The sequence below is a fragment of the Theropithecus gelada genome, chromosome 2 (assembly GCF_003255815.1).
Source record: "Theropithecus gelada isolate Dixy chromosome 2, Tgel_1.0, whole genome shotgun sequence".
NCBI classification, from domain to species: Eukaryota; Metazoa; Chordata; class Mammalia; order Primates; family Cercopithecidae; genus Theropithecus; species Theropithecus gelada.
Window position 1 is genome coordinate 51,294,564 of NC_037669.1, and position 66,870 is coordinate 51,361,433.

The 66,870-nt window shown below is 50.5% G+C and overlaps 1 protein-coding gene and 1 pseudogene across 3 annotated transcripts; one reads left to right on the forward strand and one right to left on the reverse strand.

Moving 5' to 3' along the window:
• Nucleotides 1-4,138: 4,138 nt before the first annotated feature.
• HDAC11 (histone deacetylase 11) lies at nucleotides 4,139-30,958 on the reverse strand. Of its 3 annotated transcripts, none has more exons than XM_025376736.1 (10): nucleotides 30,773-30,958; nucleotides 29,713-29,861; nucleotides 27,847-27,947; nucleotides 13,771-13,887; nucleotides 12,110-12,152; nucleotides 9,713-9,789; nucleotides 8,585-8,647; nucleotides 7,540-7,636; nucleotides 6,257-6,435; nucleotides 4,139-6,061 (listed from the first exon to the last, which is right to left on the reverse strand). In XM_025376736.1, coding segments are annotated over exons 1-10 (1,044 nt in total). In that variant the 5' UTR covers nucleotides 30,775-30,958; the 3' UTR covers nucleotides 4,139-5,845. The 3 variants fall into 3 exon arrangements, with proteins under 3 accessions (XP_025232521.1, XP_025232522.1, XP_025232523.1); XM_025376737.1 differs by having other exon boundaries at nucleotides 13,771-13,818; nucleotides 30,654-30,778; XM_025376738.1 differs by lacking the exons at nucleotides 9,713-9,789; nucleotides 12,110-12,152; nucleotides 13,771-13,887.
• A 19,396-nt stretch (nucleotides 30,959-50,354) lies between these two features.
• Nucleotides 50,355-50,913, forward strand: LOC112619606 (annotated as a pseudogene).
• Nucleotides 50,914-66,870: the final 15,957 nt, after the last annotated feature.

The following is a 66,870-nucleotide window of genomic DNA, read 5'->3' on the forward strand; positions in this document are numbered from 1 at the left end:
TGGCATGGTGGCAGGTGCCTGTAATTCCAGCTACTCGGGCAGACTGAGGCAGGAGATCACTTGAACCTTGAAGGTGAAGACTGCAGTGAACCGAGATCACGCCACTGTACTGAACTTCATCCTGGATGACAAAAAATAAAGAACGTCACTGTCTCAGGACCAGCAGGGGTGACCTGCAAATTCTGGATGTGAGGGGGACCCAGACTGGTACTTTACCTGCCTAGGCTCCTTGACCCTCAAGCTACCCTAGGGAAGGAAGGGATTATCATCCCCATTTACAGAGGAGGAAACTGAGGCACAAAGCGTGAAGTGATTTGCCCACAGCCACCAAGAGTCTAGATTCAAACACAGATCCAAGTCCAGGCCTGAATTTTCCCTGTATGGGACCACCCTCCCCGGGGGAAGATGGCTGTCTTCCCATAGGTTAGAGGTAGTGACCTGCCCAGCCCCATCCCCAGGGCCGAGGGCGGGGAGGTGCAGCAGGCTTCAGGGAGGCTCCCCAGCATCCCAGGGGCCAGACCTGATGATATGTGTTCCCAGGTCCTTTTAGCTGAACAGACCCTGCGAACTCTCCAGCCAGGTGCCTGGAGCCACGGGAGGGTTTGGGGGCCTCAGGCCCAACCCTAGGCGGGTGCATGCGAGGGCTGAGCAAGCCTTGGCCTGGGGCCCTGCCTAAAAGGGCAGGCCCCACAGCCCACGGGAGGCCCTAAACCAGAAATGGAAACAGGACTTTGCCCTGTTTCTGAGTCAAAGAGGTGATGAGAACAGAAGAGGGTAAAGAAGCCCGTCACATGTCACATGTCACATGTATTATGCACCTGCTGTATGCTAACCTCATTCGCACTATTTACCAGAGTCCTCTATAGAGGAGGCAATGAGGTTCAGGCCGGGGCCACACCGCAGGTATACAGCAGAGGCAGGACTGAAACCCTGGCTGGACAACTACAGAGCTGCGTTCTTTCTCCGGAGACCACTCTCCCCGGAGCTGAGGTCACCCTGAGCCGAGGTCCTGGCTTTTACCTGCCCTGTCCACTGTGCCTCAGCCCTGATAAAATTAGGGAGTTCAGAAGTCAACACCCGGGGTAGTGGTGAAAACTGACCACTCTGCCACTCCACCGTGCGTGGCCATGGGCAAGGGCCTGCAGGCCACTCTGAGCCTCGGTGTACCAGCCCGGACAATGGAGCTCCAGAACCCTGCACAGGGAGGCTGCTGTGAGGATGAACAAGGACCAGGCATGCAGAGAGTGGCATGGGCCTCTGCAATCCTCTCACACACATGGCCTGGAACATGGCACATGCTCACCACAGGCACTCCCCTGCAAGGAGGCTGCCAGGGGAGGAGGGGAGGAGGCCAGGGTTCTGGTTTGCTTGCCAGGGGGTGCCAGGCTCCCTCAAGCCCTCCCTGGGCCTTACCTTCCCCATCCACAAATCGACAACGCCGACAGCCAGCACTGGGCCAGGGTGAGCAGGCCTCCTCAAAGGACACCTCCCTTCTCATCCACCCCTGCACACCTTGTCCAGCTGCAGCGCCGAGGCTGGGCCTCTGCAGGTGGAACAGGCAGGTGGAACAGGTACTCTCCAGGGCCGCAGCCCCAGCTGCATGCGCCAATCCATGATGCATCTCTCAGCTGCCTGCTCTGTTTTATGACTATTTTTAATTCACTTTGTACTTTGAAAGTTCAAGCTGAAAGCCAATGGCCCTTTAGAAAGCCCAGTGTATGTTTTCCAGCTGAACAGCATTTCCAGGGCAGGACGTGGGAGCGCCCGTCTCTGCGGGCCCCAGCCTGAGTAGACAGCCATGTAACCACAGGTGCCACACTTCCCTCCACCAGGCCCTGCCACCACCGCTGAGAGGCCGTGGGACTGCCTTTCCCCTCCGGGCCCCTGTCTCATCTGGACAACAAGGGTGCTGAGGTCTGCCTCTCCCAGGGTTGCTGGTAAGGGTATGAGCTGGGGAAGGGCGTGGAAGTCCAGGCAGCGTGCAAGATGCCATGCTCACCAAGACACTATTTGCCAGAGGGCCTGGCCATAGGAAAAGGGCATCAGTGTTGGAGTCAGACGGATGTGGGTGCATTCCCTGGCTTTGCCATTGCCCGACTGTGCAGTCTTGGGCAAGCCATTTCACCTGAGTTTGTTTCCCATCAGTAACATGGTGGTGGTGATGATGGTGATAATGAGTGCCGACAGCCACAATCAAGCATGCTTGAGTGCTTACTCTTGCTTTAAGCCCTTCACAAACATTCACTCATTTAATTCTCTAACACTTAGGAGGCAGGTGCTATCATCCCCATTTTGCAGATGGTATCATTCCCATTTTGCAGATGAGTAAACTAAGACACAGCTATCGAGGGGAGGAGGCAGGACTCAGAGCCAGGCTGGAGAGACTGGAGCCCACACGTCCGCTCCCTGGGCCTCTCTAGCAATCACGTGACAGCATCACTTCGAGTGGTGCAGAACCTCGCGTGTCGGCCCTGGGCCTGAGCAGGGTGTCCCCAGCCAGTGCTGGCTGAGCTGAATGAAACCAACTCAAGGGCAGGCTGCCCTGGAGGAGTTCCTGGCCCTAAACCCCAAACATTTGGCTCAGCAGCCAGGGAGGCATCATAAAAGTCTTCCTTTAGGTCTGCCTGGGAGTCCCACTAGGCAGGGAGGGGCCCCGTGCCAGCACCCACCTTTGTTTATGCCTGAGGCAGCAGGGTAGGGATGGTCATGCCTGCCTCTGCCCCCGCTGGGGCCCTATTAGCCTAGCCTGGAGGGGTGGGTCCCGGGCAGGGGCCAGGTTACAGCCAGGCACTGCTGCTTCCTGCTGGAACTTCCCTGCATCTACTCCGTAGAGAACAGAGCCCAAGATGAAATCTCCCAAGATGAAATCCCTCTCCCCAGGCCTCAGCCGGCTCACTGGCCAGGCATGGTGCAAGGTCATGCCTCCCAAGGTCTCCCCAGACCATGAGTCTGATGGCCAGTCATCCTCAGCCGGTCCCTGCTCTTACCCAGGGCTGCTGTGCTACCTCTCAGCCACTTCATGAAGCTGACCTGCTCCACTGGGATTGATGTAACTTGTGGTGTAATTTACATACAGCAAAATGCACGGATCCTGCAAACAGGTCCAAACACTTCACCTGGCCTCAATTCTTCCGCCTGACCTACATACAGAATATTCCTCCCCGTCACTCTGACAGTTACTGGGAGCAGCAGAAAGCCACCCAGCATCCTGAGTGCCTTCAAGGTACTGAGGCTCTTATTCCCAGGACAAGCCCTTCCACCAGCATCTTTAAGGAAGAAACAGCTCACAGGTTCTGGAGCTGGGGCCTGGGCTCCAGTCCTCACTCCTCCACTTAGGGGCTGTGGGTGCTCAGCAAGTAACTAACCCCTTTCCTGCCTCCGCTTCTGCATCTGTGAGGTAGGCATGAAAACAGTTCTCACCTCAGAGCACCATAAAGTTCCATATGCAATTCCCAGCCAGAGTCTGGATAGGGCCTGGCCCTTAGTACCACCTGGTCAGCATCAGCTTTTATCAGTCTCCTCACACCCAGCACAGAGCCAGGTGGGACCCCGGCCTGCCACCCCACGTCCTTGTCCCTGGAACCCTGACCCTCAAGGGGCCACCCTGCCCCCCACCCAGGCTGTGCCACTCATACTGGGGATGCTCTGGTCACTCTGCCCAGCCAAGGCTCTGCCTTTCCCCCTGCCTGGATACCCCACCCTCCACCCCAGCCCACCCTCATCTCGGGGCAGCCCATCCCTGTAAGTGCTCCAAAAGCACCCCAGGCCTAGAAGACGCCCCTTCCACCCACTGCCCTGCCAGGGCCCCCTCCTGCTGTGCAGAGCCACCATCACAGCCCAGCTGTGCCTGCCCACCTGTTCCCAGGCTGTCCCAGACCCCGTGACCTTATCCCCCAGGGACCCTAGACCCGTCTCTGTCCAGAGAGTAACTCCCCCCCACCCCACCCCACTGCCAAGTGTGAGGCAGCTGAGAACTTTTACTTTGGAATCTGGCAGAGCTGGATTCAAGCCTGGCTCTACCACTGTTGAGATCTGCTGAGAGGTGTGGCCTGGGGCAAATTTCTCACCCCTGCCAAGCCTCAGTTTCCTCACCTGTGAAATCGGAATCATTACCAACTCCACGGGACTCAGAGGATGGAATAACACACTAGCATTTATTGAGCAGCTACCCACGTCAGGCCTTGCACTACAAGAACTTTCCATTTTCATTTCCTTCCACCCCCAGAAGGTCGGGATTCTTCGCCTCCAGCACACACAGCAGCCTGGGCCAATCAAGCCTCTAGGGTTCTCTAGGAACAGAAGCTCAACAGTGACAAATCATGTCTGTGGCTGAGCCCCAGAATTCGCTGGCCTGAGTTGGGTGTGAACGGATGTTAGGTGCCTCGAGTCAGCGACAGAGACCAACAGCAAGGGTAGGGATCTCAGAGTGCATTGTTAGAGCCTCGGGGTCTGGTCCAGGAGGCCAGCGTTGTTGACAATTTGTGATCTTGGAACCCTTTCCCTGCAGCAGAGGGAGCATGAGGGAGGGCGGGAGACAGTGGGAGCACCCCCTCACTGTGATGAACGTAAGTCCTGTAGGGGGCTGATGGAGCAGGGACATCTCAGCGGACCCACTTTCCCTCCCCAGCCCCTGATTTGGTCAGGGCCACAGCTGCTGGCTAGCAGGGGTGGATGTTCCCCCGCCCACTTCCTGGAGGCCCCTGAATGTCCCCATGAGTAGGGCTGAGGAACAGGCCAGAGACCCAGCCCACCTGGGGGCCCTGGGCACGGACAGGGATCGGGGCCCAGGCACTTTGGTGAGGCCAGTGGAGGCCACAGTCCCACCCAGGGCCCTGCCCCGGCTACCTATGCTCACAACCCCCAGGCCGGATAGAGATCCTCACTGCCCTCTCTCCAGGAAACCCTGCCCCACCTCACCAGTACCTGGGTTCCTCCCTGGGCCTGGGTTCCTACAGGACCTGGCTTGGCCACCAGCCTGCATCTCTGATTTCCACCTGTGAGCCTGGCCTGCTCATGTCTCCCACCCTTCTTCTGCCCCCTCCTCACCTGGGTCAGCAGCCCCCTGGAGACAACAGGGCTGAGGCCTGTCCCTGACCTAAGAATTCCTCCCCTAAAACCTGCCCCTTGCACTGAACAGGCAAGACTACTGCTAAGGCAGTGATCCGGGGCTGCAGGCCTTCCCACCTTCAGCCCCAAAGAAGGGCCTGGGAAGGCAGGTCCAGACCTTGCTTTATTGAGGGAGAACTGCAGATGAGGGAACCCACCTGTACCCCTTCCTGACCGCCCCTCACCTCCAGGCCCAGGGTTTCCACCTGCTGCCTGGGAACCAGGTCCACCTGGAGGCCTAGCTGCAGCACCTCCCGGGCCATCCACACGAGCACCCGTAGCTCTTCAGCTCTGGGGCAAAGAGGGCAGCAAATCCCACGACCAAGGGGAGGGAGGGAGGCCAGTCAGGATGGAGGTGGAAGCTTCCTCACTCTGACCTGGGTCTGCCATTCTCAAAACCAGAACACCCCAAGCCCAGGGCCCTTGCTGTGCCTGGGACCTAGCCTGTCCTCTCCGATTCTCAGTGAACTGCCTGCCTCCCTCGACCCATGGACCCGTGACTCCGTGTGGGTCCCCCTGGGACACAGGCTCTGCCTTCTGCCCCCACCCATAGAGGCCTCGAGCCCCTCTGGCTTCCAGCAGGGAAAAGTGGAGGAAGGGCCAGCTCTAGGCCTCAGCCAGGGATGGCCCTGCCCCTCCATGCTCACTGAAGGCTGCCTCCACCACCCCATGAGGTTAGAAAACAAAAAGCACTAAGGGGCGGATAGGCGGGGCCAAGTGACAGGCGGGGCAGCGAGGGTCAGGGCACTGCAGGGGGAAGCAGCGGTGTGTCTGAGTTCTGTGCTGAGATGCTGGGTGACTCAGGCCCAATGAGCCCCAGGCCAAACAGATTAAGGATGGAGTCAGCAATGATGCGGGCTGTGCGCTTCTGGTACCCGCCTGAGGTCACCATAAGGATGGGCACGTGGCGGCCACGGACCATCCGGAACACAAGCTCATCCCGCTTCACAATGCCCTGTTGGGGGAAGAGGAGGGTGACTCAGGCAGGCCAGACCCCCATGGTGTCAGGAAGTCCTGCTGCAGGGCCAGCCCTGCTCCAAACTGCTGTTGTTTCAGCCCATCTCCTCCCTGACATGAGGCCGACCACCTTTCCTGCTGCCGCTGAGTCCACAGAGCAGACCCTCCCACAGTCCCCAGAGTCAGGACGTACCGCTGGGCTGATGGACAGCCCCCCAAGTCGGTCCCCCTCGAGGATGTCGGTGCCTGCATTGTACACCACCACGTCGGGCAGGTGCTCCTGGAGGGACTTCTCAATGTTCCTCTCCACCTTATCCAGGTATTCATCATCCTCTGTGCCCCACTCCAGCTCCACCTTCCGCCTGATGGCCTCTGGGAGAGAGACATGGATGGCCTCAATTTATAGAGAAGGGAAACTGAGGCTCAGGACAAGACTGTGGACACTAGACAAGACTGGAAACTGGTCTGTTGGATTCAGCACTGCTCGGTCTCATTCCACCCAAAACTAAGCTGAAAAGAGAACCAAGAGCTGCAAAAAGGGGGACTCAAAGGAGAGAAGGGGCATTGAAGCTGAGACACTGCCCTGGGGGTGTGGAGATCTGTGTAGGCAATGTAAGATTTCACTGCCTCCTCCAGGCCTTCGCTACACATGTGGACGCCCTGCCCTGCCCTTAAGCCCAGGCTCAGCACATGTGAGCTTCTGTTCAGAAACTGGTTCCTTGGGCCATACTAGCTGCTGACTTATCCACACCAGACTCACCGCAGCTGGTGCAAAAATGTCCCCTACCTGTGGAGGTGGCAGCCCTGTCTTCAAATCTCATCTGAGAGTCTCTGCCTTTTCATTGATGAGTTTAATGCATTTTCATTTTAACAGTTATATGTGAATTTCTTTCTTTTCTTTTTGAGATGGAGTTTCGCTCTTGTTGCCCAGGCTGGAGTGCAATGGCGCGACTTGGCTCACCACAACCTCCACCTCCCAGGTTCAAGCGATTCTCCTGTCTCAGCCTCCTGAGTAGCTGGAATTACAGGCATGTGCCACCATGCCCGGCTAATTTTGTATTTTTAGTAGAGATGGGGTTTCTCCGTGTTGGTCAGGTTGGTCCTGACCTCAGGTAATCTGCCCGTCTCAGCCTCCCAAAGCGCTGGGATTACAGGCATGAGCCACCACGCCTGGCCTATGTGAATTTATTTCTTATTTCATATTTTCAAAAAATCCTATTCTTTTTTTTCTTTCATCCTTTCTGGTTTCTTTGCCAGGCAGATGCATGTTTATTGGACAGGGTTATGTGATCTTGGGTGGGTCGAGTGACTTCTCCAGGTCTCAGTTTCCTCATCTGTAAAATGGAAAGGATCACCTCATAGGCATGCTATGAACCACCGCAGTGGCTTCTGCAGGGCCTAGCAGGCAGGAGACACTCAGGAGAGAGCCTCACCCACAAGGACACCCTCAAGACGAGGGTAGGGGCAGCAGCTTACGCTTGGCAAAGCGGTCCCCGGGGTAGATGTGGCGGTTGTAGACATCCATGATGTACACACGCTTGTCGTCCATGAAGTCTCGCTCATGCCCATTGCCCTGTGGGGAGGTCACAGTAGCCGCTCTCAGGCAGGTGCCCTAGGCAAGGCTGGGGCTCCGCCACCCCGCCGCCACGCCTCAGGAAACTCATTTGCCAGGGCAGCACAGCCTGCTCTCGGGGACAGCAGGTCTCATGGCTGTTAAGGAGCAGAGCTGGGATTCAACCTTAAAACCAGGCCCCGGCACCTTCTAGCATGGGCTTGAGCAAGCCCAGGCCTCTTAGGTTCCCTAACAGAGGAAGAAATTCGGCTCTGCTGCCCTCTCAAGTCTGTGGTGGGACTGGTTGGAATCAGGGATGTGAAAAGCAAACTATAAAGGACTGTCTACATGTAACCTGACTTAGGAGTTCAGGGTCACAAGAACCCAAGGCAGCTCCCCAACTAGCACAAAGCCACAGCAGTAGCAGTGCGGGGGGTGCCTTCCGGAGCCCACCGGGTACCCTTCCTGTCTGACCAGAGGCACTGGCCTCATTAGCGGTCCTGAAGAGGGGGTAACCCTCTGTTTTGATGCTTTACTCCCTAGGCGCCGAGTTCTTAAATGGCGACCCCAGGTGCCCGAGCCAAGCCATGTGTGTGGGTATCCACCCGAGGGGCAGGTCGCCAGTGCTCAGCAGCTCTGGGCAGGGGGCAGTGCCCCAAATTATTCATAAGCAATGGGGACCCACAGCAGAGCTCTGCACACGAGAGCAGTCCCATCAGAGTGGGCTTCAGGAAGAGCCTCATGTGGGGGCAGTTGGGAGGAGGGAGGGAGGCCCCTCAGGAGCAATGAGGAGGACCTACTGTCCTGGACAGAGCGACAAAGACAGACCCTGCATTTGTAGCCCAAGAGATAGAAGACAGAAGCCGTGAGAGCCGTGGGGGCATGAGGAGGAGACTCTCCTGGCCCGGGGAGATTCTGGAACTGGGGGTGGCAGGTCCCCCAAGAGTCTAGCCCCTGCAGAGCACTCACCTGATGGGCATCAAGATCAATGATGGTAGCCCTGGAGATGCCCTCCACACGCTCAAACAGAAACTGCCAGGGAGGAGAGGGTAGATGTGAGGACCTTGGGAGGCCAGAGGACCCAGCCCTAGAGCAACTCCCTGACGGCGGGGGTGGGGGCCTAATGCTTGTGGGTATCAGGCCACCCAGCAAAGATGTCACTTGCCAGGGAGAGCTGTGCAGCGCCAGCTGTGGGGCTCCATGTGTGCATGCAGGTGGTGGTCAGGGAAGGCTCCCTGGAGGAGGGAGCATGTCCTGTACCCTGAAGGGTCATAGGTCAGGAGGTAAATGGGTCACTCAGGCCCTGCATTTTCCCAGATTCCCTAGGAAATGTGTAGGGGTTAAGGAGAGAATCCCCACAGCCCTGGGACTTCATTCCCCAACCTCTGCCTCATCCTACAAGGCCAAGTCCTAAATGCCCCCTCTTCCAGGAAGCCTTCATTCCCTCCTCCCCAGGAAGGTCTCCTGTGCTTCCCCCTTCTTCTAATGGCCTGCCTCCCCCATCAGTCTATGTGCCCCGTGAAAGCAGCGACACATAGGAACAGGTCAGCCTGTTCCTGATGCCCAGCACGAGGCCAGGCACAGAGTGGCAGGGGAGTTGTGGGGCCCCACAGATCAGAGGCCAGCACCAGTTCTGCCCCTGCTAGCTGCATGTCCTCACCTCTGTGGGCCCCGTCTGCCTGCGAGGATTTAGGGAGTAAGTCCTGGAGCACAGCGCGGGTTGGAGCATGCAGAAGTGCCAGCTGCTATCAGCACCATCATTCTTTCCACTCCCTACTCCCTTTGCCAGCCATGCCCTTCTTCCTACAACTTAATATGTGGCTATACAGCAGATCCTGGCCCTGTGTCGTCCCCTGGCTGTGGGAGGCTGGAATAACTCCCTTCCACCACAGGCAACCCTTCTAAGCAACATGGAAGAAGAGCAAGTGTCAGATCTGGATTCGGTTCCAGCCTGGCTGAGCAATCCAGACAAGCCCCCTCCCTGCTCCAGCATAGGCTCCTTGTCTATAATTCAGGGTGAGCACAGTTCATTTGGAGCTGTGGGGAGGATTCCAGGAGGGCTCTTGGAGGTGAGACCCCACATGCTCATAGACACACCTTGATGGCGAGTGTGATGTCCGCATAGGCACAGAAGCCCCCGCCACGGTCGCTGGAGCAGTGGTGGAAGCCACCCCCTGCAGAAGGGCAGAGAGCGGTGCTGCTCAGAGCCAGGCTCCCAGGCTCAGTCCAGGAGCTCCTCCATCCCTTCACCTCCCCCAGCATCCTCCCTGCTCAGCTCTCAGGGACCGGCACCTCGGACTCTGGGTCGGCAAACCGAGCTGAGTGCCGGGGCATGTCACCATCCCCAGGCCAGAAGGCAGCCACGTCTTCAGGGTGTCCCCAGCAAGTCCCCAGTGCCACTCACACCCCCAAGCAACAGAGAGCTCATCATTCCTGAGGCAGAAAGCTGCTTCTTGTCCCCACCAAGCTGGGCCTGCCTCCATATGGCTCCCCAAACCAGGAAGGAGTGGTGGCATGGGGGCCACGCGGATACTGCCAGCGCCCAAAGCGGATGGTCAGAAAGGGCACCCTCTGCTGGTCATGACTGCCTACAACCACGAGGAGGGCCCTAGAGCCCGGGATCCATCACCCCTCAACCCTGAGACATAGCCTCAGAGTCCCAGGGCCCACAGAGACCCCTTCCCCTGCAGCCCCTGGGATAGCCTGAATTGCAGGGGCCCTCTGCAGTTGAGCCCAACAACTGCTCCATCAGACAGTGTGCAGCTGGCCCCATGGATACCAGGAATTTGCCTCTCCCACCGCCCAGGAGGCTATTGTTGGCTCATAATGATGAGACGACAGCCACAGTGAACACCTGACTGAGCACTGAGCTTGCTGAAGATTCCCTCCAGCCCTACAAGGGGCATTAGTATCACCATTCCCCATTTTACAGATGAGGAGAGTGAGCCACAGAGGAGCTCAGCAACTTGCCCAGGGTCACACAGCCAGGTAATGACAGAACCAGGATCAAACCCAGGGTGGAACGGGATCCAGGCTCTTAACCTCTACCAGGCAGTAACACCTACCATGGGGAGGGCCATCCGGGCCCTCCTGGGAACCCTGCTGTAGACACGCAGGGCACAAATCACTCCCATATCTGACGTGGGATCCTTGTCTAAGGAGGTCCTCGGCTGGCTCCCCAGCCCCGCCTTTGCACACTTCCAGTGACAGGGAGCTTCCTCCCTTCCAGAGAGCCTGTGCCATCCCTGGGCAGCTCAGCATGGTCTGAAGCCTGCCTTGTGTCTTCCCTGAAGGACTCCACCTGTGTCCTGGGGCCCAGGACAGCCCACAGAGGCTTGGTCATGTTGGTTTGGGTGCGGCAGAGTACCATAACATCACCACTATGCCAGACCTAATGCTAACCAAGCCCCTAGAGAGTGGGGCTCCCCCTAACTGTGCAGTGGCCCAGGGTGGCCTCTCCCTTGCAGAGTTCACAGCCAAAGGCTGGGGGACCCTGCTTTAGGGCTCTACACAAGCCAGTAGGCATCTCTCCATGTCCATTTCCTCATCAGTGAGACGGGCCTGACAATTATGCCCAGCTCAAATAAGAGTCTGGGTGAAGGCCGGGCATGTTGGCTCATGCCTGTAATCTCAGCACTTTGGAAGGCCAAGGCAGGCGTATCACCCGAGGTCAGGAGTTCAAGACCCAGCCTGACCAACATGGAGAAATCCCATCTCTACTAAAAATACAAAATTAGCCAGGCGTGGTGGTGTATGCCTGTAATCTCAGCTACTCAGGAGGCTGAGGCAGAAGAATTGCTTGAACCTGGGAGGCAGAGGTTGCAGTGAGCTGAGATCATGCCATTGCTCTCCAATCTGGACAACAAGAGCAAAATTCCATCTCAAAAAAAAAAAAAAAAGAGTCTGGTGAAAAAGAGCTTTCCAAACGTCAAGTGCTGTGCCTACAGGAGGGACAATGACAGGGACAAGGGAGACTCGCGTGCAGCCCTCCCATGAGACAATCTTGTGGGAGAGTCAAGGGGGCTAGGGAGCATGGGCCCTCCAGACTCTTGAGAAGGTGGTGGTATTGACCCTGGGTGTGCCCACCCAACCCAACATGACCAAGCCTCTGTGGGCTATCTTGGGCCCCAGGACACAGGTGGAGTCCTTCAGGGAAGACACAAGGCAGGCTTCAGACCATGCTGAGCTGCCCAGGGATGGCACAGGCTCTCTGGAAGGGAGGAAGCTCCCTGCCACTGGAAGTGTGCAAACGCAGGGCTGGGGAGCCACCCGGGGACCTCTTTAGACAAGGATCCCACGTCAGATGGAGGCACTGGTCAGTCTCTCCCAGGTACTAGGAGGCTACATATCAACCTCCAGGCCACTTGACTAGGGGACACCAGAGCTTCTGAATTCACAGCTGCCACCTCCAGGATCCTCCTGCCCTCCTCCAGCCCCCTTTCAGGCCAGTTCTACCAATGGCTGGACATTTCTGAGGACATTCCCAGCACTCACCCACGTTGATGGCCCAGCCTCGCTCCACGGCCAGCTTCCCTGCCTTTGGAGACAAGCAGAGGGTGAGTGGGCACAGGCAGCCCATCTTCCACTCATTCATTCACTGATTCATGCACTCATTCCATAAACACTGCTTCTAGCCAGCTCCGGGGGAAGGATGAGCTGAGCTACAAGGTAGGGGTATAGAAGGAACTCCCTACCCCAAGCAACAGTCTAGGAAGTAAGTGCCAGGTTGGCTGGCATATGAGATGTACAGTGCATAAGCACCTTTGCAATTGTGCAAGGAAACTGGAAAACATAAAAGTACTTATCATCCATCACATATGAGCTGACAATAATTTTGACGTGGCTTTCAAAGGGAAAACAGGCAAAGTTTTGCTCATAGAAATATAGTAGACTGGGCCGGGCACAGTGGCTCACGCCTGTAATCCCAGCACTTTGGCAGGCCGAGGCAGGTGAATCACTTGAGGTCAGGAGTTCAAGACCAGCCTGGCCAACATGGTGAAACCCTGTCTCCACTAAAAATACAAAAATTAGCCAGGCAGGTTGGTGTGTGCCTGTAATCCCAGCTACTTGGGAGGCTGAAGCAGGAGAATCACTTGAACCCGGGAGGCAGAGGTTGCAGTGAGCCAAGATGACACCACTGTACTCCAGCCTGGGGGACAGAGCAGGACTCTGTCTCAAAAAAAACAAACAAGCAAAAGAAGAAATAGAGTGGACTGAATACTGAAATATTCTAGGAAATCATAGTTTTGGGGATGGGCAGTAATATTCTACTAAGCTAAAAAAAGTACAAATTTACAAAGATAACAGAACAGTAGGGGATCAGTAGGTAGTGATCCAGGGCTGGGTTAGATCCTCATACATTTGCATGTGAAACATTCCTCTATCTGCAAATAACTAGGCAGTCTGTGGCACATTTTTTTAAAAAAAACACACACACAATGTGAAACCTAATTTTGCTGCAGGGATTTTTTGTTGCCACACCCACGGTGGGGGAGAGGTGGAGCCTTATTCATCACTGAAGTCATGGAGGATCAGTTCTCCATCTTAATTTTGGGTGCATTAGGGCTGGGCGTGGTGGCTCAAAGCCTGTAATCCCAGTGGATCATTTGAGGTCAGGAGTTCGAGACCAGCCTGGCCAACATGGTGAAACCCTATCTCTACTAAAAATACAAAAATTAGCTGGGCATGGTGGTGCACACCTGTAGTCCCAGCTACTCAGGAGCCTGAGGCAAGAGAATCGCTTGAACCTAGGAGGCAGGGGTTGCAGTGAGCCGAGATCACGCCACTGCACTCCAGCCTGGGCAACAGAGCGAGACTCTACTCAAAAAAAAAAAAAAAAATTGGCAGGGGGAGGGGGGTGTGCATTAGAGCCATAGTGCTAGGGTATCCGCTTTGGTGGATGGAGAGATATATTATATACTAGCAATTACGGTAACCAATAGGAAGTCATAGGAGAAGGAACGATGAGAATGCTAATGTCCCAAGATGTGGAAAAAAGGCTTTTGGAGAAAGGGTCATTGTTGCCGAGCCTTGAGGAATATTTAGGATTCTGTTCAACTACTAAGTGGGAGGAGGGCATTCCAGGGCAAAGGAAGTGAGAAGGACCATGCGGTATGGGAGCCCCCAGCCCGGCCACGCCCCCCCACCCCACCTACCATTATGGTTCCTCCTGTCTGGGTCCGAAGGGGCCTCAGCACCTTCCTCTGCACAAGGAAGTTGGGGAGGAAGATAACAGGGGGGATTTCTGTGATGGTAGCAACAGCAAAGGACCACTGCGGAAAAAGACAGGGGCTGTTGGCCTCCGCTGCCCCACCCCAGGGCAACCCGTGAGAAATCAGATCCCCAGGAAATGCCTTGAGGACAGTTTCCAGGTACCCTTGGATGAACTCCCTGGTCAAGCACACTTCCTTTGGTAGAAATGAGAGCCAGAGCCACAACCCTACCAGGCTCCTGACAAGCTCTGGGCTCAGTAAAGAGCAGTTTGCACAATGCGTTTCTTAAAGCTAGTGGGCCAGGGTTCCTCAGCGTTCTGAGGCCCTTGGCTGCCCTCTTGTGCCCAGAACAGGAGCTGCAGAGGGCTCCAAGTCAGCAGCGCAGGCTGCTGCTTTGGGATAACAAATTGGTCTAGACCATCCACTGTACAGAAGGGGACACTGAGGCCCAGGCAGTGAGAATCTTCCCAAGGCCACACAATGAGTCACTGACAGAGCTGGGACGGGAGCCCTGGCCTCTTGCTCCCTCACACTGCATTGCCTCTTCGTCCATTGGGAATCAGACCTTCCTGGCAAAAGGGATGCACTACCCTCATCTCCAGCTGCTGGGGCTGGGGGGTCTAGGGTACCTGAAAGGTATCAGCACTAAGATCAGGACAGAGTGTGCCCTGTGACCTCCAAGTCCACCAGGTAAACATCCATAGCACTGGCTGCCCAGCTGCACCCAAACCCCAAGCCATCTCCTGGCTGAAAATGCATCCCTGCTCCCCACCCACGCGAGGCAGAGCCACTCACTTTGTAAATATTTACTAAGTGTCTGCTAGGTGCCCCAGGTGGGCACTGGCGGGCCCATTCTCATGCCAGGACACTTGCAGGCACTTATTTGCAGTGTGATGAGTGTGGTGATGAGGAGGAGAACTGGGTGGGGGTCATTAGAGAGGCTTTCTGGAGGCGGTGGCATCTGCAGGAGGTGAAGAGCGAATAGGAGTTATCCAAGTGCGGAGGTCAAGGGAAAAAGGTAACTGGGCAGAGAAGTGAGTCCATGATCCAGAGAAGGTGAGTGCAGCTGGAACAGGGCAGGCTGAGCTTATCACACAGGGCCTGGTCTGCTAGCACAGGCTCACACATTGTCGTCAGAGCAGTAGGGAGCCATAGATGGTGCTGTCTCAAGCTGCTCTAGCTGCAGCAAGGAGAACCAATTAGGGGAACAAGGATAGAGAAGCAGCAGCCCCAGGAAGGAAGTGTGAGATAAGAAGGGTCTAGGGTGGTAACAGGGGCAGGTGTTAGCCGGCAGCATGTGGGGACAAGGGGTGGAGGGCTCAGGTGTCAAGTCTGGGGCCTGTGAGGGTAATGGCACTCAGAGGTGAACCTGAAGCAGGGTAGAGATGGCACTAGGTTCTGCTCTCCATGGGCCAAGTCAGCCCCTGGGGCAGCCAGGTGAGACAGCTGAGGTTTAAGTGAGGCTGGAGCTCAGAACAGGGGTGGGAGAGTGGGAGGTGAAGGGCTGGATTGGGACTGCAGGATTCCCACGCTGAAGGGCAAGGCCCAGACAGAGAACCCCCGGGGACAATCAAGGGCTTCCCTGGGACAGGGTGAGGCGTGGAAAGACCTGAGGCGCAGTGCTCAGGAGGCCAGGTGGAGAGAGGGTGGCTGGGAGGAGCGGGTGGAGGGAGGCACCAAAGCTGCGGAGACATTCCATGAGAGGAAAGTGGGAAGTGTGGCCATTGCGTTCACCAACCAGGAGGAGGAGTTTTAGGATGAGAGAAACATGAGCATGTTCAATGACGGAGAGCAGGCAGCAGGGAGGGAGAGGATGGCTAGGGATGGTGTGATGGCAGAGTGGGGACAAACCTCAGAGGGCCAGGAGGTGCTGTAGCCAGGCTGCTTGGGGCCGGACAAGAGGCAGGACACACCCTAGGTCAGGCCCCAGGAGGGGCCTCATGGCTTAGGCCCTGGCCACCAGGGGAGGCCTCCTGTCATGGTCCTAGGGGTGCCAGGCACCAGGCTGCTGGGGAATGCCCGTGGCCACCGGCCTAGGCCTGTAAGGGCAGCTGAAGGCAGGGGAAGCTGGCATCACTCCCTTACTCTGGTAGAGAAGCCAGTGAGCAGGGTCCCACGCATGGTCGGGAAGGAGAGGTGCCCATGGGGCACCACTTCCACAAGCCCAGGCCCTCTGGCTGTAACATGGAGGCATCGCAGGGCCTGGGAAGGGGTGAGAGTGTAAGAGCTGGGACCAGCACAGCTGGACAGTTGCAGGACACACCCATGAGTGTGTGTATGTGTGTGCATGTGTGTTGTGTATACGTGTGTGCACAGGTATGTCCGTGTGTGTGTGCATGCATGTGTGATGCGGGACAGACCCAGAGAAGGAAGGTCCCTGCCCAAGGTCATCAGCTCCTCTTGTTCACCACACTCATCCCACTGCCCAGCACAGGTCCCACGTGTGGCCGACATGGAATCACGGTTTTCCATGAATGAATGAGCAAACAAACGAGCTGCTGAAGGAGCACATGGAGTCACAGCCTCCCTCCCTCCCTGGGAAGCCAGCAGCGGACAGAGACTGGAAGACAATGCAGCCGAGAGCCCAGCATGGACACCAACCACGAGAAAGGCATTCTCTCATGTGCTCCACAGCCACGGGTCTCGCACAGCACTCCTCGAGAAGGCTTCCACTGGCAAGTCGCTTGGGAAGCACCCACTGGCAAGTCGTTTGGGAAGCACCAGCTTATGCCACCTGCCTCCTGGATATTCGCAGCACACCCTAGCATGCTAAAGGCTCTGAGAAGTTCTGCGGCAAATAATCCATTCTAACTTTGCTCCCCCGAGATGTCAGGAAGTCTGCCTGCCCTCTTTGCTTTTTAAGTCACACACACTAACCTTCTGCAAAACTGCAGTGGTATGGGACACACTTGAGAACCTCAAAGAGGTTCCTTGGTATCCTCCACAGACTGGGCCTGACCTGGTCCAGGGGCCAGGTGCAGCCACCCAGGAGCATGCGTGGGACTTGGCCAGTGGGACCAGCCCCCACAGGAGAAAGCATGTGTGTTTGCTGTGCCAACGTTCCTGGGAGATGAGCCCCTCGGCGGAGCAGCAGGCTTCGGGCAGTGAAGAGGAGGCTGGCACTTGGGCCTTCTCTTGGTGCAGCAGTGGTTTCTGCACAAGGCAGTGATGTGGTTACCAACACCCTAGACCTGAGCACCATCCAATCCACTGGCTGCCAACCACAGGTGGCTACTTACGAATGATTGTAAATTCATCGAAATTTTTAAAATTCAAGTTTTGTTCCTCAGTTACACTCTCCATATTTCAAAAGCCATGTGTGGCCAGTGGCGACTGGACTGCACAGAGCAGGTCTGAGCATTTCTATCATTGCAGAAGGTTCCACAGGGCAGCACTGCTCTAGGAAAAACCACCCATCAGTGGCCAAGGTGAGAAATAAACAGAGCGGATGGGGTGGACTAGTGGCGGGGCCCTGGGTGAGGGGAGGAGAGGGAAGAGGGCCTGGGCTAGAGCAGGCTCTGTATGGTCAGAGGAGGTGGCAGGTAGGAGGAGCTCAGGGCACCACCAGGTGACATCTGGAGATTCACTTTCTGACCAACACTTCCAGGAATAGCCCTGGAGGGAGCTGTGGATGGGGCGGGTGGGGGGGTGCAGCGCTGCTGACAGATACCTTATCTGGGACGTGCAGCAGGCTGTGGTGGGACCGCCCAGATCTGCCAGCAGGTCGGGCTCCCTGATAGTCTCGCCCTGGGCAAGGGCACTGTGGGTGAGGCTAGGACTGGTGTGGACAGGCCCAGAAGTTCCCCACAGTCAAACCAGTCCAAGTCTGGGTTCTGCCACTGGGTATGTGAATTTAGACTTCACTTCTCTGTGCCTCTGTCTCATCTATAAAATAAGGCTTTGGATGAGGACTTAGAGGTAGAAACCAGTCAGAGAGGCCTATCCTCGCCATTTAATCTAAAATGCCCCCACCCAGCCAGGCTTGGTGGCTTACGCCTGTAATCCCAGCACTTTGGGAGGCTGAGGCAGGTGGATCAATTGAGGTCCAGAGTTCGTGACCAGCCTGGCCAACATGGTGAAATCTGGACTCCATTAAAAACACAAAAATTAGCCAGGCATGGTGGTGGTTTCCTGTATTCCCAACTACTCAGGAGGCTCAGGCAGGAGAATCGCTTGAACTGGGGGGCGGAGGTTGCAGTGAGACGAGATCGTGCCACTGCACTCCAGCCTGGGTGACAGAGTGAAACTCTGTCTCCATAACATAACATAACATAACATAACATAACATAACATAACATAACATAACATAACATAACATAACATAACATACCCCCACCCAGGGACCCCTGGAGCCCACACCTTGGCTTCGTCTTCCCAGATAGCACTTTTCTCCCTGAGGCTACAGACTGTCCTGATTAGTATCTATCTCCCTCAAAAGGATGCCAGCTCCAGGAGGACAGCATGCGTCTGCTTACTGCTGTGCAGACAGTGCTGAGGCCATGCCTGGCACACAGTAGGTGCTGGCCATGCATGCCATTGATTCCCTTTTCTGGCTGGTGCACCAGAGCCCTTCTCCTGATGGAGGCCACCTCACTCACCTGCACCATCCCGGGAGAGCCATGACTGCCAAGGGCCTGTAACAGCCAGGCCACATGCTTCTGGGCAGGGCAACCCTGTGGTGACAGTCACACCCCAGAGCTCTCCGTGGAATCAAGCTGAGGCCACATCTCCAAACCCACATCTGTACCTAGCTGCTCACTCTGCCCGCTCCACACTGCCTATGCCTCTTGCAGATTTCATCTGAAATCGCCTGCACCATCTCAGACTCTGTTTCCAGGGATGTGGTTCTCAGACCAGCAGCATCATAGCACTTGAGAATGTGTTAGAAATGCAGATTCCCAGTCTCTACCCAAGACAACCTGGATCAAAAACTCTGGGAGGGGTCCAGCCGTCTTCTGGAACAAGCCCTCCAGGTGTTTCGGATACTTGCTTGGGTCTGAGAGCCACCATCCTAGGGAATCCGACCTAAGGCAGTGCTGGGTGAATGAGCACACTATGTGAGCATGGGAGGTCTGCCCCAGACTGATGCCACCACCCGCCAAAGGGCATGGCCTGCATGTGGCCAGCTATCAGGGCCCCCATAACACGTCAGCCTCTGAGGGACCCCACAGAGAGCAGGACATGACTGGGGCTGGCCACACCTCTGGTACCTACTGCCCCATCCACTCAGCTCCACAAGCCTCCACCTTCCAGACATGTGGTTTCCTCAGGCGGACCCCCTACCCTCAGAGGTTCAAATCAAGAACCGCTCTCAGAGAAGAGCTAGGCTGCAACCCTTCTAGGGCCCCCACTGTTTGCTTTAGGTGGGTCCTTTCTACCAGTAGAAGGGGAGCAAAAGCAGAGAAGGGGAAAACACGATCTCCCAGTTGACGCACAAAAAGCCTTTGACAAAATTCAACAGCCTTTTGTGATAAAATCACTCAACAAACTAGGAACAGAAGGAAACTCCCTCAACATGAAAAAAGGCATTAAAAAATTTAACCCCGGGACGGGCGCGGTGGCTCAAGCCTGTAATCCCAGCACTTTGGGAGGCCGAGATGGGCGGATCACGAGGTCAGGAGATCGAGACCATCCTGGCTAACACGGTGAAACCCCGTCTCTACTAAAAATACAAAAAACTAGCCGGGCGAGGTGGCAGGCGCCTGTAGTCCCAGCTACTCGGGAGGCTGAGGCAGGAGAATGGCGTGAACCCGGGAGGCGGAGCTTGCAGTGAGCTGAGATCCGGCCACTGTACTCCAGCCTGGGCGGCAGAGCAAGACTCCGTCTCAAAAAAAAAAAAAAAAAAAAATTTAACCCCGCAGCTGACATTATATTCAACTGTAAAAGATGGAAAGCCCTCTGTCTAAGATCAGGAATAAGACAAGGATGCCTGCTCCATTACTGCTATTTAACATAGCACTGGAAGTTCCGATCAGAGAATTAGGCAAGAAAAAGTAATAAAAGTCATCCAAATTGGAAAGGAAGCTACCTCTCTTCACAGACAGTATGATGTTACATATAGAAGATCCTAAAGAATACACACACACACACACACACACACACAACTATTAAAGCTGAGAAACAGGCCAGGCACAGTGGCTCATGCCTGTAATACCAGCACTTTGGGAGGTGGGAGGCTGAGGTGGGCGGATCATGAGGTCAAGAGATCAAGACCATCCTGGCCAACATGGTGAAACCCTGTCTCTACTAAAAATACAAAAATTAGCTGGGCGTGGTGGCGTGCACCTGCAGTCCCAGCTACTCGGGAGGCTGAGGCAGGAGAATCGCTTGAACTGGGAAGGCGGAGGTTGCAGTGAGCCGAGATCATGCCACTGCACTCCAGCCTGGTGACACAGTGAGACTCCATCTAAAAAAAAAAGCTAAGAAACAAATTCAGCAAAGTTGTAGAATACAAGATCAACACACAAAAATCAGTTGTATAGCCTAGCAATGAACAATCTTAAAAGGAAATTGAAACAATTTCATTTATAATAACATCAAAAAGAATAAAATGCATGGGAATAGATTTAACCAAGAGGTGCAAGATTTGTCCATTGAAAGCTACAAAACATTGCTGAAAAAAATTAAAGACATACATAAATGGAAAGACATCCCATGTTCACGGATTGAAAGACTGATTACTGTCAAGATGGCAAAACTCCCCAAAGCAATTTACTCAATGCAATTCCTATCAAAACCCCAATGGCCTTTTTTGCAAAAAATGGAAGTTGATGCTATAATTCACATGGAATCTCAAGGGACCTCAAATAGCCAAAACCATCTTGAAAAAGAACAAGGTTGGCCAGGCACAGTGGCTCATGCCTGTAATCCCAGCACTTTGGGAGGCAGAGGCAGAGGTGGACAGATCACGAGGTTAGGAGTTCGAGACCAGCCTGACCAACATGGTGAAACCTCATCTCTACTAAAAATAGAAAAATTAGCTGGGCGTGGTGCCGGGTGCCTGTAATCCCACTACTCAGGAGGCTAAGGCAGGAGAATCACTTGAAACCAGAAGGTGGAGGTTGCAGTGAGCCGAGATTGCACCACTGCACTCCAGCATAGGTGACAAAGTGAGACTCCATCTCAAGAAGGAAGGAAGGAAGGAAGGAAGAAAAGAAAAGAAAAGAAAAGAAAAGAGAAGAGAAGAGAAGAGAAGAGAAGAGAAGAGAAGAGAAGAGAAGAGAAGAGAGAAAGAAAAGAACAAAGTTGGAGGCTTCACAATTACAAATTTCAAAATTTGCTCCAAAGCCACAATAACCACAGTAAGCCACAGTAAGAATACCAAAATAGTGTGGTATTGAACAGACATATAGATCAAATGAATAGAACTGGCTGGGCACAGTGGCTCACACATGCCTGTAATCCCAGTACTCTGAGAGGCTGAGGTGAGCAGATCACTTGAGGTCAGGAATTCAGGACTAGCCTAGCCAACATGGTGAAACTCCATCTCTACGAAGAAACACAAAATTAGCCAGGCATGGTGGCACACGCCTGTAGTCCCAGCTACCTGGGAGGCTGAGATGGGAGAATCGCTTGAATCCAGGAGATGGAGGTTGCAGTGAGCCGAGGTGGAGCCACTGCACTCCAGCCTGGGCTGTCGAGAGAGTGCAACCCTTTCTTAAACAAACAAACCAAAAAAATGAATAGAATTGAGAGTCGTCCAGAAATAAATCCATACATCTATGGCCAGTTGACCTTCTACAAAGGGACCAAGACCATTCAATGGGGGAAAAGCAGCCTAACAAATGGTGCTGGGAGAACTAGATATCTGAGTACAAAACAATGAAGTTGGACTCGCCTCACACATACACAAAAATTAACTCAAAATTTATCAAGGCCTAAATATAAGTGAAAACTATAAAACTCTTAGCAGAAAACACATGGGGTAAACCTTCATGACCTTGGGTTTGGCAATGGATTCTTAGATATGACACCAAAAGAAAAGGAATAAAAGAAAAAAAAAAGATAAATTGGACTTCAGCAAAATTAAAATTTTTTGTGCATCAAATGACATTATCAAAAAAAGACAACCCACAGAATGGGAGGAGTTATTTACAAATTATATAATATCCAGAATATATAAAGAACCCTACAACTCAACGAAAAGGCAAGCCAATTTTAAAAATGGGCAAAGGATTTGAATAAACATTTCTCCAAATGAGATATACAAATAGCCAACCACCACATGAAAAGATCCTCAGTGTTAATTAGCCATTAGGGAAATACAAATTAAAACCATGAGATACCACTACACATCCAGTAAGATGGCCACACTGGGGAAAAAAAACAAAACAGAACAAACAAACAAACAAAAACACCAGAAAATAACAAGCATTGAAAAGGATGTAGAGAGACTGGGACCCTGGCACATTACTGGTGGAAATGGTGCAGCCCCTGTGGAGATCACCTTGGCGGTTCTTCAGAAAATTAAACAGAATTACCATGTGACCCAGTAATTCTACTCCTAGGTATATACCCCAAATAACTGAAAACAGGTATTCTAATAAATACACGTATGCACATGTCCACAGCAACACTACTCACAATAGCCAAAAGGCCTATAAACTAATGAAGGGATGAACAAAATGTAGTGTTTTTTATTTATTTATTTATTTATTTATTTATTTTGAGATGGAGTCTCGCTCTGTCGCCCAGGCTGGAGTGCAGTGGCCGGATCTCGGCTCACTGCAAGCTCCTCCCGGGTTCACGCCATTCTCCTGCCTCAGCCTCCCAAATAGCTGGGACTACAGGTGCCCGCCACCTCGCCCGGCTAGTTTTTTGTATTTTTTAGTAGAGACGGGGTTTCATCGTGTTAGCCAGGATGGTCTCGATCTCCTGACCTCGTGATCCGCCCATCTCGGCCTCCCAAAGTGCTGGGATTACAGGCTTGAGCCACCGTGCCCGGCCCAAAATGTAGTGTTTTACAATGGAATATCATTCAGCTGTGAAAAGGAATGAAGTACTGATACATGCTACAACACAACACAGATGAACCTTGAAAACACTGTGCTTAGTGAGATAAGCCAGACACAAAAGGTCACATACTGTATGACTCCATTTATATGAAATATCCAGGATAGGCAAATCCATAGACAGAATGCAGGTGAGTGATCACCAAGGGGACTTGGGGGAATAAATGGGGAGCAACTGTTTAAAGGACACAGCATTTCCTTTTGGAGTGATGAAAATGTTTGGGACTAGAGATGATGGTTGCACCACTTTGTGAATGGACTAAACACCACTGAACTGTACACTTTAAAGTGGTTAATGGCTAATTTTATTATGTAAATTTTACCACAATTTAAAAAAAACTTTTTTTTTTAAAGGAGAGAGGAGCCCCTCTCAGGGAAGAAGAAGAGAAAGAGAGTTGGAGACCAAGAGGAGCTCATTCCCCTAGAGACTCTCCAGGGTCCCTCCAGGTGCTCCATGGAGCTATGGTCTGTGTTGCCTCTCCACACTATACTGGAACTCATGGGAGATAGTTCTGCCCTGGGATCTTTGCACTTGCTGTTCCTTCTGCTTGGAATGCCCTTCCCCGGATGACCACATCACCCACTCCCTCACTCCCTTCCTGTCTGATTACACGTCACCTGTGATCACAGTAGTACGCCCTTTCCTGACACTGGTTTAAAACTGCCACCCTCTCACCAGCTCTCCCCACCCTCTTTCCTGCTGTCCCTTCCTTTCTTCACGACACTTAGCACCATCTAACATATTATCTCATTACTTAATTATTACATTTATTATCTGACTCTCTCACCTAAATGCCAGCTCCACCAGAAAAGGGATCTTGTCTGTTGCTCCATCCCATCCCTGCAGCACCTAGATCACAGAGGGGTGCCCTCTGAGCACTTGCTGGATCCATGGGTCCTGAGCACCGTCCAGTGCAGAGTGCACAGGGGCAAGATGTCAGATGCTGTCCAGCACTAACCCACACTCCATGGCAAACTGTCACCCAAGAATCAACCAAAGGCAAGAGCCCAGTGCTGGGGTGTTGGGGAGCTCAACCGCCACCCTCAGAGGGGCCAACCCTGGACCTTGCACACAGTAGGAGCTTGATAAACATAGTTTCCCTGAATTGACGTCTTGCAAACATCAAGCTCCTGCTTCTCCTTCAGTGCCCTGTTTATTAAGTATCAAAGGCCACACCAGCACAGAGTCAGGCATGAGCCCTAGGCAGGGGATGAGGGCAGAATGGGATGAGGCAGGGGAGAGGGTGGATGTTACACAGTACACACAGAATGACCAGGGAAAAGCAGCCTGAGAAACCTGCAGGACTCTCCAGGGTACTCTCTGGACACCCACAGCAGAGGAAGGAGAAAAAACATTGCAGACGTCTGCGGGGAGGTGGGAGATGTTCCTGAGCTGCAGCCCTAGCTGCCAGATGATGTCTGAAATGGGCTTGGGTCCCACCTGGGCAGCAAGGGCATGTCACACCATATCACCCTCCTGCTGAAAACCCTCTTGTGACTGTCCAAGGTCCCTGGAACAAAATGTACACTCCTCCCACGGCCTGCAAGACTTATGTGGCCTGGGGCTCTGGCCTCCCTGACTGTGCCATGTACAAGTACAATGTTTTATTCCCTTCCATCCAGCCTCCCAAGCATTCTTCTCCCCTTTGGGAGATCAAGTCCCCTCCACCCTCCAGGCCTGGGATTCTGAAACATTCTTCCTTCAAAGCTATACACGAGGGCCAGGAGTGGTGGCTTACACCTGTAATCCCAGCACTCGGTGAGGCCGAGGCGGATGGATTGCTTGAGGTCAGGAGTTCAAGACCAGCCTGGCCAACATGGTAAAACTCCATCTCTACTAAAAATGCAAAAATTAGCTGTGTGTGGTGGTAGGTGCCTGTAATCCTAGCTACTTGGGAGGCTGAGGTAGGAGAATCACTTGAAGCAGGAGGCAGAGGTTGCTGTGAGCCAAGATCACACCACTGTACTCCAGCCTGGGCGACAAAGTGAGATTCAGTCTCAAAAAAAAAAAAAGGCTCCACATGAGTATCACCTGCTCCTTTTAGTCTCAACTCAAACATTACCTCCTCTGGGAGACCCTCCCTGACCACCCAATTACCCTCTATTTTTCACTTTCTTCACAGCTCTTGGTGCTCTCTGAAATGCTCTTGGGTGGTCACTTCTTTAATTTTAATCTTCCACAACTCAAATGCAAATCCATGGTGACAGGGAGCCTTGCTGTCTTATACTCTCTGTACTCAGCACACAGTTGGCATTCAATACAGACATGTTGAATGACTACTTCTTCATCTTTTTTTTTTTTTTTTTTTTTTTTTTTGAGACAGAGTTTTGCTCTTGTTGCCCAAGCTGGAGTGCAGTAGTGCAATCTTGGCTCACTGCAACCTCTGCCTCCCAGATTCAAGTGCCTCCCGAGTAGCTGGGATTACAGGCATATGCTACCATGCCTGGCTAATTCTGTATTTTTAGTAGAGACAGGGTTTCTCCATGTTGGTCAGACTGATCTCGAACTCCCGACTTCAGGTGGATCTGCCCACCTCGGCCTCCCAAAGTGCTGGGATTATAGGCGTGAGTCACTGCACCTGGCCTACTTCTTCATCTTAATAGGTGCTATAGAAACCATTATGTTTCTCCTTTTGCTCTGGCTGCCAGGGAGCTCCAAGCCAAATATGCAGCTGGATCACCATCTTGGTTAACTTTCTCAGTGGACATATCTGAATTCTCCTCCTACCCTCGACCTCAGTTTTCTACTTGGGACTCTACCTGTTAATACTTTTATTGTTTTATTTTAAGAGACAGTCTCACTCTGTCATACCAGCTGGAGTGCAGTGGTACAATCATAGCTCACTACAGCTTCAAACTCCTGGGCTCAAGGTCTCCTGCCTCAGGCTCCCAAGTAGCTAGGACTACAAGTGCATGCCACTACACCCAGCTATTTTGTATTATTATATATCACATAGTAAGCTGCTTTCAGGCTTTTGGGGGACCAAGGCCAGGCATGCGGCCTGCCCTACACAGTTCCCCTGAAGGCCCCTCAAATGGGTGGGACCCTGGAGCCTAGGCCCCCGTCCCCAGCTGATTCACTCATACCCTGGCCCCATTCTGTTTTGGTTTCTCCCTGCCCCAGCTGAGCGCCTTCTGTCCCTGCCTTCCCCTCACCCACGGGACTCTGGCAGGCATGTCCTCCTGGCCCAGCCCTAGGCTGCGGACTGTGACCACGCATGCCTGGGCCCCAGGAAACCAGGGCAGCCAAGCACTGGGCTTCCTGCCAAGGCCTCACACCCCTCTCTCTCCTAGAAGCCAGGTTTCAACCTCTTCCTGGTAATCTTTCATGCGTTCACACTGTCGTGGCCCTATCTAGAATTCTCACAGCTCAGGCTGGGGTTGGAAAGCAGGGAGGCAGCAGCCCTGACTGGGAACCTCGAAGACTGGACTGGATGACCGTCCAGGGTCTCCCCTAGGCCCGGCCAACTTCCCAGGTGACCTTGAGCAAGCACAGTCTCTTTCTGGACCTAGGCTTTTCCACCTGTGGAGCAGAGAGGCCTGCTGGCCTCAGGCATCCACTGTGGCTCTGAGTCTAAGGTGAGCCCAGCCAGGCAGCCTGGGGGTCGGGGCTCCCACACTCTTGGGGCAGATAACCTGAGGCATCCCTGACCGCAGGGCAGGCTGGCAGCACCACATTCCAATGCAAGCCCCTGCCCCAACCTCCCCTCTGTTCCCACAAAGAGCACTGAACTGAATGCCTCAGCCCTCAGAACTTCAGCCACTAATGGGAGCTGTGTCCTCCCCTGGAAAGAGGTCACAAGCAGGCAGTCAGTGTGCCCAGTTCAGTCTACAGGTGGGCTTTTACAATCTTATAATGAGTGCCACATTAAGAAATCAGAGCCGGGTGTGGTGGCTCACACCTGTAATTCCAGCTACTCGGGAGGCTGAGGCAGGAAAATCATTTGAACCCAGGAGGCAGAGGTTACAGTGAGCTGAGATTGTGCCACTGCACTCCAGCCTGGGCAACAACAGTGAGACTCTGTCTCAAAAAAAAAAAAAAAAAAATCAGGAAATGTCACTTAATAATCTGGATTCCTGGCTTCTCTTTGAAGACCAGGTGCTCTGGTCATGCCGGGTCCACAGTGGAGCTCAGTAGCAGCCCCTTGGGAAGGGGCAGGAGTTCTCCAGTTCACCCCAGACTCTACCACCGGCCCTACCACTTGTTTCTGTTCTCTGCTGAGCCCTGAGGGTTTCAAATTAGTTTTTAGACCAACAATTTCAACAAATCTTTAGCAGAGGTACTTAGATCAGAGTCTTACACTTCAGCCCAATATAAAAAATCGGGTGGGTGCAGTGGTTCACGCCTGTAATCCTGGCACTTTGGGAAGCCAAGGTGGGCAGATCACCTGAGGTCAGGAGTTCAAGACCAGCTTGGCCAACATGGCAAAACCATATTTCTAATAAAATACAAAAAAAATTGCCAGGCGTGGTGGCACACGCCTGTAATCCCAGCTACTCACTCAGGAGGGTGAGGCAGGAGAACTGCTTGAACCCGGGAGGTGGAAGAGCTGAGATCATGTCACTGCACTCCAGCCTGGGCAACACAGTGAGACTCCATTTCAAAAACAAAAACAAAAAATAAATGAACAAACAAACAAACAAAATAGGCCAAAGTGAAAGAGCTATGGTTGGAGGAGGATAGGGGCTGGGGTCTCTGAGGCCCGTCGACAGAGCACAGCTTGAAAGTCATAATGTAGAGCCTAAAATCCTATGAAGGCTTTCATATGCCCTGGAGAAGGGGAGGTCACCACCCTCAGAGTGGCCTGGCCCAAACTGAGGTCTGCCTTTTTATGACCTCTCTCCTCTTGGGGACCACAGACTCCCATGTTCCCCGAACACTAGGGACATGAACGGGTGCCCTGTGGGACTGTGCTTCCCCAGGCTGAGCCGCCTCCTACCTCTGGACACTCCTGGCCAGCAGCCCCCTGCCCCACGCCCGCAGCCCCCCAGGCCCGACATCCTGTACCTTGAGCTCATTAAGATAGCGCCTCGTGTGCACCACCAGCAGGTCCTCCTCCGAGGCCTCCCGCGCCTCCACCAGCATGCTGTCAGACAGAAGCTTCTCTTCTGAAACCACAGAGGGAGCACCCTGCTTCCCCACTGACCTCAAGGCCAGGGCCAGCCCCAGACCCTCCCGCAGGCTGCAGACTTGGCCTGTGGCAGCCCCTGCCCCAGGGGTAGGTGGGCACTGCTGGCTTCTGGGCCTTCTGAGAAGGGGCAGCCTCCACAGCCATTGTGGACGGTGGCCAGTCCCTCTGGCCAAGGAGCATTGAACATTGTACACACAGCGATCCCCATGTTTCCCAAACCACTAATAGTCACAAGGAGGGCTCAGGTGTGCCAGACAACCTTCAGGAGCAGGTGACACAAGGGTCAGGGATGTTGACCCTCAGAGTGAAAAAAACTCTTCTTAGGAATTCTCCCTCCACCTTTTTTTCCCTTTTCTTTTTTTTTTTTAATTCCTTTAAAGAGACAGGGTCTTGGCTAGGTGTAGGGGCTCACGCCTGTAATCCCAGCACTTTGGAGGTTGAGGTAGGTGGATTGCTTAAGCCCAGGAGTTCAAGACTAGCCTAGACAACATAGTGAGACCTCATGTTACAAAATATCAAAAACTGAGGTAGGAGGATCACTTAAGCCAGGGAGGTTGAGGCGGCAATGAGCCTTGATTCCACCACTGCACTCCAGCCTGGGTGATGGGAGTGAGACCCTGTCTCAATAAATAAATAAACAAATAAATAAATGTGAGACAAGGTCTTGCTCTGTAGCCCAGGCTGGAGTGCAGTGGCACAACCATAGCTCACTACAACCTCGAACTTCTGGGCTCAAGTGATCCTCCTGCCTCAGCATTTCAAGTAGCTAGGACTATCCCAGCCAAGTTTTTTTATTTTTATTTTGTAGAGACAGGGTCTTGCTATGTTGTCCAAGCTTGTCTCAAACTCCTGGCCTCAAGTGATCCCCTAGCCTTGGCCTCCCAGAGTGCTGGGATTACAGGCATCAGCCACTGCACCCTGCCTCCCTCCACCTTCTGATGATATCACAGGAGGCTCAGTGAGGCATGGCCTCGCAACACCTGCCTGTGCTTTGCTCATCTTCCGTTCAAACCACCAATCAGTCTCACAGCCTGCAGGCAATAGTAACCAGCCTGGATTAAATTATACTGTTGTTTTCATTCCATTTATTTTTTTTTACCATGACCTATTTATGGCAAGTGAAACTGCCTTTTCCCATTTTGATGACATAATGTTTCCTTTTAAAACAAGTTTAAGTGAATTTCCCAGCTAAATCAGGCCCCTTGATTACAAACCACAGTTAAAATGATGTGCTCTTTGAAGCATCATTTTGCTCAGGGGGATGAGCCCTAAAGGTGGGGAGCCTGGAGCTCTGAATTCCAAATCCAACTCCGCCTCTTAGTCACTGTGTGACTGTGTGCACGTTTCCTAATCTTTCTGGGCCCCAATTTCCCCCATCTGTAATCAAGGGAGGTGCAGTGGAGGTGCTCTACCTCCTGACTCTCTGAATCTTAGGGAATGGACTCCTCCAAGCTTCACCTTCCCTGTGCCCATCAGTAATCAGCTGCCTTTCCACTAGGCCTCTTGGGCAGAGGCGGGACTTAGGTCCACAGCATGGGGAGCCAAGGAGAGTCTGAGCCAGGGACATCATATCATGCTTAGGAATCTGTTCAAAAAATCCTTTTGGGCGGAAGCCTGGTTGGAAGGCAGTCCGAGGGCTGAAACTGAAGATGGGAGAGCCTGAGGCTTATGTTGGGGATGAGGACGGAGAGGACAGGTGGGTTAGAGGAAGCAGATGATAGTCCAAGGGGGGCCTTCCATACCTTTTAGGAAATTGATCACTTTGCCCCATTTTCCGGCATCAAAGGGATGCAGCTTCTCCAGGCCCATGAAGGTGATGTTGTAGCGCGGCGAGTACACGATTGGCCAGCGTGTCTCTGGCACATGCTGGTACAGCTGGGTTGTGTGTAGCCTACCGTGTGGAAAAGGACAGACGCACAGCTGGGACAGCCTCAGCAGAAAGCAGCTCCCTCCTGAGCCCGCCTGTACTGACCCACCAGCCTTTGCCCAGCACCACTAGCCCCTCAGCCACAGACAAGGGCCGCTCAACAACAGCTGCTTACACTGGTTGTCTTTCCCTGAACCCAATTCCAATCCGGTCCTCACAGCAGCCCTGGGGGTAGGCACCACAATCGCACCAGAGGCTTAGAGAGCAGACCAGGTGTGCCCAAGGTCACAGTGCAGGTCTGTGGAGAAGCGGGCGTACACTCAGGTGTGCCTGGCTGCAAGGCCTCCGCGCATCACCTCTGCACTGTAATAACTGCCCCCACAGCTGTGTGGCACAAGGCTTCGGCTGCAAAATGTGTGGCTGTTGTGAGGACTCAGAGAATGCAACTGAGGAGCCGAGCACAGCAAGCGCTCAGAAACGCAAATCGGGACCCAACCGGAGCCAGGGCGGGGGTCAGGGGTCCCCTGGCCCCGCTGCACGGCTGACCCTTCCCATCACACCCTGGCAGTCGTCACTCAGAGACAGAAATCCGCCCCCGTGGCTGCCTCTGTGGGGGCGTCCGCGCAGCCAGGGGGCTGGGTAGCGCAGACGTCAGACCCGCGCACGTCGCCCGACCGCTCCGGGTCTGGGCCCGGGCCCGCGGCCGGCGCGCGTCCCTTGGACCACCGAACAGGGGCGCGGGGCTGGTCTGGCGCGCCGAGAGGGCCTGGAAGTACCCGTCCCGAGCGTCCCTCACCCGCAAACCTAGGCCTTCACCTGGCGCGCCCGCCCGGCCGTCCCCGCCCTCGCCCTAGCGTGCCCGCCCACCGGGACCCCTGGGAGCCCCTGGGGTTGGTCTGGGCGTCCCACCCCCGCCCTCACCCCGCGGCACTCACATCCCGGGGCCGGCCCTCCCAGCGCTGGCCGCGGCTCCGCGACCGGGCGGGGCGGGGCGGGGCGCGGGTGGGACCAGCGCAGGACACGCCCCCGGGCTTAGTCGCGTCCTCTGGGGGCGGAGCTCTGGCCGACTTGGCCCGCCCCGCCAGTATCGGCGTCACAGAGGGCCCGCCCGCCAGAAGGCCACCCCCAACGCCCATCAAGCCCGAAGTCCCGCCTCCGCAGGCAAATACCCGGTGGAATCCCGCCTGGCTTGGAAGCTCCGCCCCCTGGCGGGAGGGCCGCGCGGGTTTCACACCGGCGTCGCGGAAGGGGCGCGATCACCCTAGGTCCTGTTCCAGCGCTCCCCAAGCTGGGCAGAAACAGCGAGAGGCTGAGGGTTAGAAACGCTAGGTTCCCGGCGGGCTGTGCCGGGGCTTCGCTGTGTGACTTTGGGCTGGCGTCCGCGCTCTCTGGGCCCTTGTTTCCGCGGGTTAAACGTAGGGGCGGGGGAGTTTCTCTGGCCCTGCCGCCTGTGACCTAAGGAGCCCCGTGACCTCTCCGACCCGAGCCCACCCCCGGCCCAGTCTGCAGGAGCTCCGGGACAAGCACTTCCGGCGAAGGCATGTAGGCTCCCAGAGCCTGTGTTTCCCTCTGTAGAGCAGGCCTAATTACCGTCTTCAGGGTGCACGCGTCTTCGTCCCCGACCCGCACCCCCACCGCCGGGAGAAGCTGAGCCAGGCCAGAGGAACAGCTGGGGGTGTCCGCGGGGCTGCAACCCAGGAGGAGGCCCCAACAATGGAGCCCCAGAGGACAGAGACAATGGGTTTCTCTGTCGGCCCAGCTGTCCCCGCCAACCAAACAGAAGCAGCTGACGAAGGACTGCCGGGCTGGGATCCCTCGGCTCCGCAGGGGCGGCTGTGTGCCAGGGCGGGGCACAAGGGAAGCGCACAGACGTTTGAAGAGTGGCCCCCGTGTGCCTGCCGTGGTTGCATGATGGCATTTGAGCCTCACAACCTAATCCTGAGAGAAGTGACATCATCACCCCAACTTTATCATGAGGGAACTGAGGTTCGGGCCTGGGTTAAACCCAGACTCGGCCACCCGCCAGCATAGTGGCTTTGGGCAGTTTGCTTCAGCCTTCTGGTACTTCATGTCTGCATCTGAAAATGAAGTACTGGGCCGAGTGTGGTAGCTCACGCCTGTATTCCCAGCACTTTGAGAGGCCGAGACCAGTGGATCACCTGAGGTCAGCAGTTCGAGACCAGCCTGACCAACATGGCGAAACCCTGTCTCTACTAAAAATACAAAAAATTAGCTGGGCGTGATGAAGGGCGCCTACAATCGCAGCTACTCGGGAGGCTGGGGCAGGTGAATCGCTTGAACCCGGGAGGGGAGGTTGCCGTGGGGCCGTGCCATTGCAATCCAGCCCGGGCCACAAGAGTGAGACGCTGTCTCAAAAAAAAAAAAAAAAAAGGAAGAAAATTGCAATTCATTCTCTGGATTTCATGGGCAAGTCCAGAGAATTAAGAGAAAATAATGTTGATTATTATCCAGAGACCATCCGCCATGTGCTAAGTTCAAGTGCAAATGCTTTTTGCTCCTTGAACTCTTCTAACAGTCCTAGGAGGCAAACTATTGTCATCCCCATTTTACAGGTAAAGAAATTGAGGCACAGAATGGTGAGGTAACTCACTCAAAGGTCAGGGATGTGGGCAGATGTAAACCATAGCCACAGAAGGAATAAGTACTATTTTATAAAGTGACAGAGTGCATTCAGTGGCCCTGTGGCATTCGTGAGAGACCAGCTTCCTCTCAGGGAACTTGCTCTGTAGTTTGGGAAGCCACACAGATGATCCTCTGGTTGGGAGAATAAGGATCTGGGGCAGCCTGGACCTGAAGCTGAGGCCAAAGAGAGTGGGATTGGTCTGGATAAGAGGGTTGTTTTTTGTTTTTTGGTTTTTTTTAATTACTTTTTCAGAGACACAGCCTCACTATATTGCTAAGGCTGGTGTCTAAGTCCTGGGCTCAAGCAATCCTCCCACCTTGGCCTCCCAAAGTGTTGGGATTACAGACATGAGTCACAATGCCTGGCCAAGGATTTTTTAAGTTGTGTCCTGGTAGCTGAGGAGTTAAGTGGTCTGGGGAGGCCTTGGAGCTTGGGAACGCCTTCAAACCACCATGACAGCCTGGGCCAACCGGCTGCATTATCACCTGTGGGAGAAATAAGTGTTATGCATGATGCTGTCTTTGGGGGCCTCTTTGTTACAGTATCATAGCATGTCTGCTCACTAAGACACAGCACCGGGGACACAGCTGCATGAGGTCAGAAAGCCTTTGTCAAGCTCATAGTTTAATGGGAGAGATAAGCCTTAACCTAAGAAAGAAAATTGTGATTACAAAATATGGTAACTGCTGTGAAAGGCATAGGCTGAGACTGTGAGAGAGAGAATAATGGGGTCCCTGATTTGGACAGTGGTCAGGGAAGGCCCCTTTGAAGAAATACATTTTTTCACTTTTTAACCATATGTATTTTATTTTTAAATGGCATTTAATGAAGCAAGACACTGACTTATTGAATATTATATACTTACTGTTTTTCCCCTTTCGTGCAATATTGAAATATATTTCAACTTAAAACAAATTAAAAAATCCCAAATATAACACTTCTTTTGAAAAATACAGGCACGGCTGGGCGCGGTGGCTCACGCCTGTAATCCCAGCCCTTTGGGAGGCCAAGATGGGCGGATCACCTGAGGTCAGGAGGTCAAGACCAGCCTGGCCAACATGGCAAAACCCCATCTCTGCTAAAAAGTACAAAAATTAGCCGGGTGTGGTGGCAGGTGCCTGTAATCCCAGCTACTCAGGAGGTTGAGGCAGGAGGAGCTTGAATCCAGGCGGCAGAAGTTGTGATAAGCTGAGATCGTGCCACTGCACTCCAGCCTGGGCAAGAGCAAGACTCTGTCACACACACACAAAGAAAAATACAGGCACACAAAGGATATTACAGAAATGCACCAAACATGAATTATTGGCACAGATATAATATTTCAAAACATTAGTTAATATTAGCTCGAGACATCCTATTACAATATTAAAACCATGCCCCTTTCAATTCAAGTGAGCACTTCTATTTCCATTCCAAGACCCTGTGATTTTATACACATTTAACACAACAGCAACAATAACAGTAATGCTAGCTACTATTTGTTATGCCCTTAATGAGTGCCAAGCTTGGCTAAATATGTAAAACATGTTTTGTTTTATTGGTGAAGAGATGATTTCTTAAATGACCAGAAGATACTGCAAGTTCAAAGTCCTGGAGGCCAGAAGGAGCTTGTATTCAAGAAACAGAAAAGGAAATATAAGAAAACATATTTTCTCAAGGAAATATAAGTTGTATTTCTATGTAACTCTATGCACCAGGAGGGCCCCAGCAAGAAAGAGGTCTCACTCCACAGGGATTTCTGAAAAAAGTCCCTGTGGGTGAGGTTGAGGGGAGCAACAGGAGATGGTGCAGCACCTGGGCTGGCAACAGAGGGGAGGGAGCTCTCACCCCTAAACCTGAAGGGAGGAGAGGGAGTGGTTTCCTGGAACTAGTGAGAATAGCTAGCTATGGGCCACGGGGAAACCTGAGAGGAGATTTGAGGCCACAAAGTCACTGCCAAAACTGGGGGTACATGGGGGAAATATCCCAAATTTACTCTTCTCCCAGCCTCTGATGCCCTGCTGGCACTTCCCATTGGCTGGATCCAACTGGAACCCCAAGATCAAGGAATCCTCTGTGATGGCATCCATGGGGGTCCGCTTCGTGGGGGAGCACCGAGCAGGGTGGAAAACCCTGGTGAGTGGGTCTGCATGTTGGGGATAAGCAGAGAATGACCACTGATGTTCTGAGCGACCTTGGAGATTCCTCCAGCCTCGTGAGCCAGCTCTGTAACAGGAGTGAGCGGGCTTGAAAAATAACCCTGCCTCCTGTCCCCAGTACTGCCTGCAAAGGTCTTGTTGACCTGGGACACTCACATATCCTGTCACCATGGAAACCTGATACTCACTCTTGGCTATCTCTGCCTACCATCTATACCAAACTGTTGACCAGGTGATGGCCAAGGGGATCAGAAATCACTGCACTGCTAGAGCCCCTGTGAGAGGCCCCAGTCTTGGTCTTAACCAGATGAGTCGAGCAGGGCCTCTGGAGGCCAACTGGGATATCTGGACACCCTGGGTGGGTGAAATCATCACTCCCCGCTCTAGGCTCCTGGCAACAAGTGGTTTGCTCCAACTACGAGGACTGGCCCCAAGGGAACTCATTAGTCCACACCATTGCCAATGACAAACCCAGCACACACACTCTGGGGTGTTCCCTCAGCTGCACAGATGGAGGGTGACACAGCCCACAGCTACAGGCACACACCCACGGTGCCAGATTCAGATGCACACACACAGGCATAGACAGAAACGCACCCCTACAGTGAGTGCTGCCACGCCCCAGCCCCATGCCTAGCCATCCCTGTCAATCTCCTAGTCTCCATCTCCTTGATTGTCCCAGGATAAAGCTGGGACACGCCAAAACACTGAGTGTCTTCACTGCTGTGTCCCTTCCCCAGAAAGGGAAGTTCCTGGAGCACAGATATGAAAGGAAGGCACAGATATAGATGTGACTCTAGATATACATATGCCAAGGACAGAGTCAGGGCTTGTCAGGCCTGTTGTTCATACAATGAGGGAGGGACAGTTCTTTTTAAACAAAGGCCAGGTATGGTGGCTCACGCTTATAATCCCAGCACTTAGGGAGGTCAAGGCGGTGGATCACCTGAGGTCAGGAGTTCAAGACCAGCCTGGACAACATGGTGAAACCCTGTCTCTACTAAAAATACAAAAAACATTTAGCTGGGCGTGGTGGCAGCTGCCTGTAATCCCAGCTACTTAAGAGGCTGAAGCAGGAGAATCGCTTGAACCTGGGAGGCAGAGGTTGCAGTGAGCTGAGATCGCGCCACTGCACTCCAGCCTGGGCGACAGAGGGAGACTCCGTCTCAAAAAAAAAAAAAAACCGGCTGGGTGCGGTGGCTCACGCTTGTAATCCCAGCACTTTGAGAGGCCGAGGCGGGCGGATCACAAGGTCAGGAGATCGAGACCACGGTGAAACCCTGTCTCTACTAAAAATACAAAAAATTAGCCGGGCGCGGTGGCGGGCGCCTGTAGTCCCAGCTACTCAGGAGGCTGAGGCAAGAGAATGGCATGAACCCGGGAGGCGGAGCTTGCAGTGAGCCGAGATCGTGCCACTGCACTCCAACCTGGGGGACAGAGCGAGACTCCGTCTCAAAAACAAACAAACAAACAAACAAACTACAAATACAAAACTAGAGACCTTGGAAGGAGCCCAACTAAGAGAGGAGCCCTGGAGTTTAACAGGAAATCAGCTTCTGTCGCATGCAGGAAACAGAGAGATGATCCCACAATTACATGTGGGAGCACAGACACAGGCACCCCAGGCTCCTCAGACCACACACACTAACACGCACAGACACAGGCATGCACACGCACACGCTCTCCGTGCCTCAGGCGTTCTCAGGGCAGCCTAGGGAGGCCTCTGTGCACCAACCTTCAGAGGCCCCTGCAGCCCTGGCTTAGACCTTAGATTCCCCCAGCTGCTTCTACACCCACAGGCATCCTCTGAGACCCTGCATTTTGCTGTTTCAGAGGAACTAACCCTGCTCCCCACCCCAGCTTTCTCACCCTTCACCTCCAGCCCCAGGACAAGATGAGCAGGAGGAGGGGCAGCTGCCCAACACTCACTGAGGAGTCAGCCTCTGGACCTCAGAGCCAGCAACACCCGCTGCACTCACACCCGCACCTCATCCTGCTGCCTTCTCCTGAGGAGGGGAAACTGAGGCCCAGAGAGGAGGGCATGAGCTCTAATTCGAGTCCTCTGGGACGACAGCCGTACTTCATCACATGCACACCGAGAACCAACACACATTTTTCTGGACCGCAGGGTATTTTAAAAGGTTTTCTTTTTTAATACAGAAAAGCATAAAGACGAAAATGGTCTGTAATGCTGCCACACAGATAATCCCAGTGGTATTTTTAAAATAAAGTTAATGAATGCCCATGTTTGCAAAATTCAGACCATACCAAAGGATTATAAAATGAAAACTAAAACCTTTTCCATCACAGTCGCTCTCCCCAGAAACGATGCTGCTTTGTTTCCTTGCTGAAGACATTGGCATGCCAGCATTTTTTACCTATAAAAAGAAAATCACTCTGCCCACTATTTTGGACCTTGCCATTTTTTCACCTCAAACACATCTTGGCAGATCTTTCCACATCCACACTGCTAATCCGCCTCCTTCTTTCTAACGGCTGTGCTGTACTCTGTTGTATGATTGTGTCTTCCGTGGGTGTGTATTTACCGTATTTCCAGTTTATTTGCTCTTACAATGAGCCAGCAGATCCCCGAGGTACCTGAATATACTGCACATATTTCCACAGGGCCAGGCACGAGCAGAGGCGCCAGGTCAAAGGATATGTGCATTTTTAATTCTTGGTGGGGCTCTCAGCTCACATCTGTAATCCCAGCACTTTGGGAGGCCAAGGCAGGTGGATCATTTGAGGTCAAGAGTTCGCGACCAGCTTGGCCAACATGGTGAGGCCCCATCTCTATTAAAAATACAAAACATTAGCTGGGCGTGGTGGTACGCACCTATAATCCCAGCTACTTGGGAGGCTGAGGCAGGAGAATCACTTGAACCTGGGAGGGGGAGCTTGCAGTGAGCCGAGATCACGCCACTACACTCCAGCCTGGTGACAGAGTGAGACTCCGTGTCAATAAAACAAACAAACAAAAATCTAAAAAAATAATAGTAATAATGAACTCGCAGCAGACCTGTTTGATCTGTATCTTCTTCCACTCCCACCTCTGGCCCCTATTCTGGAGCATATCTCAGATAACCTATCCTGAAATTCATCTTTAATTACTACTCTTTCCATACCAGAGGACATTTGTGAAAAGATGACATGTAGCTATTTAAGATAATGAGCACCCTAGAGCCCGCAGTTTATGACCTGTGGACACACACTCCTCAGAATGGGAATTCATTCACATACAGACCTTTCTAGTCCCACAGGTTGAGATAAATGTGAATATGTTTGCCAGCCGCAGTGGTTCACACTTGTAATCCCAGCGCTTATGGAGGCAGAGGTGTGAAGGTCGCTTAAGCCCAGAAGTTCAAGACCTGCCCAGGCAACACAGCGAGCTCCTGCACTCCACAAAAAAAAGACAAAAAGATATATGCATATGTTTATAAGTGTATATTGATACACATATATTTCTTCATGTTAAGGAAATATGTGTCTATTCTGATTCTACTAAGGACTTGATTTAATCAAGGAAAGGATGTTGGATTTTGTCAAATAAATTTTTTTTAATCTGTTGAGATAATAGTTTTCTCCCTTTGATTATTTAATATGACATATTATAGTAATAGATGTCACCTAGTGAGCTCTCCTCGTATTCTTAGGGTGAACTCCATGCGGCCATTTAAAGAACTACTGAATTCCATTTGCCAGTATTTTATTTTGGATTTTGGCCATATGTATGAGATATGTCTCTACCTTTAATTTGTATCCTATGTTGGTAGAATTTTGGTATCAGTGTTAATATTGGATTTATAAAAACAAAGTAAATCATTTAATGTTCTGGAAAAGCTTAAATAACATCTGCATTTTTTGCTCTTTGAAGTTAGAAAGAATTCTCCACAAAACTATGTGGGCCTGGAACTTTTTGGGGGAGGTTTTAATAGCTTTCTCAGTTTCTGGGAAATGGTAGATTCAAATAGGATCTTCACATATGCTCTTCCAGCCACCACAGCTGTCCCTGCAACACCGTAGCTAACCGGCTCCTTCTTATCCTTCAGGCCTTGGGGTAAATGCCACCTCTGTCTTAGTGTGAGCTCCCCAACAATGAGGCCCTGAGACACAGATTTGATGCAAAGAGTTGATTTGGAAGGTGATTCCAGAAGTACTGGTGAGCAAGTGTGAGGGGGTGAGAAAGGGACAGAAGGGAGCCAGTACGAGGGATGTCAACAAGCAGAGGACAGCTGTGGGCACGCAGGGCTCCAGTGGCTGGAATATTCATCCTCTTAACTCCTGTCCATCATTGGCTGAGAGCTACTGCCAGGGGTGTTAAACCCCCACAATTCTGATTTGCCTCACACTGGCCAAGCATGCCTCTGAAGCCAGAGGAAGCCCACAGGCTGAGTCACAGGGACATGCAGTCAGAAGCCACCAACAGTGAATGCTGAAGGGTGGGGACTGCATGCCAATAACTGTGCTACGTGACTGGAGAGGTCTTCCCTGGCCACCAAATGTAAGCAGGACCCCTCCATGCCTGGTGTTCTCCATTGCTGCATCCGTTCATGCCCTTCAGAACATTCACCAAACTTTGTACCATTACCCACCCATACACAGGCATATTTGTTTACTCACCTGTTAGCTCACTTCCTCCACTAGGTTGAAAGCTCGAAGGGGGCAGAGGTGACACCTCTGTTCACTGCATGTACCCAGCACAGTGCCTGGCACCAATCTGCATCCACTAAACACTCGTGCCTGTTGAACACAGCCTGCATGGGCTTCATCTTCATTATTTGTTCTTATGTCTGTCTCCACCACTAAGTGTGTCCTTTCAGAGCCCAGGATCCAGATCCAACCTGCCTATGGATCCAGACCTAGCTCAAGACCTTAAAGATGGCCGGGTGCAGTGGCTCACGCCTATAATCCCAGCACTTTGGGAGGCTGAGGAGGGTGGATCGCTTCAGGTTGGGAATTCAAGACCAGCCTGGCCAACGTGATGAAACCCCATCTCTACTAAAAATTAAAAAATTAGACAGGCGTGATGGCACATGTTTATAATCCCAGCTACTCAGGAGGCTAAGGCAGGAGAATCGCTTGAACCCGGGAGGTCGAGGTTGCAGCGAGCTGAGATCGTGCCACTGCACTCCAGCCTGGGCGACAAAGTGAGACTCTGTCTCAAAAAAAAAAAAGAGAAAGAAAAAAAAAAAAAAAGACTTTGGGTTTGAGAATAGTTAATCCTCAATAAATGTTTATAAGTGAATGAACTCCCATCTCCCTCCAGCCTGGTCTAAAAAGAGTAACAAGTTGTCTTGGGCAAATGTGGCTGAACCTTGCAAATCCATTTCTATAATCAAAAATAGTTGTTTCCCACTAGTAAGGGACCGAAACGTGATGACTTTCTTCTTTTCTTATTTCTCTGAGATGCCTCTGGTCCCCAGAGGCAGACCCGGCAGTGGTCTGCCCGACATCCCTTCTCCCTGCCCCTTGCTGATGGCACCCCAGCTTTGTTCAGGCCGGCACTGAGACTTGCCTAGGGGACACCCCCGTGTTCCCAGCCTCAACTGCACACAATTTTGCCCAAAAAGGCCTAAGCAGAAGTCTGCAGACACTAAGGAAAGCAACATTCTAAGACAGGAAAAGCTGACCCACAGCTGCCCACCTGCAGTTGCACGAAGAAAACAAACCCCTGTGCTGAAACCTCAAGAAATGGGCTTCAGCCAGGCGCAGTGGCGCACACCTGTAATCCCAGCACTTTGGGAGCCCGAGGCAGGTGGACCACTTGAGGTCAGGAGTTTGTGACCAGCCTGAGCAACATGCTGAAACCCCATCTTTACTAAAAATACAAAAATTAGTCAGGCGTGGTGGCAGACACCTGTAATCCCAGCTACTGGGGAGGCTGAGGAAGGAAAATCATTTAAACCCAAGAAGTGGAGGTTGCAGTGAACTGAGACTGTGCCACTGCGCTCCAGCCTGGGTGACAGAGCGAGACTCCATCTCAAAAAAAAAAAAGAAAGAAAGAAATGTCCTTCATGTTACTCTTTCCCAGCTGATGGAACCTACACCAAAAGCTGTGTGAAATAAGCCATCCATGGACTGGACATTGCAGCTTCAGTGACAAGTAGGAATGAATTTGGCAACATAGGAGGGTAAGGGAAGCATTCGAAAATTTAACAAGATTTGGCCACCAGTGTCTGAGTTTTAACTGTAGTAAAAACCAGCCAGGCTGGGCGCGGTGGTTCACGTCTATAATCCCAGCACTTTGGGAGGCCGAGGCTGGTGGATCACCTGAGGTCAAGAGTTCGAGACCAGCCTGGCCAATATGGTGAAACTCTGTCTCTGCTAAAAAATACAAAAATTAGCCAGGCGTGGTGGCAGGAGCCTTCATCCCAGCTACTTGCACGGCAGAAGCAGGAGAATCGTTTGAACCTGGGAGGCGGAGGTTGCAGTGAGGCGAGATTGAGCCATTGCACTCAAGCCTGGGGGACAAGAGTGAGACTCCTCTCAAAAAAAAAAAAAAAAAAAAAAAAAAAAAACCCAGGCACAATGACTCATGCGTGTAATCCCAGCACTTTGGGAGGCCGAGGTTGGCCAATCACCTGAGGTCAGGAGTTCAACACCAGCCTGGTCAACGTGGTGAAACCTCATCTCTACTAAAAATACAAAATTAGCAAGGCGTGGTGGCGGGCACCTGTAATCCCAGCTGCTGGGGAGGCTGAGGCAGGATAATTGCTTGAACCAGGAGACAGTGAGCCGAGATCGCACCAGTGCACTCCAGCCTGGGCAAAAAAAGAAGGAAACTCGCCAGGCGCGGTGGCTCACGCCTGTAATCCCAGCACTTTGGGGGGCCGAGGCGGGCGGATCACGAGGTCAGGAGATCGAGATTATCCTGGCTAACACAGTGAAACCCTGTCTCTACTAAAAATACAAAAAATTAGCCAGGCGTGGTGGCAGGCGCCTGTAGTCCCAGCTACTTAGGAGGCTGAGGCAGGAGAATGGCGTGAACCTGGGAGGCGGAGCTTGCAGTGAGCCGATATCGTGCCACTGCACTCCAGCCTGGGTGACAGAGCGAGACTCTGTCAACAACAACAACAACAAAAATGAACTTTACCATATTAACCATAGGTAAGTATACAGTTCAGTAGCGTTAAATATCATTGTGCAATAGGTCTCTAGAACTTTTTTTTTTTTTTGAGACAGAGTCTCACTCTGTTGCCCAGGTTGGAGTTTAATGGCATAAACTTGTCTTACTGCAACCTCCACCTCCCAAATTCAAGCGATTCTCCAGGCTCAGCCTCCTGAGTAGCTGGGATTACAGGCACCCACCACCATACCCGGCTAATTTTTGTATTTTTAGTAGAGAAGGGTTTCACCATGTTGGTCAGGATGGTCTTGAACTTCTGACCTCAGGTGATCCACCTGCCTCAGCCTCCCAAAGTGTTAAGATTACAGGCTTGAGCCAGCACACCCGGCCCTCTGGAACTTTTTCATCTTGCAAAACTGAAACTCTGTTCTCCTTATACACTAACTCTCTTTTTCCCCTCCCCTTTGCCCCTGGAACCCCCTATTCCCCTTTCTGTCTATGAAATTGACTGCCCTGGGTACCTCATGTAAGTAGAATCACGCAGTATTTTTCCTTTTGTGACTGGTTTATTCACTTAGTATAATGTCCTCAAGGTTCATCCATGTTGTAGCATGGCTCAGAATTCCTTTCCTTTTTAAGGTTAAGTAATATTCCATCATATGAACAGAGTACATTTTCTTTATTCATTCATCTGTCAATAGACATTTAAGTTCTTTCCACCTCTTGGCTATTGTGAATAATGCTGTTATGAACATGTGTGTGCAAATATCCATTTGGGTCTCTGCTTTCACTTCTTTTGGACATGTACCCAGAAGTGGGATTGCTGGATCATATGGCAATTCTATGTTTAATTTTTTGAGGAACCATCATACTGTTTTCCACAGTGATTATACCATTTTACACTCCCACATCAGAACAAGGGTTCTGATTTCTTCACATCCTTGCCAAAAGCTGTTATTTTCTTTTTTTTTTTTTTAATAGTGGCTATCCTAATAGGTGTGACATTTCACTTCCTAATAGAAGTGACGTTTCACTGTGGGTTTTTAAAAATTTGCTATTATTATAAACATATTTTTGAGACAGGATCTCGCTCTGTCACCCAGGCTGGAGTGCAGTGCAGTGTCTCCATCCCGGCTCACTGCAACCTCCGCCTTCTGGGTTCAAGCAATTCTCCCACCTCAGCCTCCCCAGTAGCTGGGATTACAGGCATGCGCCACCATTCCCGGCTAATTTTTGTACTTTTTGGTGGAGACGGGGTTTGACCATGTTGGCCCAGCTGATCTCAAACTCCTGACCTTAGGTGATCTGCCCACCTCAGCCTCCCAAAGTATTGGGATTATAGGCATGAGCCACCACGCCCAGCCTTCATTGTGGTTTTGATTTGCACTTCCCTACTGGTTAGTGATGCTGAGCACCTTTTTGTGTGCTTGTTGGTATTTGTATATCTTTTTCGGAGAAATGTTTATTCAAGTCCCTTATCCATTTTTTATTGTATTGTTGTTAAGTTGTAGGAGTTCTTTATATATTCTGGTTTTTGGCCTCTTGTCATATATATGATTTGTAAATATTTTCTCCTATTCTGTAGGTCACCTTTTCACTCTGTTGATTCTTTTGAGGTGCAGAAGTGTTTAAGTTTGATGTAATTCCATTTGTCTATTATTGCTTTCGCTGTCTGTCCTTTTGGTATCCTATCCAAGAAATTATTGCCAAACCCAATGTCATGAAGATTTTCCCCTGTATTTTCTCCTAAGGGTTTTATAGTTTTAGCTCTTACATTTAAGTCTTTCATCTGTGTTAGCGTATGCTGTCATTATTTAAATACACACTGTATGGTCAAACAGTCTGTAGGCTGCAGGGAAATCATTGAGACTCGAATTCAGCCAAGTTTAAGCTTAGACATGGTTCTCTTCAGGTTATTGGGTGATGGGGTTCATGAAGCTTTAGTGGGCTCTGGGCCCCTTCCCAGCACCAGAGGACATGTCCATTGGTCCCCATTTTACAATATTCATTGTCCTTATAATCTTCGATGTAACCAGCCTCTCATCACACAGGTTTGCATCATATTGGCATCAGTTATGAGGCCCATCTCCTCAAATGCTGCTGGGAAGACAGGCCAGGAGTGATGCTGTTTTTGAAGCTAAGAAAAATAAAGCTTCCAGGCATTCTCACATAGCAAGTATGACTCTAAATGCAGAACCGTTTCCACTACACTGAAGTTCTTTCTCTCAGAAAAAAAACAGTTTTAATGGATGACATGTAAGGACCCATCCTCAGAGAACTGAGCTGAAAGAAAGAATGTAAGAGAAAGCTTAAATCATTGTATATAAAAGGTCTTCCTATCTATTTTGTTTGCAGACAACAAAACTGGAATGGACCCAAATGTCAAAGGATAAGGAAATAGTTAAGCCAACAAGTAGAGTACTTTGCAATTAAGAGAAGTTAAGTTCTCGGATGCCTCCAAGGAAATGGAGAAATGTGTATCTTAACCAACAAAACTAAGTGTAGCCCAGGTTTATAAGTAAACACTGACCCTTGTTACTTATAAAAGCCATACATAGCATGCTGGTCAACTGCCCACAGGCACTCGGGTCCATTTCCTCCCTGCCCTTGTCCTCTGGCTTCTCATTCAGTCAGTGGCCACTGGTGCTAGAACCCTTGAGAGTGGGAAGAGAGGATAAGCCAGGGCATTTCTCCCCTGGGTGCCCTTCGACATCTCCAGGCCTTCTCCTCTGTGGCTTCAGCGCTTCCTGGTCCCCCTGGGAATTTCGGTGGTCCCATCTCCTACCAGAAAGGCACTCCCCATGGCTCTAGCTCCTACTGGGTGCCCCAACTCCTGGGTCACACCTATAACCTTGTCTTTGTTCCTAGGAATGGGAGTGGCCTCCTGCTGAACTAATCCCTCTAACCTCACTGCCACTGCCTCCCCCACCAGAGCAACCAATTCCCTGTATGAAATTCCATGAGAGAACTTTGTGTTTTCCTGGCTGGCTGCAGGCTGATATTTGCACTCACGGATAAAAATAAGAAGTTTGTTCGTTTGTTTGTTTTGAGACAGAATCTTGCTCTGTTTCCCAGGCTGGAGTGCAGTGGCTCACTGCAACCTCCACCTCCTGGGTTTAAGCAATTCTCCCGCTTCAGCCTCCTGAGTAGCTGGGACTACAGGGGCTTGCCACCATTCCCCACTAATTTTTGTATTTTTAGCAGAGATGGAGTTTTGCCATGTTGGCCAGGCTGGACTTGAACTCCTGACCTCAGGTGATCTGCCCACCTCGGCCTCCCAAAGTGCTGGAATGAGCCACCATGCCAGGCTGCATCCTCGGCAGATGAAAATGTGATCTTCATGGCAGCCAGCAAAGACCACTCCTGAGGCCCAGATGGTACCGAGGATACCTCAGTGGAGGCTACTGACCCCTCCCACCCATGACTTAGCACCACATTTAATCCCTCGAGAGTGTAGGTGCATCCCAGAAATGGGAAGAGGGGAAATATTGAGTTGCCACCCTACAGGAATTAAGAAATTAAGATAGGAAAGAGAAATTAAGATAGGATATAAAAGCTAAAGAAAGGTGCACACCTGAGTTTATAGACTAGAATTCAAATCCACTACAACTGAGAGAATAATTGGCCTTCAGTGGAATGCAAAGAGGGTGATAAAGACACTAGAACGCAGTGGAAAATATTCCGGCATTGGAGGGAAAGAATCCGCCCGCTCCCTGGAATCGCCCACTTCGAAGTCAGCAGGGTCCTTCAGTATTAAGCAGCATGACCCCTCATTTCATAGTCAAAAAAACCAGATGTCCACAGAGGCTCAATGGCTGGCCTGATATCTCACAGTCAGCTAATGTGGGGAGCAAGAACCCGAGCCTGTGGTTTTCTCTGCTACACTTGGGTGGCTGCTGGGGCTTGCTGCAAACACCCAAATTGCTTCTTAATTGGAGTCTCCTGCTTAATTAGCTGCTTCCTGAGCAGCCCGTGCTCCCTGTCTGGAAATCTCAATCAACACCATCTTCTCTAAATTGCTATGACCTCGCTCTTCTCCTCTCCTCCATGCAGGGATTCACTTCTTGGTTTTGCCCAGTGGGACAGCTGGGGAGGGGATGGGCCAGGCGGACAGCCTCTGCAGAGAGAAAGCAGCTGTTCTTACCACCATGCCCTGCTCCAGGGACTTCAGAGGGCTTCACAACTACCCCAAGAGGGTCAAGACTGGAGAACAAGAAGACTGGGTCCAATCCTGGATTTGCCACTAACTCCCTGTGTGAAACCTCTGTCATTCTAGGGGCTTCAGTGACCATTAAATTATGGTTTCTCCTCTAAATTAGGGTTACTAGGTTTAGCAAGTAAAAATGCAAGATACTCAGTTACGTTTGAATTTCAGTAAGCAACACCTTTTTTTAGTATAAGTGTGTCCCATGCAGTAAGCGTATTTGAGATATACTTATACCAAAATTTTTTTTTTGGTATCTGAAATTCAAATTTAACTAGGCATCTTGTATTTTATCTGACAACCCTACCCCACATGGAAAAATTCTGTTCCTTCTGCTCTGTGGAGCCAACCTGATGAAGCACACACAGCACAGCTTGAGAGTGAGGCAGTCCTGAGTGTGAATCCCAGACCTGCCACCCAGCCTGTGTGATCTTGGGCAAGTCAGTTTGCCTCTCTGAACCTCAGTTGTCCAGAGTAGAAAATGGATGTATTAATCACTGACTGGTCATCTCTCAGGACTAATTAGTTCTCTCTCAAGACTAGTGAAAGAGACCAGAGGCAGTGGCTCACACCTGTAATCCCAACACTTTGGGAGGTAGAAGCAGGAGGATTGCTTGAGCCTAGGAGTCTGAGGCCAGCCTGGACAGCATGAGGATACCCCGTCTCTACCAAAAAATACAAAAATTAACTGGGCATGGTGGCACAGGCCTGTAGTCCCAGCTATACTCAGGAGGCCGAGGTGGAAGGATCCCTTGAGCCCAGGAGGTCAAGGCTGCAGTGAGCTATGATCATGCCATTGCACTCCAGCCTGGGCGACAGAGCGAAACCCTGTCTCAAAAAAAAGATTAGTGAAAGGACATAATTAAAATCCCTTTATAGACTGCAAAGTATGCAATAAACGTGAACATTTATTAAGAACCTACTTATACAACACATTTTACCAAATATTACGGGAAATAGAGATAACAGTGCAATTGGAAAGACATTTGTAAGAAAAGCCCAAGGCTGTCTGTTTTTCATAGAATCCTTCCATAAAGTGAAATCCCATCAAGAATCTGAATTTGGACTGCTATGAACTGATAAGGAATTTGATGTTTCAGGAAAAAAAATATGTGCAGTCTTGGGAAACAGTCATGCCTGGGATTGACGCCAGAAAGAGCTGGCGCGATTCCCTTAGACCGGCTGGACTTTCACGTTCCCACCTGCAAGTATCCCGTTTGAGACGAGACCTGGCTGATGTAGGGAGATCAAAGTCATCAGCTTAGGTGAAATCTTTCTCATCTTGCCTTTGTCCTTGGAGATGTTCTGCAGCCAGGGATGAGCAGACTTCATTTGGTTCCCATCATCCGGAACCCTAGAATGGTGGGGGTTGGTGGAATTGCCAGCCCAGCACCCATCCTCAGGGAACCAGCTGTTCCCCTCAGTCCAGGAGGTTCTCCAGGAATGGGTATTTAATCCACACGTGGCCACCACAGTGAGTCAGAAACAGGCATGTGAGGAAGACAGGGTCCCAGTCTTGTTTGAGCTGGGCCTGAAGCCAGTTCCCTGAGTCAGTAAACTCTCTTTGTACCAGTTTGAGCTGGATTTTCTGTTACTTGCCACTGATGGACACATTGCTTCAATATGCTCCCTGCTTGGCTAGCCCCAAAGAGAAAAAACCGCATGAGTTAAAGTATGCAGGGAAAGCTTCGGAGAGAAAGGCCACCCAGGGGCTCAGCCCAAAATTTTCGAGGGATTCATGCACGATTTTCACACAATCAGCACCTACTGTCTGTGATGACAGGCGGTCTCCACCTATGTTTAGGACCCAAAAGCCACACTTTTTTGGGCAACCTGAGTGGGGCTTTAGTGGATATGCTGTCTCCTGTGTCCTCCCCTCCTCACCAAGCTCACCCCTCATGATATCACTAGGGGCTCATCATAAGTTAGCACCCCCCAACCCAGTTCTCTAGTCCAGAGCATCCCCCACCACTATACACGTCAGCCACACTCTCTAATCCCCAAGAAACTGGTTGTGCTTCCAGCCTCCCCACCTGGCCTCCTCCTATTACCTCTGCCTGACAACCTCTCTGTGCTATTCACCCTCATCTTGAACTTGTTAAATATCTACAGGCACAAAGCTCCTGGTCGCCCCTCAGAACCATGTCCCTGTTTCCCCTCCCCTGATTGGTGCTTATCCCACTCCGACAGCCTCCAAGAGCCCTTGGTCTGAATCTCAAATGGAGAGCATTCTGCCATGTCTTGGGTGGGAGGGCCCCAGCCTGAGTCTAAGCTGAGTTTGCCCCTGGGGATCAGAGCATCTGATGAGCCAACAGGACTGGGAAGAGGTCACTATGTGACCATTCTCAACTCAAAGCTAAATATAGGCTGTCTCTGAGCTTCAGTTTCCACATTTATAAATAGCAGGCAGGAAAGAATACTACCTGCCTTATTATGAGATTAAATGGCATAACACATCCATGACTACTATGTCCCACATTACCAGGTACTTGCAGGAATTATCATATGGTCATTTAACTTGCAGCAAATCAGACTTTGAGAGTGGAGGGAGGTTTTTTTTTTTTTTTTTTTTGAGACAGAGTTTTGCTCTTATCGCAATGGTGCGATCTCGGCTTACAGCAATCTCTGCCTCCCAGGTTCAAGCAATTCTCCTGCCTCAGCCTCCTGTGTAGCTGGGATTACAGGCATGCACCACCATGCCTGACTAATTTTGCAATTTTAGTAGACACGGGGTTTCTCCATGTTGGTCAGGCTGGTCTTGAGCTCCCAAACTCAGGTGATCCGCCTGCCTCAGCCTCCCAAAGTGCTGGGATTATAGCCATGAGTCACCGCGCCTGGCCTTTTTTTTTTTTTCGTTTGAGACAGAGTCTCACTCTGTTGCACACGCTGGAGTGCAGTAGTGGTGTAATCATGGCTCATTGCAGGCTCAATCTCCTGGGCTCAAGTGATCCTCCCACACCAGCCACCCGAGTAGTTAGAACTACAAGTGCTCACCACCATGCCCAGCTAATTTTTTTTAATTTTTCATAGAAACGGGTCTTGCTATGTTATTCAGGCTGTTCTGAAACTCCTGGCCTCAAGCGAGCCTCCCTCCTTGACCTTCCAAACTGCTGGTATTACAGGTGTGAGCCACCGCGCCCAGCTCAGGTACGACTATTATGAGCCCCTTAGCCTTCCCCTTGTTGCCTCCATTCAGACTAGACCTTGGTCTTCACTGTCCCAGGGAAACTAGACTATAGCCAAGTAGAAAAGAAGAAAAAGTTATTTTTAGCTTTTGAATTCCCAAGGACCCTAAATTCTATTAATTCAAGGCCATTTAAGGAATTTTCACAGGCAAATTGACTATAATGTAAATTGGGTTTAGGCTTTAGCACCTAAACTTCACATAAGGCAGAAGTCCCTTTACATCTCCTTGAGCCTCCTCCTCCAAAACACTGGATTCAGGACCTTGGGGGCTCACTCAGTGCAAAGGGGCCAGCCAGTGCAGGTTGCTAAGGCCAGGCGGAGAGGCCCACCCTCAAAGTCTACAGCCTCGCTGCTGTGGCAAGGGGGCGCTGCAGAACATCGGTGCTGGGAAGTCTGGGGGACCTTCCTCCTCTGCTAAGGTGACTCCCTGTGGCGGGAGGCCCGAACAATTCTGGGAAGATAAATGTGCACGTGGTGGTCAAGGCATGGGGAACAAACCTCAATTGTTTACAGTGATGGGTGCTGTGATGATGGGTAATCATTTATTTGGTGTTGCAGGTATACAATTAGAGAGACTTGAGGGTTTGGTTTTAAGTAAAACAAGTGGTATGTTACTTCTTTGTCTAGGTGAACTAAAAAAGTCACTGTAGAGCAAATTGTGATTTTGAGAAGAGTCATTAACTGGCTCCTCCAAGGTAAATACAAAGCAAGTGTGGAGGGGCACCCATGGCTGTGGGAAAAGGAGATTGTAATGGGACCTGCTAGCTACTCAGAGCCAGTGGCTGGGGAAAAGTTGGCAGTTTTGCACTGAGGTCAAATTACCTCTTGGACATAAAGTAATCAAGATCTCAGCCCATTCTCCTTTGAGATTCCACTACAGTAAGCCTGTCTGACCGATTGGGATGTTTGCGAGAATGGACTTCTAGAGCTACCAAGAGAGAAATCACCTTGGGACGTAGAGGCTCATGCTCAATGCCAGCTCTATGTATGTGGAAAGGGGAGCTGTGCACTGTGCCCAAACTAGTAACCCTGACGTGGTATGCACCATCTGGGGGCAATGGCCGAGCATGAGATTATAAACCAAAGCCAGAAGCAGTGTGGGCAACACCATGGCCAGCCTAAGGGTCCAGACCAGTGAGAGCATTAGCACAGCCCCAGCTTACATGGGACTGGACATAAGTCATTGCAGCCAAAACTGCGCCCTGCTGGAGGCTTGGTCCAGTTCCTTCATTAAGAGCTCCTCTGGCCAAATCCCCCTGCAACCTTTGCTGCTGCCATAATGCCGAAACGAAAGAAGCAGAATCAGCAGCAGCCCCCGACACAGCAGCAGCCCCCACTGCCCAAGTAGGAAGAGACTGGAGATGAGGAGGATGGGAGTCCTATCGGACCACCCCGCCTTCTGAGCCTCCCGCCATGGTCAGTCGAAAACCTGATGACCCTAAGTCAGCTCCTCACAGAGGTCCTCCAGGAGCAAAGGGACCGCTGATTCCACCACTGCTGAGCCTCCCACCTCCCCCTCAGGGTAGAGGCCCAGGGCCAGGAGGCCTTGGCCCCAGGCCTAGCCAATATGGTTGTGGTTGGTGGGGAGTCAATGCTGAACCTCCTTTTCCAGGGCCAGGCCATAGGGGTCCCGCCAGGTGAAGCCTTCACAAAGAACAGAGAAACCCTCCAAGCCTCCAAGTGTCTTATCAAGAATACCTGCCCACTAGGATGACCCCTAGGTTATGGAAGACAAATCCCACCACCCAGTCTGTGGACATTTTGCCAAAAGGGGCCACTGTCCATATGAGGACCTCTGTGCCTTCTACCACCCAGGTGTCAATAGCCCTCCACTGTGAGACTGTGTCCTCCCATCCAGGGTGGAAGGAGCCGTCTGTGACCAGCGGCCATGTATTTCCCTGCGGCCCTGTGATGGCTACTGTGAGGCTCTTCCAGCACGCCCAGCCAGTGACACACCCACCCTATCCACTGCTTCCCCTGTGTGGGGTCCAGCGTTGTGTTGCATCACTGGGGCAAGGTGTGCGCACTTTCTTCTGACGCAGCCTCTAGAGACTTCCCTTTGGGACCAATCCTTGCTCCCTTCAGCTGCCTCCTGGATCTTCCCTTCATCAAATGACTGCTGAACAGGAAACTTCTTTGGGACTGTTTCTGTCCACATGTTCCCAGTATTGCCCTCCATTCCCGAGAGCCCTGGAGCAGCTTCCTACCCTTCCCTTCTTCTAGCTGCTTGTTTTAAGTCCTATTCATGTGACACCACTTACCCCCAGTGTTATCAGCTGCTCATGGAACTCAGCCAGGTTGTTTAACCTGGGGTCAAGTTTGAGTGACTGATACAGAGTTACTTCCTAAAAGGCCACTCTCCCTGCTTTTGGATTTCATAGTTTCTCTGTCAGTAGCACGATCCCCACTGCTACAGCCTGTGATCACTGTGCTTTGTGAAACTCTGCATCTCCTTACAGCCTTTCTCAGTGTCTGTGGCACATCTGTGATTTCCCAACACTAGAGTAAGTTTTTCTGCCACAATGAGTAAGGCTGTTGGTGCCCTCTAGACTTTCCACCTCGCCACATTGGGGAATTGTGACCTCTCCAATGGACTGCCTCCCTGGTCCTCCCCATTCTTCCCTTTCTTCTCTTGGTGTTGGTCATTCTGGGTCTGATACAGGCCCATGAGATGTCTTGTAAAGCCTCAGATGGATTTACCCTACCTAGATCCTTTCCAGCCCATTTTAGTTAGACTATGTCATTGGGAGGCCACCAGTCCCTTCATTTGAATTCTGTGAATCTCCACCTTGCTTATATTTGGGTGGAACCTGGAAAGTACTGTTGCCCTCTTCCAACCCTCTTCCCCTACATCCCTGGCACTGATTGTTTTCTGTGAAAATGGCAGAGAACAGGTTCAGTTTCGAACTGGCTCTGAGGAAATGGGTCAGGAGTTGAATGGGCAAGAGGGAGGGATGAGAGCTGTTGGAGAACTAAGAATGAGTTTTTTTTGTTTTGTTTTGTTTTTGCTTTTGTTTTATATTAATAATAAATGCAGTGGAAACAAACGAACAAACAAACAAAAAAAGAGTTCTGGCTCCGAGCACAGTGGCTCCCTCCTATAATCCCAGCGCTTTGGGAAGCTGAGGCAGGAGGATTGCCTGAAGCCAGGAATTTAAGACTAGCCTGGGCAAACATAGCAAGACCCCTTTTCTACAATAAAACAAAACAAGAAAAAGTTATCTGGGCATGATGGTGCACACCTGTACTCCCAGCTACTCAGGAGGCTGAGGTGGGAGGATCATTTGAGCCCGGGAGTTCCACACTGCACTTCAGCCTGGGTGACCGAGCGAGACCGTGTCTCTAGTAAAAACTTTTAAGAAATGAAAAAGAGTTCCTTTGAATTGCTGGACTGAATGATTCCCCTAAGCTGTCCCAAAACTTGGGAAGAGAAACAACACTTGTCTAGTATGTGCAGCCTCAGGCCTGTTGTAATTTGCAAACTTGGAGGTGAGCTCGACTATCCCCCCAAGCTGCTAAATAAAACACAAGCAAGTTTCCCTTCATTTTGTCTTTCCTGTCCTTTCAGTGAAGGCCCCATCCTTTAGACACAGCACGTACCTGGGGTTTCTCTTTTCCTTTTCATGTTTGCTCCCAAGCCTGTGGCTGTGACTGCAAAGCCATGGGCCTGATTATTGGGATAAGGTTTTTTTGTTTTGTTTGTTTGTTTGTTTTTTTGAGACGGAGTCTAGCTCTGTCGCCCAGGCTGGAGTGCAGTGGCCGGATCTCGGCTCACTGCAAGCTCTGCCTCCTGGGTTTACGCCATTCTCCTGCCTCAGCCTCCCGAGTAGCTAGGACTACAGGCACCCGCCACCTCGCCCGGCTAGTTTTCTTTTTTTGTATTTTTTAGTAGAGACGGGGTTTCACTGTGTTAGCCAGGATGGTCTCGATCTCCTGACCTCGTGATCCACCTGTCTTGGCCTCCCAAAGTGCTGGGATTACAGGCTTGAGCCACCGCGCCCGGCCCGTGATAAGGTTTAATTGTCTCCCACGTAAAATGAAAAGAGTAGACTTGGCCAGGTACACATCTTAGATAATTAATTCCAATTTTTTTTCCAGCCTCAACGTCTAGACAGGAGCATGAAGTTCATCCTCAATATAAAAGGTGATGCCAGGTGTGATGGCACTTGCCATAATCCCAGCTACTCAGGAGGCCAAGGTAGGAGGATCGCTTGAGCCCAGGAGGTCAAGACTACTGCGAGCCATGATCGCGCTACTGCACTTTAGCCTGGGTGACAGAAGGAGGCCCTGTCTCTAATACATAAGTAAATGAAAATAAAGTTGAGGTCACTGATACTCGAAGAGGTCAATGCAAACTGGGAATGTCCCACAGTTTAGGATCCAGGTGTGGTGGATCACTTGCAAAAATGGTCCCAATCTTCCACCAGTTATATCCATGCCTGTTTTTAAATTTTCTTTTCATTTTGGTAAAATACCCATAACATTAGTTTACCATCTTAAGCATTTTAAAATTAATCTTGTCTAATTGAACTGAAACTTTGTACCCTTTGACCAACACATCCCATTTTCCCCTCTGAGGCATTTTTGTGTCAACTTCAGTGGCGTGAAGTACATTCACATTGCTGTGCAATCATCACCACTATCCATCTCAGAACGTTTTTATCTTCCCAAACTGAAACTGTTCCCACGAAAACACTGACTCCCATCCCCACTCCTCCAGCCCCTGGAACCTACCATTCCACTTTACGTCTCTGAGTTTCACTATTCTAGGGACCTCAGAAAAGTGGAATCGGCCGGGCGCAGTGGTTCACACCTGTAATCCCAGCACTTTGGGAGGCCAAGGTGGGTGGATCTCAAGGTCAGGAGTTCAAGACCAGCCTGGCCAATACGGTGAAACCCCATCTCCACTGAAAATACAAAAATTAGCCGGGCGTGGTGGTGGGCGCCTGTAATCCCAGCTACTTGAGAGGCTGAGGCAGGAGAATCACTTGAACCCGGGAGGTGGAGGAGGCAGTGAGCTGAGGCACTGCACTCCAGCCTGGGCAATGGAGTGAGATTCCATCTCAAAAAAAAAAAGTGGAATCATACAGTATTTGTCTTTTTAAGACTGGTTTATTTCACTGACCATGTATTTAAGTTTCCTCCATGTGGTAGCATGGGTCAGAATTTCCTTTCTAAGGCTGAATAACATTCCAGTGTATTTATACACCACATTTAGTTTATCCATTCATCTGTCAATAGACACAGCAGACACCTCTTGGCTGTCATGAATAATGCTGCTATAAACATGGGGGTTCCAATATCTGAGGCCTTGCTTTTCATTCTTTTAAGTATATACCCAGAAGTTGAAGTGCTTAATTGCGTGGTAATTTTTTTTTTTTTTTTTCCCAAGACCAAATTTCACTCTTGTCACCTAGGCTAGGGTGTAGTGGCACGATCTCGGCTCACTGCAACCTCCGCCTCCTGGATTCAAGTGATTCTCCTGCCTCAGTCTCCTGAGTAGCTGAGATTACAGATGCCACCACCACGCTCAGCTAATTTTGTATTTTTAGTAGAGACGAGGTTTCACCACATTGGTGAGGCTGGTCTCGAACTCCTGACCTCAGAAGATCCACCCACCTCAGCCTCCCAAAGTGCTGGGATTGCAGGTGTGAGCCACCGCGCCCGGCCAGTAATTCTAGTTTCTTTGAGGAACCGCTATACTGTTTCCAGAGCACTGCACCATTTACATTCACACCAATAGTGTGCAAATGTTCCAATTTCTCCACATCTTCGCCAACAGACTTGTTGGGTCCTGTGTTTTTGATAATATCCGTGCTGGTGAGTGTGAGATGGTATCTCATTGTGGTTTTAATTTGCCTTTGCCTAATATCCATGCCTTTCCCGGTGTGACATGGCAGCTCCTCCTGTCAAGCAGTGACATCTGTGGTGGCTTCATGCCTTGCTTTGGTCTTTAGAAAGTGATAGAGTAAGGTTGTACTGTGAAAGGAAAATAAATCTCCAGAAAATCACTAAGCCAGAGGGAAAAGTCAAGCTGGGAACTGCGTAGGGCAAACCTGCCTCCCATTCTATTCCTAAATAACACAGTTACAGATGTTTTATTTATTTTATTTTATTTATCTATTTATTTATTTTGAGACAGAGTCTCGCTCTGTCACCCAGGCTGGAGTGCAGTGGCATGATCTCGGCTCACTGCAACCTCTGCCTCCTGGGTTCAAGCAATTCTTCTGCCTCAGCCTCCTGAGTAGCTGGGATTACAGGTGCCCGCCACCACACCCAGCTAATTTTTGTATTTTTAGTAAAGACAGGGTTTCACCATGTTGGTGAGGCTGGTCTCAAACTCTTGACCCCAAGTGATCCACCTGCCTCAGCCTCCCAAAGTGGTGGGATTACAGGCATGAGCTACTGCACCCGGTCAAGATTTTAAAAAGCTACATACCGCCCTTACAATTTACCCACAAGGGAATTCCTTGAGGACGAAGAACAGGCAATACTCAAAGTCATCCCTTTGCTCATGTGAGACAAATGCATATCTGATTGCTTCCTCTGCCCTGTTGGTTCACTAAACCAGACTGAGGCACGTGACTATTCCTGTAAATTGTGCATTCAGCGAAAAGCTAATCAGAAACTCGAAAGAATGCAACTGTTTGTCTCTTATCTCTCTATAACCTGGAAGCCTCTTCCCTGCTTCAAGTTGTCTCGCCTTTCTGGGCCAAACCAATGTATATCTTACATATATTGATTGATGTCTCATGTCTCCCTAAACTGTATGAAACCGAGCTGTGTCCTGGCTACCTTAGGCACATGTTGTCAGGACCTCCTGAGGCTGTGTCCCAGGTATGTCCTTAACCTTGGCAAAATAAGCTTTCTAAATTGATTGAGACCTGTCACAGACACTTTGGATTACAGTACCCATTACAAACCTCGGCTTTGGGAGGCCCTGCGTGCTTCTACTCTCATGGGAAATAGAGTGCCATACACTACCCTAGGATCAAGCCCAGGCTATCCTGCTGGAGGGAGGGAGACACGGCACCACCCTAGGCATCAGCTAGCCAACTGGCAGAGGTGTGTGAGGCTGTGCTAGACCTGCCAGTCCAGCTGAGCTTCTGGATGACTGCAGTAGGGAGCCCAGCCAGGGTCAGCCAAACCTGGCCCAGAGCAGAACCACTCAGCGGATCCATAGAGTCCTAAACAATAATAAGTCACTGTTTTCTTAAAGCAACAAAGTTTGTGGTGGCTTGTTATGCAACAATTGTTAAACGACACATCAGCTCCTGCTCCAGGGTTTTTTCCACATCCCATGGACAGACTCCTGAACTGAGACAAAGCAGGCAAAGCTCTCACTAACTCCTGGAAGATGTCAGAGCAACCCCTGAAGTGGTGTGTGGGACACAGGTGGAATGACTCTCTCAGAATCTAATTTTTTTTTTTTTTTTTTTTTTTTTGAGACAGAGTCTCACACCGTCTCCCAGGCTGGAGTGCAGTGGCGCGATCTCGGCTCACTGCAAGCTCCGCCTTCCAGGTTCACGCCATTCTCCTGCCTCAGCCTCCCGAGTAGCTGGGACTACAGGCACCCACCACCACACCCAGCTAATTCTTTTGTATTTAGTAGAGACGGAGCTTCACCGTGTTAGGCAGGGTGGTCTCGATCTCCTGACCTTGTGATCTGCCCTCCTCTGCCTCCCAAAGTGCTGGGATTCTAGGCATGAGCCACCGCGCCCGGCCTGAATCTAATCTTAAATACTGCTCTTCATGGGACACTGTTAGTACAATCCTCCTGTAGGCCTGTAGACCCTCTGACCCCCATCACACCCCAACCTCCTCTTCTTCCCTAGGAGGCAGGTGGAAATTAACCAAGGTGAGTAAAGTCCATGCAGCTCACATGTGCCCCTTTCCAGAAGATGAATGCAAGTGAGGAAGGACAAAAGGCTGCCACGTTCCTCTCAGAGGCTTCTGCTTTCCATTTTTGAGACTCTCCACACAGGGATCTGGGAATCTTTACTTTCTTTTTTGTTGTTGTTGAGACAGAATCTCACTCTGTCACCCAGGCTGGAGTGCAGTGGCACGATCTCAGCTCACTGCAACCTCTGCCGCCAGGGTCAAGCGATTCTCCTGCCTCAGCCTCCTGAGTAAGTGGGATTACAGGTGTCTGCTACCGCACCCAGCTAATTTTTAGAGTTTTAGTAGAGATGGGGGTTTCACCATATTGGCCAGGCTGGTCTTGAACTCCTGACCTGGAGATCCAACCGCCTCAGCCTCCCAAAGTGCTGGGATTACAGGCGTGAGCCACCATGCCCGGCCGAAATCTTGACTTTCAATATGCTCCCCAGGTGGATCCAAGGTGCAGTCAGGTCTGGGCACTGTGGCAGAAGGCCATGGGGAGTTGTGAAAAGTTCAAGCAGGTGAGGTGCCTGGTCAGACTGTCACAAAACTCAAGCCTGTCTGCTTGCCGAATGGAAGCCAGATACGAGAAGCAAGATGTGGTGAAAGGAAAACAGTTTTAATAATCAAATGCTAGAATCTGGGAAATGGCCAGGCTCATACCTGCAAAAGACCATTTAATATTTTGGGTTTGGTACAGTATTTAAGAAGGGAAACTTGATATGAGAAGCATGCAGGAGTGTGCAGGATATACGGTCTGTGTGTCTCATTCTGGTGGCTATCTTGAGTTATTGTCCACCTGGAGCACAGGCTGGGGCCATCTCAACACTGGCCAGGTTGTAGATTAACTGCCTTGAGGCCATCTCTAGATGGAAAGGATTCTGCAACTGTTTCTTCACCCCTGGTTCATTTCAAGATTAGCCCCTGGAATTTCTCTTTTCTTTTTTTTTTTTTTTTTTTTTTTAGATGGAGTCTTGCTCTGTCGCTCAGGCTGGAGTCAACAGCACATTCTCAGCTCACTACAACCTCTGCCTCCTGGGTTCAAGCAATTCTCCTGCCTCAGCTTCCCAAGTAGCTGGGACTACAGGCACGCGCCACCATGCCCAGTCAATGTTTGTATTTTTTGTAGAGACAGGGTTTCACCATATTGGTCAGGCTGGTCTCAAACTCCTGATCTTGTGATCCACCTGCCTTGACCTCCCAAAGTGCTGGGATTACAGGCATGAGCCATTGCACCTGGCCTATTCTCTGGAATTTCTAAGCAAGCCCATAATTAGATAAACTAGCCCAGTGCAGTGCAGGGAGTGTCTAGTGGGAAGGGAGAGAAACAAAGTTTGAATGTTTCAAGGTTAAGACTGGAGAAAGGGAGAACAAAGGTTTTAAAATGCATTTTGAAGCTAAGCTGATTGGTTATGAGACCATGTTGTAGGGTGACCCCTGCCCCTGCCCCCAGTGGTCCTTAGCTCACTCTCATAACAGAGTTTCTCCCATACCCACTCCCATCCTCCCAGGTGGAGTTAAGGCCTTGCCCCATCCATCCCCAGGGACTAGGCATACCCTGTGGTCATCACCACCCCACACACTGTCTCCTCCTCTGGCCTGTGGGGTCTATGAAGGCTCCCAGCAGTCAGCCCAGGGCCCAGAACAGGTAGCACTGGGATCAGGAGCACAAACCCCTGAAGGCGAATAAGTCCCTTATTCTTCTTCATCCTGCAAACATTGGGCAAGTGTAGCTCAGGTATTTTGCATTTGTGTTTTATCATCTAAACAATCAGAATAGTAATAGTACCCAATTAAGGAGGTGTTGGGAGGATTCAATGATAGCCACACACAGGATGAGTCAGTAAATTGGGACATAATGGGTGTGTCCATGTCCAAATGTGTTTAGTTGATTATCACAATTTTCAAATCCAAAAGAATTATATTTTAGTGAAGGTATAATACGCAGGTCTTAAGTATATACCTATGTGCTCAATCTCCAAATCAAGATATAGAACCTTTCCTTCGCTGCAGAAATTGTCTCTTTCCAATGAATTTCCGTCCCCACTAGAGGCCACCACTGCTCTTATTTCTAATGTGATCGGCTAGTTTTGCCTGTTATTGAACTTAAAATAATGGACTCTTAGAGTCTGCATTCTTTCTGCATCTGGCTTTTTTCATTCAACAGTGGCTAGGGATGGTGGTGTGAACCTGTAATCCCAGTGCTTTGGGAGGCCGAGGCTCCTGGGACCATCGCTTAAGCCCAGGAGTCTGAGGCCGCAGTGAGCTATAATTTCACCACTGCACACTCCAGCCTGGGCGACAGAGCAAGACCGCCTCTAAAAAACAAAACAACCATTACGCCTACAGGATTTGTTCATGCCTTCAAGTTTATTAGTAACTACCGATACTCCATAATCCTTTTTATTGCTGACTGACCAGTATTCATTTTATGAATATACCACAACTTATCCATTCTCCTGGTTTTTTTTGTTGTTGTTTGAGACAGGATCTTGCTCTGTTACCCACGCTGGAGTGCAGTGGTGCAATCTCGGCTCACTGCAACCTCCGCCTTCCGGGTTCAAGCAATTGTCCTGCCTCAGTCTCCCAAGTAGCTGGAACTACAGGCGTACGCCACCACACCCGGCTAATTTTTGTATCTTTAGTAGAGACGGGGGTTTCGACATGTTGGCCAGTCGGGTCTTGAACTCCCGACCTTGTGATCCGCCCGCCTCGGCCTCCCAAAGTGCTGGGATTACAGGCGTGAGCCTCCAGGCCCGGCCGCATTCTCCTGTTGACGGAGATTTGGGTTACTTCCAGTTAGGCTATTATGAAACTGCCCTAATGAGGCAGGGCAGGTTCTTCGCTTGCCTAGGAAGACCTGAAGAGCCAGCCGGAGGTAGAAGAGAACAGCTTTGCTGAGGCGGCGGCGGCACTGTTACACCTCCAGTGACGACTGCTCTGGCACAGCAAAACTACCCCCACATTAACTGTGCAGAGCGTAGCACCGTAGGGACAGTTTTGTAGGCGTCTTTAGGGCCACTTTAAAATACATGCTAATTAAGAGGCGGGTCATTCAGAATTAGCTAGAAAGTAGGCGGGAACTTCCGGTGTTGCCGCAGCAAGGGGCAGTAACTTCCGGGTGTTGCCACGGCAATGGTAAACTGTCATGGCGGTGGTGGGCGTGTCTTATGGAGAGGGACTTTAAGCGCCACTCGCCAGTTTCCGCCAGTTTTCAATCTAATCTTGAGTCCCGTCCCGGCTGCCTGCTACCTTACAGTGAACATTTGTTTGTGCTCAATATTTTTTGGTAACGTATCATTTTACGTGGGTAAGTAGCTAGAGTTGCTTAAGTCATAGAATTTCTTTAACTTTTTAGGAAACTGCCAAACAGTTATCCAAAGCAGTTGTACAGATTCAAACTCACGCCTGCTGGCCGGGAGCAGTGACTCACGCCTGTAATCCCAGCACTTTGGGAAGCCGAGGTGGGAGGATCACTTAAGATCAGGACTTCCAGATCAAACTCACGCCTGCAGTGTATGGGAATTCCAGTTGTTCCACAACCTTGGCAGCATTTGATGCCACTCTTCATTTGAGATGGTGCTGATAGGTAGGAAATGGTGTCTCATGGTGGTATTACTTTGCATTTCTCTGATGACTAATGATTGAATTTCATGTACTTAATGGCCATTCGGAGATCTTTTATGAAGTGTCTGTTCATTTTTAACCACTTTTTTTTTTTTTTTTTTTTTTTTTTTTTTGAGACAGGGTCTTGCCCTGTCACCTAGGCTGGAGTGCAGTGGACTGATCATGGCTCACTGAAGCCCCAACCTCCCTGGCTCAAGCAGTCCTCCCACCTCAGCCTCCCAAGTAGCTGGGACCACAGGCCCACACCTCCACTGCCCAGCTAATTATTTTAATTTTAGGTTTTTTTAATTTTAAAAAATTTTTTAGATAGAATTCCGCTCTTATTGCTCAGGCTGGAGTGCAATGGCGCGATCTTGGCTCACTGCAACCTCCACCTCCCGGGTTCAAGCAATTCCCCTGCCTCAGCCTCCCAAGTAGGTGGGATTACCCTGTGCCACCACGCTTGGCTAATTTTGTATTTTTTCAGTAGAGATGGGGTTTCACCATGTTAGCCAGGCTGGTCTCAAATTCCTGACCTCAAGTGATCTACCCGCCTCAGCCTCACAAAGTGCTGGGATTACAGGTGTAAGCCACCTCACCCAACCAATTTTTTTTTTATATTTTTTGTAGAGATGGGGTCTCCCCATGTTGCCCAGACTGGTCTTGAACTCCTGGGCTCAAGCAATCCTCCTGCTTCCACCTCCCAAAGTGTTAGGATTTCAGGCATAAGCCACTGTGCCCTGCGTTTTTCCATTTTAGCCATCTTAATTGCTACGTAGTAGTAGCACATAGTGAGTTTAATTTGCATTTCTTTTCTGTTCTTTTTCTTTTTCTTTTTTTTTTTTTTGTGAGATAGAGATCCACTCTTGTTGCCCAGGCTGGAGTGCAGTGGTGCAATCTCGGCTCACAGCAATCTCTGCCTCCTGGGTTCAAGTGATTCTCCTGCCTCAGCCTCCCAAGTAGCTGGATTACAGGCATGTGCCACCATGCCCAGCTAATTTTGTATTTTTGGTAGAGACAGTTTCACCATATTGGTCAGGCTGGTCTCGAACTCCTGACCTCAGGTGATCCGCCTGCTTTGGCCTCCCAAAGTGCTGGGATTACAGGTGTGAGCCCCCATGCCTGGTGTAATTTGCATTTCTATGATGACTGATGGTGTTGAGTATCTTTTCATGTCACCCATGTGATTCTTTCTTTCTTTTTTTTTTTTTTTTTGAGAGGGAGTCTCTCTGTCCCCCAGGCTGGAATGCAGTGGCGTGATCTCGGTTCACTGCAAGCTCCGCCTTCCGGGCCCGGGTTCACGCCATTCTCCTGCCTCAGCCTCCTCCTAAGTAGCTGGGACTACAGGCGCCCACCACTCCTGGCTAATTTTTTAATTTTATTTATCTTTTTATTTTTAGTAGAGACAGGGTTTCACCATGTTAGCCAGGATATGACCCATGTAATTTTCATAGTGAATATCTGCTCAAATCTGTTGTGCATTTTTCATTTTTCACTTTTTTATTTTATTTTTTAGAGACAGAGTCTCTCTCTGTCACCCAGTCTAGAGTGCAGTGGTGTGATCGTGGCTTACTATAACCTCAACCTCCTGGGCTCAGGTGATCCTCCCGCCTCAGCCTCAGAAGTAGCTAGGAATACAGACATGCACCATTATGCCCAGACTGGCCTCCAAGTCCTAGGCTCAAGCAGTCCTCTTGCCTTGGCCTCCGAAAGTACTGGGATTACAGCATTAGGCATTCACCTGGTGTGTTGTGCATTTTTAAATTCGATTTTTTAAAATTGAGGTTTGAGAGCTCTTTATATATTCTGGATGTAAGTCCTTTATCAGGTGTATTATTTGCGAGTATTTTCTCCAGTCTGTTTGTCTTTTTATTCTCTTATCAGTGTTTTCAAAAGAGCAGAAATGTTAAATATTGGTAAATTTCATTTTATCCGATTTTTCTTGCATGGTTTTGTGACTTAGAAGAAGGCCAGGCACGGTGGTTCAGGCCTGTAATCCCAGCACTTTGGGAGGCGGAGGCAGGAGGACCACCCTGAGGTCAGGGGTTTGAGTCTAGCCTGGCCAACATGGCAGAAACCCCATCCCTACTAAAACTACAAAAATTAGCCGGGCATAGTGGTGTGCACCTGTAATCGCAGCTACTCAGGAGGCTGCAGCAGGAGAATTGCTTGAACCAGAGAGGTGGAGGTTGCAGTGAGCCAAGATCGTGCCACTGCACTCCAGCCTGGGCGACAGAGTGAGACTCCATCTCTAAATAAATAAATAAATAAATAAAATAAAATTTAAAAAAAGAAGAAATCTCTGCCTACTGCAAGCTCACAAAGATATTTTCCTTGCTTTCTTACGGAAGATTCATGGTCTCAGCTATGCTGTATCTCAAATTATTATTATTTTTTTTTGAGACGGAGTCTCGCTCTGTCCCCCTGGCTGGAGTGCAGTGGCGCGATCTCGGCTCACTGCAAGCTCCGTCTCCCGGGATCATGCCATTCTCCTGCCTCAGCCTCCTGAGTAGCTGGGACTACAGGCGCCCGCCACTGCGCCTGGCTAATTTTTTTATTTTTATTTTTATTTTTAGTAGAGACGGGATTTCACCATGGTCTCGATCTCCTGACCTTGTGATCCGCCCGCCTCGGCCTCCCAAAGTGCTGGGATTACAGGCGTGAGCCACCGTGCCCGGCCAAATTATTTTTTATGTGTGGATTTGGTTATCCAGTTGTTGTAGGACCACTCATTGAAAAGCCTTTATTTCCCAATTGAATCATCTTGTCATCCTTATCAAAAATCAGTTGACTGTATGTAAGGGTCTATTGTCTGACTCTAATTTGTTCTGTAGATCTATTTGTCTGTTTTGCTCTTGTTGCCCAGGCTGTAGTGCAATGGTGGGATCTCAGTTCACTGAAACCTCTGCCTCCCAAGTTCAAGCGATTCTTATGCCTCAGCCTCCCAATCAGCTGGGATTACAGGCACCCCCCATTACTCCCAGCTAATATTCCTGTATTTGGTAGAGACAGGGTTTCACCATGTTGGCCAGGCTGGTCTCGAACTCTTGACCTCAGGAAAGTAAGTCCTCCAAATTTATTGTATTGTTCTGGCTATTCTAGACTCTGCATTTTCAAATAAGTTTTAGGGCCAGGCACAGTGATTTATGCCAGTAATTCCAGCACTTTGGGAGGCCAAGGCAAGGGGATTTCTTGAGCCCAGGAGTTGAGACCAGCCTGGGCAACATGGTGGAACCTTGTTTCTACCAAAAATAGAAGAAAATTAGCCAGGCAGTAGTGGTGTACATCTGTAGTCCCAGCTACTTGGGAGGCTGAGATGAGAGGATCATTTGAACCGAGAAGGTCAAGGCTGCAGTGAGCCATGATCATACCACTGCACTCCAGCCTCAGCAACAGTGAGACCTTGTCTCCAACAAATAAATAAAAATTTAGGATCAGCTTGCCAATTTCTGCTAAATAGCCTGTAGGGGTTTTAAATTGAATTTCTGTTGAAACTGTAGGTGAATTTGGGGAAAATGAACATCTTAAAAATATTTAGTGCAGGCCAGGTGTGGTGGCTCACGCCTGTAATCCTAGCACTTTGGGAAGCTGAGGTAGGTGGATCATCTGAGGTCAGAAGTTCGAGACTAGCCTGACCAACATGGAGAAACCCTGTCTCTGCTAAAAAAAAAAATACAAAATTATCCGGGTGTGGTGGTGCATGCCTGTAATTCCAGCTATCCGGGAGGCTGAGGCAGAAGAATCGCTTGAACCTGGGAGGTGGAGATTGTGGTGAGCTGAGATCACGCCACTGCACTCCAGCCTGGGCAACAAGAGTGAAACTCTGTCTCAAAAAAAAAAAAAAATTTAGTCCTCCCATTCATGAACATAGTATATCTCCACATTTATTTAAATATTCTTTAATTTCTGTCAGCATCGTTTTATAGTTTTCAGTATAGAAATTATGCACTTATTTATTAAAAGCTGATTTTTTTTTTTTTTTTTTTTTTTTTTTTTTTTTGAGACGGAGTCTCGCTCTGTCGCCCGGGCTGGAGTGCAGTGGCCGGATCTCAGCTCACTGCAAGCTCCGCCTCCCGGGTTCACGCCATTCTCCGGCCTCAGCCTCCCGAGTAGCTGGGACTACAGACGCCCGCCACCTCGCCCGGCTAGTTTTTTGTATTTCTTAATAGAGACGGGGTTTCACCATGTTAGCCAGGATGGTCTCGATCTCCTGACCTCGTGATCCGCCCGTCTCGGCCTCCCAAAGTGCTGGGATTACAGGCTTGAGCCACCGCGCCCGGCCAAAAGCTGATTATTTTTATGCCATTACAAATGGTGTCTTATATTTTTCCAGTTGCATGTTGCTAGTATATATAAATATGATTTTTTGTCATATCGATCTTGTAGCCTGCAGCCTTGCTAAGTTCGCTTACTAATTCTTGTATGTTTGTCTTTTTTTGAAATAAAATTCTATCTTTATTTTGAAATAAAATGAAATTTTGAAATAAAATAATATCATCTTGCCTGCAGATAGAAACATTTTTATAGCTTCCTTTCCAATCTGTGTTTTTTTTTCTTACTTTGTAGCATTGGCTGAAACTTTCAGTACAATGTTGAACAGTAGTAGTAAGATTAGATTTCCTTGCTTTATTGCTGATGCAAGGGAAAGATTTCAATGTTTCACTAGTAGGCATGTAGTTAATTATATATATCTCATGGATGCACTTTATTAGATTGTGGAGGTTCTCATTTCCTTGAAAGTTGTTAGTATGCATGGGTGTTCATGGCCTCAAATGTTTTGTCTGTCTCAATGAGATGGTCATATAGTTTCTCCTTTTATCTAGTTAATGTGATGATATATATTGATTGAGTTTTTCTTTGTTTGTTTTCTGTTTTTGTTTTTGTTTTTTTGAGATGGAGTCTTGCTCTATCACCCAGGCTGAAGGGCAGTGGCTCAATCTTGGCTCACTGCAACCTCGACCTCCTGGGTTCAAGTGATTCTCCTGTCTCAGCTTTCCAAGTAGCTGGGACTACAGGGGCATGCCACCTCACCCGGCTAATTTTTGTATTTTTAGTAGAGACAGTGTTTCACTATATTGGTCAGGCTGGTCTTAAACTCTTGACCTCAGGTGAGCCACCCGCCTCAGCCTTCCAAAATGCTGAGATTACAGGCATGAGCCACTATGCCGAGCTATATTGATTATGTTTTAAATGGTAAACCATTTTTGCATTCCTGGGATAAGCCCTACTTGGTCATAATATATTCTTTTTTTTTTTGAGATGGACTCTCACTCTGTCACTCAGGCTGGAGTTCAGTAGCGCGATCTCAGCTCACTGCAACGTCTGACTCTCAGTTTCAAGCAATTCTCGTGCCTCAGCCTCCCGAGTAGCTAGGATTACAGGTGCCCACCATCATGCTCGGCTAATTTTTGTATTTTTAGTAGAGACAGGGTTCACCATGTTGGCCAGGCTGGTCTCGAACTCCTGACCTCAAGTGATCCGCCCACCTTGGCCTCCCAAAGTGCTGGGATTACAGGCGTGAGCCACCGCACCAGGCCCATGGTGTATTGTATTCTTATATTACTGGATTCTGTCTCCTGATATTTTGTTAAACATTGTTGTGTTCAAGAGGGATATTGATTTGTATTTTTCCATTCTCGTAATGTCTTTGTCAACATTTGGTATCAGGGTTCTGCTGGCCCATTAAAAAGTAGAGAAAGCCAGGCATGGTGGCATATGCCTGTAGTCTCATCTACTAGGGAGGCTGAGGCAAGAGGGTTGCTTGAGCCCAGGAGTTAGAGGCCAGGCTGGGCAACATAGTGAGACCCTGTCTCTTAAAAAAAAAAAAAAAAGAATAGAGGAACATGTTCACCTTCTCTATGCTCTGAAAAGGATTATGTAAATTTGTATTATTTCTTCCATAAATGTGTGATAGAACTCCCCAGAGATGTTATCTTGACCTGGAGTTTTCTTTGTGGCAAAACATTTGATTATAAATTTAATTTATTTTTTACAGATAAAGAACTATTGATATTTTGGCTGGGCGCGGTGGCTCAAGCCTGTAATCCCAGCACTTTGGGAGGCCGAGACGGGCGGATCACGAGGTCAGCAGATCGAGACCATCCTGGCTAACCCGGTGAAACCCCGTCTCTACTAAAAAATACAAAAAACTAGCCAGGCAAGGTGGCGGGCGCCTGTAGTCCCAGCTACTCGGGAGGCTGAGGCAGGAGAATGGCGTAAACCCGGGAGGCAGAGCTTGCAGTAAGCTGAGATCCGGTCACTGCACTCCAGCCTGGGCGACAGAGCGAGACTCCGTCTCAAAAAAAAAA

Excerpts from the sequence above, each read along its gene's own strand:
- HDAC11 (XM_025376736.1), bottom strand. Across the intron at positions 13,888-27,846 it reads GCTATCTTAATGAGCTCAAG|TGGTCCTTTGCTGTTGCTAC; the intron begins GTACAGGATGTC and ends CTTTTTCCGCAG. Across the intron at positions 6,436-7,539 it reads CGGGGACCGCTTTGCCAAGC|AGGCCATCAGGCGGAAGGTG; the intron begins GTAAGCTGCTGC and ends TCTCTCTCCCAG.